Source organism: Amblyraja radiata, chromosome 43 (assembly GCF_010909765.2).
Source record: "Amblyraja radiata isolate CabotCenter1 chromosome 43, sAmbRad1.1.pri, whole genome shotgun sequence".
NCBI lineage: Eukaryota > Metazoa > Chordata > Chondrichthyes > Rajiformes > Rajidae > Amblyraja > Amblyraja radiata.
This window is the reverse complement of record NC_045998.1, coordinates 6772167-6843582: the sequence shown is the minus strand read 5'-3', so window position 1 is coordinate 6843582 and position 71416 is coordinate 6772167. Positions and strand designations below refer to the sequence as shown.

General features: G+C 47.6%; 4 protein-coding genes and 1 pseudogene across 4 annotated transcripts; all 5 read left to right on the top strand.

Moving 5' to 3' along the window:
* Nucleotides 1–5120: 5120 nt before the first annotated feature.
* On the top strand, nt 5121–5462 carry LOC116968094 (histone H4). Its single transcript, XM_033014723.1, has one exon. The coding sequence runs from the start codon at nt 5151–5153 to the stop codon at nt 5460–5462; it is 312 nt and encodes a 103-aa protein (XP_032870614.1). The 5' UTR covers nt 5121–5150.
* A 13146-nt stretch (nt 5463–18608) lies between these two features.
* Nucleotides 18609–19361, top strand: LOC116968095 (histone H4-like). The gene has a single exon (XM_033014724.1). The coding sequence runs from the start codon at nt 18921–18923 to the stop codon at nt 19230–19232; it is 312 nt and encodes a 103-aa protein (XP_032870615.1). The 5' UTR covers nt 18609–18920; the 3' UTR covers nt 19233–19361.
* A 5224-nt stretch (nt 19362–24585) lies between these two features.
* On the top strand, nt 24586–39029 carry LOC116968012 (annotated as a pseudogene).
* A 3328-nt stretch (nt 39030–42357) lies between these two features.
* On the top strand, nt 42358–59809 carry LOC116968011 (histone H4 variant TH091-like). Its single transcript, XM_033014645.1, has 3 exons — nt 42358–42392; nt 44771–44814; nt 59419–59809. Exons 1-3 carry the CDS (start codon nt 42358–42360, stop codon nt 59691–59693), a joined length of 354 nt encoding a protein of 117 aa, XP_032870536.1. The 3' UTR covers nt 59694–59809.
* An 8477-nt stretch (nt 59810–68286) lies between these two features.
* On the top strand, nt 68287–68769 carry LOC116968083 (histone H3). Its single transcript, XM_033014711.1, has one exon. It carries the CDS (start codon nt 68315–68317, stop codon nt 68723–68725), a length of 411 nt encoding a protein of 136 aa, XP_032870602.1. The 5' UTR covers nt 68287–68314; the 3' UTR covers nt 68726–68769.
* The last annotated feature ends 2647 nt before the right edge of the window (nt 68770–71416 follow it).

Genomic DNA, 71416 nt, shown 5'->3' with positions numbered 1-71416 from the left:
GGACAGAAGTAATCAGAACCAGAGGGGCAACATTTTCCACACAGAGGGTGGTGGGTATATAGCACGAGCTGCCAGAGGAGGTAGCTATGGCAGGTACTATAACAATATTTAAAAAGCATTTGGACACATTCATGGATTAGAAAGATGTAGGGCGACATGGGCTTAACGCGGGCAGATGAAACTACTTCAGTTTAGTTTATTATGGTCACGTACCAGTGAAAAGCACGCTTTCCAGTCAACGATAAGTGTATACATGATTACAATCAAGCCATCACAGTGTACAGATACAGGATAAAGGGTGTAATGTTTAGTGTAAGATGAAGTCTAGTGTAGATGGGGCATCATAGTCAGCATGCGCAAGTTGGGCCAAAGGGCCTGTTTCAATGCTGTATGATTTTATGAGTCCACTAGACCAATTGAGACCCATTGGCCCCATTCCCCCAACCCAATATTCCACCACTCACCCGTTCCCCCAACAAAATATTCCACCACTCACCCATAGCCCCCAACTGCACAGGCCCGGCTCATTTCCCCTCATCCCCCAACACTCCCTTTCCCTCCTCTTCAACCTCCCTCTGCTCTCCCCTCTCCTCATCCCATCCTCCACCCTCCCTCACCAGAGAGGGAAGGGGTTAGAGAGTGGGTGGTAGAGTGGGGGGAGGGAGGGTAGAGAGGGAGGAGGGTAGATAGGAAGGGGTGTATTGAGGGGGGGGGGGGGGCGAAGGAGTGTAGAGAGGGGGAATAGACAATAGAAAATAGATAATAGGTGCAGGAGTAGGCCAGTCAGCCCTATGAGCCAGCAGCGCCATTCAATGTGATCATGGCTGATCATCCCCAATCAGTACCCCGTTCCTGCCTTCTCCCCATATCCCATGGGTTGGATTGCTGGAGTGAGCCCCTCACCCGGAGTTTGCGAGAGGATTGTGGAATGGGGAGGAGGGAGGATAGAGAGGGGGGCGTGAGAGGTAGTGTAGAAGTTTGAACAACTCTCCAAACCCCATGCTCTCGCTCAATCCCTGCACTCTCCCTTCTCAAATCCCCAGGATTTTTTTCCTCTCCTCCTCTCCACAAATCCCTCCCACACCTCTTCGAGTGGAGCCAATGGAGCTGAGCTTAGCGGACCCGAGCCAAGTGGGGCCGAGCGTGCGGAGCCGAACGGGACGCCAGCGGGGCCGAGCAGTTGGTTGGAGTGCTGTGGAGAGGGAGAGGAGGGGGTAGAAAGGGAGAAGGAGGTGAGGGGGGTAGAGAGAGGGGGGGGGGGGGGGTGTGTGTGTGTGTGTGTGTGTGTGTGTGTGTGTGTGTGTGTGTGTGTGTGTGTGTGTGTGTGTGTGTGTGTGTGTGTGCGCGTGTGCGTGTGCGTGTGCGTGTGCGTGTGCGTGTGCGTGTGCGTGTGCGTGTGCGTGTGCGTGTGCGTGTGCGTGTGCGTGTGCGTCTTCTACATAAAAACGATGTGCTGACGGTCAAATTGTGACATATTGCGGTAGGGATTTCTCCCGTGGAGTCCTAAACTGCCTTATGTGAAAATCTCATGTTTTATTTCTCGAGTTATTAATGAAAATGTTCACAAATCTGAAAAAGCTTGGGGGGGGGGGGGGGGGGGAGAAATTGTCCCTTTTGCCGATGACGTCACAATGAGTCTACGCTTTGTGTTCCACGCGTTGTGAGTGAAGAAAGAGCTCTCGGGTCCATCTCTGGTCGGGGACGTCTCCCCCCACCGCCTCCTCTCCCCCCTCCTCCTCCTCCTCTCCTCCTCCTCTCCCCCTGCTTCTCACCCTCCTCCTCTCCCCCCTCCATGTCTCCCTCCCCCCCCCATTATACAAATGATGCTCAGGGGTCCCTTTTTCTTGGGGATGGCTTTCTTTCGGCTCCACGGTTGGCTCCTCTCTCCTCCCCGACCTCTCTTCCACCACCCCCCCCCCCCCCCCAGCATCTCATACTCCCACCCCCTCCATTCCCCCTCCATTTTCTCTCTCCCTCCTCCTCTCTCCCCCGGCCTCCCCCTTCCTTCTCCCCCGGCCTCCCCCTTCCTTCTCCCTCTCTCTCTACTGCCTTTCCCCTCTCTCCCCCCTCTCCACCCTCTCTCCCCCCTCCTCACCCCCTTCTCCTTTGCCCCCTCTCCTCTCCACCCTCTTCTCCCCCAGCCTCTCTCCTATCTCCCCCCCTCTCTCTCCCCCTCTCTCTCCCCCTCTCTCTCTCCCCCTCTCTCTCTCCCCCTCTCTCTCCCCCTCTCTCTCCCCCCTCTCTCTCCCCCCCTCTCTCCCTCCCCTCTCTCCCTCCCTCTCCACCCCCCTATCTCCACCCCATCTCTGCCTCTGCCCCTCTCTCTCTCTCTCTCTGCCCTCTCTCTTTCACTGCCCCTCTCTCTTGGTCTCTGCCTCACTCTCTCTTTCTCTGCCCCCTCTCTCTCTGCCCCCTTTATCTCTGCCCTCTCTCTCTGCCCTCTCTCTCTACCCCTTCCCTCTCACGATGCGAGTTGGGTGATCTGCATGAGTGGATAGGGCAGGGATGGGGTAAAAGGAGCAGATGAATAATATTAATATAATTTCAAGGGGGTGGTGTGTGTGTGTGTGTGTGTGTGTGTGTGTGCGCGCGTGTGTGCGCGCGTGTGTGCGTGCGTGCGCGCGTGCGTGCGTGCGTGTGTGTGTGTGTTGCCACAGGCCACACCTCCCACAACGGGTCGCTCTTGGTCTAGTAACTATTAAAACTGATCTTGTATGTGTGTGTGTTTGTGTATAATCACATCTTCTCGAAAAAACGACACACTAACGGTAAAATGTATACATATTCCGATAGAGACTTATCCCGTGGAGTCCAAAACACCTTATCTGAAAAATTAATGCATTTTTTCTCGAGTTATTAGATTCAAGATTCTAGATAGTTTAGTGTCATGTGTCCCTGACAGGACAATGAAATTCTTGCTTTGCTTCAGCACAACAGAACATAGCACAACATCATCAATAGTAGGCATTGACTACAAAACAGATCAGTGTGTCCATATATCATCACATAAATATATATACAAATGCACCAAGTTTTGTTCCGATCGTTTGAATGTCGTAAAAGTTAGCGAGGTTTAAAAATCATAAAAAACGCTCGTGCACATATCAAACTCTTCTCCTGCCAGTCAGCTCCGCACGGATTCGTCTTTCCCCCTGTCACTCTCCGGACGGTCCGCCCCTTCCTGCTCCATTGCATCTTTCTTTACTGGAGCTGAGGATGGCCGGCTGAGGTTTCTAACCGGACACAATTTTCAGAGGGATCCGAAGGGACACTAAGCGACCCCAAGCAGCACAGCCCCAAGCAGCCAAGCCCCAAGCAGCCCAGACCCTAGCAAACCATCGTCAGAGACCCTGCCCAGCGCAGTGTCGGAGACCGAGCCCGGAGTCGTAGATGTAGATGATGTTGCCAAACGGAAAGTGGGGACTCTGATCCCGGTGTAGGAGAACGACCAGTGACCAGCGCAGGCTGTGCATCTCCATCGCATCGCCAATTCCAGCCACGACCCACCTGGTCCCCCTCGCTGGCTCCTCCCCTCCTCATCTGTAGTGCCCCCGTGGCTCTTCCCCATCTTTTCCCCAAGCTCACTCCACCCCTCCCCTGTGAGACGGTTACACTGAAGATGAAACCCCGCTAACGACCCAAGCCCAATTCTGGAGGTTCCTCTAATTAGCGGGTTAAGGTGTCTCTAAACTGCTGAAATATGTGGGAGGTGGACAAAAAAGCTGGAGCGAAGGAATAGGCGACGTTTCCAGTCTAGACCCTTCTACAGATCGATGTCGGGGAAGGGGACGGGAAAAAGAAAGGAAGAGGCCGAGACATTAGGCTGTGGGAGAGCTGGGAAGTGGAGGGGAAGGAAGGAGAAAGCAAGGACTACCTGAAATTGAAGAAGCCAATGTTCATACCACTGGGGTGTAAACTACCCAAGCGAAATATGAGGTGCTGTTCCTCCAATTTGCGGTGGGAATCACTCTGGCCATGGAGGAGGCCCTGGACAGAAAGGTCGGATTCGGAATGGGAGGGGGAGTTGAAGTGCTGTGCCAGTTTGTTATTGCGAACTGAGCGGAGGTATTGGGCGAAGCGATCGCCAAGCCTGCGCTTGGTCTCACAGATGTAGAGCAGTTGACACCTAGAACAGCGAATGCAATAGATGAGGTTGGAGGAGGTGCAGTTGAACCTCTGCCTCTCCTGGAAAGACTGCGTGGGTCCTTGGATGGAGTCGAGAGGGGAGATAAAGGGACAAATGTAGCATTTCCTGCAGTTGCAAGGGAAAGTACCAGGGCAAGGGGTGGTTTTGGTGGGAAGGGACGAATTGACCAGGGAGTTATGGAGGGAACGGTCTCTTTGGAAAACTGAAAGGGGAGGAGATGGGAAGATGTGGCTTGTGGTGGGGTTCCGCGAAATGGCAGAGGATTACATGTTGTATGCGATGGCTGTAGGGTGGAAGGTGAGGACAAGGGGTACATTGTCCTTGTTACGAGGAGGGGGATGGGGAGTGAGAGCAGAGCTCCGGGTTATAGAGGAGACCCTGGTGTGAGAGCCTCTTCTATATTAGAAGAGGGGAACCCCCGTTCCCTAAAGAATGAGTACTGACCGATGCCTTGGTTTGGAACAGCTCATCCTGGGTGCAAATGCAACGTAGACGGAGAAATTGGGAGCAGGAGTTAGAGTCCTTACAGGAAGCAAGGTGGGATCAGAAGTGTCGTCCAGATAACACCATGGGAGTCAGTGGGTTTGTGGTAAATGTCGGTCAGTAGCCTGTTACCTGCGATGGAGATAGTGAGGTGTAGGGAGAAGCGGTTTCGGGAGAGGGAACAGGTTCTGGAGATGAATGGGAAGAAGACGAAGTAACGTCACAGCATTTAGGCAGTAATATTACTGATTGACCTTTAATGTGGAATCCGTTCCTGTGAAAGTTTGCGGGGCTCTGAGTCTCGGGTGTATTATCAGCAAACCGTTGGAAATTGGCGGTTGCAGAAAACCGGGGGAGGAGCTGGGGATGAGAGGCTCTGTCTGTCACTCTGACTATCTCCTCCCATTCTCGCCTGTCTCTCTCCCTCTCTGCATTTCTCGATCAGGTCGGGGCGCTGTGTATAAAAGGAGACTGTAGCATTCGGCCTTTTATTGTGTAGCGCCTTGAGTGAAGAAACATCATGTCTGGCAGAGGAAAAGGAGGTAAAGGACTGGGCAAAGGCGGAGCCAAACGCCATCGTAAAGTACTTCGCGATAATATCCAAGGCATCACCAAACCAGCTATCCGTCGCCTGGCTCGGCGTGGCGGTGTCAAGCGAATCTCGGGTCTGATCTACGAGGAGACCCGTGGGGTGCTAAAGGTTTTCTTGGAGAATGTGATCAGGGATGCGGTCACCTACACCGAGCACGCCAAGCGTAAAACGGTCACTGCCATGGATGTGGTGTACGCTCTGAAACGCCAGGGTCGCACACTCTATGGCTTCGGTGGTTGAAGAATTCTTCCGTTTATCCAATCGACAAAAACAAAGGCTCTTTTAAGAGCCACCCACCATTTCACTGAGGGAGCAGTGATCGGGAGCAGGATCACATTATGTACTGAACGAACTTTTATTTTTTGCCAGACCGCTATCATATCCCCTTTGCCACTTAACGCTTTGTAAATCCAACAACACAAAGGTCGACTCGGAATTTCCCCGGGAAGCAGTGGTTTATCTCCAGTCTCAGGTAGAACTGAATACCGTCAGACTAAATTCGCACCGCATATTCAGACTTAGTGGTATACGAAGGTGATTTAACAAAATAATGCTGCATTCACAATTACAAGCGAGTATTTACCTCGGTTCCCGCTTGCTGTTAAATTGGCGGGCAATTTGAAATTGAACCACACTACATTGAGCCTGCCCTGACTGGGTGTCTCAGCTCCGCCCGCCGCTCACAAATCTGTATTTGGTCACAAATAATATTTTCCCCGCCGGCCTCAGACCTGCTACTGCCGGCCAGTTGCTGACTGAGCTGCTGCCAATCGCAGCGCGGGAACGACATGTTTGCATCTGTACTACAGCCAATCTCACGCTGTGGGCCGGCCCTTCACCAAGGCTTTAAAAGTCGGCTCCAGAGCCGGCTCCGTCATTCCAGTGCCTCTATTTCAGGCTGTAATACAAGTGTTGAAGCAGAATGGCCCGGACCAAGCAAACAGCGCGCAAATCGACCGGAGGGAAAGCTCCTCGCAAACAACTGGCGACCAAAGCGGCGCGGAAGAGCGCTCCAGCCACGGGCGGAGTGAAGAAGCCTCACCGCTACCGGCCCGGCACCGTGGCTTTGCGGGAGATCCGGCGCTACCAGAAATCCACCGAGCTGCTCATCCGTAAACTGCCCTTCCAGCGCCTGGTGCGTGAGATCGCTCAGGACTTCAAGACAGACCTGCGCTTCCAGAGCTCGGCCGTCATGGCCCTGCAGGAGGCCAGCGAGGCTTACCTGGTGGGGCTCTTTGAGGACACCAACCTGTGCGCCATCCACGCCAAGCGAGTCACCATCATGCCCAAAGACATCCAGCTGGCCCGCCGCATCCGCGGGGAGCGCGCTTAAACTCCGAACCAAGGACAACAAAAGGCTCTTTTAAGAGCCACCAACCCGGCAGTGGAAAGAGCTGTGTCCTCCTGTTCATTGTCCTCTTACATTATGGTCCCGGCCTTTCTTACCACAACGGGCACCGCAGTCACAGCTGCCGAGCGGAGTCTGACCCCACGGGCTCCAGTGTCCCGGACGGACCCGGTTACCATGTGAATCCCATTGTGACGCGTTCTAACCTCAATAACACGTCTTTATTGCGCCTTTTCCGCGGGTTCGGCGCTTTGTTTGTTCTTTTGCACTATGTATTGTTGGTGAGATTTGTGATTTGTGATGTGGTATGGATGCACTTTATTACGGTGATCTGTGTTATTAGTGGTATGTAACAAAAGCAGTGTACCATCATGTACCGAACCCAAATACCACCAACCCTGGTTGCGTGGCAATTAAAGATTCTATTCTATTCTATTCTTCACAAAAACAGCGAGTGGCTCTGAAACAGTCTTTGGGTCACTAGGTTGTTTTTTCCTTCACGTGCTTTGCCCAGCTGTTTCTTATCCCTTCACAGCGGAGGCCCGGGCTATCTGCGGGACTTTATTTAGCACGGTTCCGCGCCCGCTGTTGCTGAACGGAATCACAGGCCGCTGATCCAACGTCTCGGGTGGATCTATTTATGTTATAAATCTCATAACGACTCAAAATGTGTGTACACGACCCAAGCAAACCTCGCCAGCTGATTGCTCTTCGCCCCATTATGAAGCCCTCTGCTTTCTTTCACCGGCACCATTAAAGCGCGAAAAATAACTCGGCCCCGCAGATATTGCACCAACCCACTCAATTTTAAATAATGCAACATCGAAATTCATAAACAAGGATAACACTTTTTATTTTTGTCATTAATGGTAAGATTTACATAATCTACGAGTTATGCGAAACACTGATATCAGCTAACCAATGAAAGTGATGTAGCTGATAGTCCCACCTCTGTTTAGCCTAAATGACAAAATGTCCAACGTATAAACAATAATAAATAAATTGTCATTTGTAATATTTTGTGCGGCTAACAATCACAATTTCAGACTGTATATAAACAAGTGTATTACTTCAAATAAATAATTTAAGAACATTATGTACATTACTTATGTGCTACTTTTTGAAAATTTTTACACTTCCTTTTAACGGTCATGTCCTGCATTTTTCTCTTCTTAAATTTGAGTCCATAATGTATGTGAACACTCACAAAGATTGCTACAATTCTAGTCTTGACTCCATGTCAGCACAAGTCCATGTCCTTGTAATCCTGTGTATTGTGTATTGCTGTTTATTAGATGGGAAATGTTGATCCTCGTCATTTTGACATAGTCAAATTCTGTGCGAAACACATTCTCACACACTTCACAGAATGCTAGAAAGTATTCAGAAGGCACCATCAATGAGCCAAAGTCAGATGTAGATGTGTCATATGCTTTATGATGGATGAATATGAGGGCAGGATCAACTAAAGTGGCATCAGGTTGTAGTAGAATGTTCAGTCTGTATGTTGTGTGACACTGCCAAGACAAATAAAAACTTGAAAGGGGAAAAAAATTAGAGGTATACAAATTAAATGGATTTAGCATATCATCGGTGGTCACTGTAAACGGGTAAGACTGTCCTTTACATAGTGTCGTCAACTTGTGGGTCTGCAGATGTCTGTAGAGATCGATCCGCGATCCACACACCTTGGTGCAACGTGGGCAGTGGAGACTGGCGGTGGTTGGTTGTCATCGAGCCCCCATCTCCCTCTACTTACGGTACTGTCGCTTTGTCCCTGCGACATGGCGTAGTTCCATTTCATAACGTGCAGCTCCTTCCTGCACAGGTTTCCTCCAGGAGCGCCTGTCCAGTGCAATGTGCTCCCAGTTGTTTGATGTGATGTACAATTCCTTCAAACTGTTCTTGATGTTGTCCTTGAAGCGTTTCTTTGGACCACTGGGGGCTCACCAACATTCTTTCAATTGAGAGTGCAGGATTTGTTGAGGGAGACGTGTGTTGGACATGTGAATGACATGGCCAGTCCATCGAAGTTGGTGTTGCATTATTGTGGTGGTGATGCATGTCATGTTGGCTTCCTCCAAAACGCTGATTTTATGCGTTTGTCCTCCCAGCTGATCCTCAGAATCTTTCGTAAGGATCTTTGATGGCATTGTTCCAGGCCTCTCAGGTGCCTGCTGTAGGTGGTCAATGACTCGGCTCCATACAACAGGGTAGAGAGAACAACGGCTCTATCGACCAGCAGTTTTGTTTGGGCCTTTAGGTCTCAGTCTTCAAAGACTCATGTGGCGTAGGCTCCGCTGGCACAACTGAGGCGATGGTCGTCCTCAGAGTCGGTCAGCTTTTGAGGAATGAATGCTGCCAAGGTTGGGGAAGTGGTCAACGTTTTCAAGTGTGATGTCGTCCACTTTTAATCTACTGCTAATTATCATTTAAAATAGATGTGATGCATCAATTTCAGTACCAAAAGAAAATCATCATTTTGATTTTTTGAAGTCCGATTAAATCATTTAAATGTTGTCTAAATTATGCTTGAGAAAGTTTTATATGGATGTTCTTCCTTGAATTAAATACAAGTACATATTCTATTAGCCTAAACTGTGTAGCCTTATGAGTGATTATAGTTTTATGAATATTTCGCAAATTATAATAAAAGTGCCATACATGCTATTGTGGTGCGTAGGTCTCGAAACGAAAGAGTGGAGTCAGGTATTTCGAGAGGCACCTTTATTTGTGTTCCTCCCGGTTGTAGGGAAGTCCACACGAGAGAAAGATGGCACCCAAACACCTGCCTTTAAACCCTCTGGTTAAGGGCCGCCTCTGGTCTGAACCACTCCCGTGCCGAGGGGTTCGACAGTTAGGATGGCCCGACCCTTGGGAGCTGCCTCAGGACCCCCCCCCCCCCCAGAACCCTAGGCACGAATATTGTGCTATTATCAATTTTATCAGTTAGGATACAAATTTGAACTAGTATCTTTACATGTTACTGTCTCCGAGGAGATGGCGGGGGACACAGCATTATTGGTCTTCCAGCATCAGGGACAAGGGTATATATGTGTATAAATGCTTGTAGGAGGTGGGGCAGGTTGACATAGCAATTAATAAAGCAAATAGGATGCTGGACATTTTAACAGAGACATTAATATAAAAGTTAACAAATGATGTCTTATATATTACATTGTTGGGATCATAGGAATAGAATTGTATATGGTTACAGTCATCAAACATTGGGAAGGAAATTAAGGCTTTAATGGGTGTTGCTCATGGCATATCGTTGTTCCCTTCGATATGGAAGCTGCACATGTGCAACAGTCTAGATGTTCAGCTGAATTTGTATGAGATCACAGAGAAGCAGAAATAAATTATGTGACAACCTTTGTCCTTCCACGACAAAGCTCTCGTAACAAAATGCTCTTGATGTCATTAAGTGAGAAAGTAATGAGAAGATTTACGAGGATGTTGCCAGGACTCGACTATCTGAGCTATACGGAGAGATCGGGCAGGCTAAATAAAATTTTCAGTGCATGATTTAATGTAATGATTTTTTTCTCCCCTTTCGTTTTTAGTGGGGAACCTGAAGAAAGACAGGTTGGGTCGCCTGCATTGGCGATTCGAGCAATTTATAGCAGAATAGCATGCTAGAAAATAATGTAAAGTAATTTTTTGCCTCTAGCGTGTCCAAACCCTTAATAATCTTATATGTTTCAATAAGGTACCCTCTCATCCTTCTAAATTTCAGAATATACAAACCTAGCCACTCCATTCTATCAACATATGACAGCCCCGCCATCTCGGGAATTAACCTTGTGAACCTACACTACTCTCCTTCAATACCAAGAATGTCCTTCCTCAAATTTGGAGGACAAAACTGCACACAATACTCTAGGTGTGGTCTCACTAGCACCCTGTACAACTGCAGAACTTCAGAAGGACCTCTTTGCTCCTTTACTCAACCACTCATGTTATGAAGGCCAACATGCTATTCATTTTCTTCAGTGCCTGCTTTACCTGCATGCTTACTTTCAGTGACTGATGAACAAGGACCCCCAGATCCTGTTGTACTTCCCCTTTCCCCAACTTGGCACCATTTAGATAATAATCTGCCTTCCTATTTTTGCCACCAAAGTGGATAACCTCACATTCATCCACATTAAACTGCATCTGCCATGCATATGTTCCTGTGGATTGGAGGATAGCTAAAGTTATCCCACTTTTCAAGAAAGGAGCGAGAGAGAAAAAACAGGGAATTACAGACTAGTTAGCCTGACTTCGGTGGTGGGAAAGATGCTGGAGTCAATTATTAAAGAGGTAATAATGGGGTATTTGGATAGCAGTAAAATGATTAGTCCAAGTCAACATGAATTTATGAAAGGGAAATCATACTGGACTAATCTTCTGGAATTTTTTGAGGATGTGTCAAGTAAAATGGATGAAGGGGTGCCAGTGGATGTAGTGTATCTAGACTTTCAGAAAACCTTTGATAAGGTCCCGCACGGGAGACCGGTGACTAAAATTAGAGCACATGGTATTGGGGGTAGGGTGTTCACATGGATAATGTGTGCACATTGGTTGGCAGACTGGAAGCAAAAAGTAGGAGTGAACGGGTCCTGTTCAGAATGGCATGCAGTGGCGAGTGGAGTGCCGCAAGGCTCGGTGTTGGGACCGCAACTGTTTACCATATATATTAATGATTTGGAAGAGGGAATTAGGAGCAACACTAGCAAGTTTGCGGATGATACAAAGCTGGATGGCAGTGTGAACTGTGAAGAGGATGTTAGGAGGTCGCATTGTGACCTGGACAGGTTGAGTGAGTGGGCAGATGCGTGGCAGATGCAGTTTAATATAGATAAACGTGAGGTTATCCACTTTGGCGGCAAAAACAAGGGGGCAGATTATTATCTAAATGGGGTTAGGTTAGGTAAGGGGGAGGTGCAGCGAGACCTGGGCGTCCTTGTACACCGGTCACTTAAAGTTGGCTTACAGGTACAGCAGGCAGTGAAGAAAGCTAATGGAATTTTGGCCTTCATAACAAGAGGATTTCAGTATAGGAGTAAAGAGGTTCTTCTGCAGTTGTATTGGGCTCTGGTGAGACCACATCTAGAGTATTGTGTACTGTTTCGGTCTGTTAATTTGAGGAAGGACATCCTTGTGATTGAGGCAGTGCAGCGTAGGTTCACGAGATTGATCCCTGGGATGGCGGGACAGTCATATGAGGAAAGATTGAAAAGACTAGGCTTGTATTCACTGGAGTTTAGAAGGATGAGGGGAGTTCTTATAGAAACATATTAAATTGTTAAAGGACTAGACAAGCTAGATGCAGGAAAAATGTTCTTAATGTTGGGCGAGTCCAGAACCAGGGGTCACAGTCTTAAAATAAAGGGGAGGTCATTTAAGAGGTGAGAAAAAAATGTATTCACCCAGAGAGTTGTGAATTTATGGAATTTCCTGCCACAGAGGGCAGTGGAGTCCAAGTCACTGGATGGATTTAAGAGAGGTTTAGATAGAGCTCTAGGGGCTAGTGGAGTCAAGGGGTATGGGGAGAAGGCAGGCACGGGTTATTGATAGGGGATGATCAGCCATGATCACAATGAATGGCGGTGCTGGCTCGAAGGGCCGAATGGCCTCCTCCTGCACCTATTTTCTATGTTTGTATATTTCTATCTGTCCATTCACCCAACCTGTCCAAGTCACCCTACATCCTCTTTGCATCCCCCTCACAGTTCACACTGCCACCCAGCTTTGTGTTGTCTGCAAATTGGCATCCACGATTTCTAGGGCCACATCCTTGAATGTACAAATTTCATGCAGACACCTATCATAGTTATGATCGAACCTGGGTCTCTGGCGCTGGAAGGCAGCAACTCTACCACTGTGCCACCGTGCCATGGTACATTGGCCTTCATCAGTCAGGGTACTGGGCATAGAAGTTGGGATTTCATGTTACAGTTGTACAATATGTTGTTAATCTTGCAATGGAGTATTGCGTTCAGTTTTAAACAACCTGTTATAGGATGGATGTCTTTAAGCTGGAAGTGCAGAGAAGATTCACAAGTGTGTTGCCATGACTTGAGGGGCTGAGCTACAGTGAGACCCAGGTTAGGATTTTGTTCCTTGGTGTGCAGGAGGCTGAAGGGTGATCTTATTGAGGTGTATAAAATAATGAGAGGAACAGATACAATGTACAATACCTTTACATCAAGACAGATGCAATATACCTTAACATCAACAATCAAGAATGGGACTAGTGTATGAGGGTCATATTGGTCGGCAGGGGCAAGTTGGGCCAAAGGGCCTTGATCGTGCTATATGTCTTCATGTGAACATTGCGACAGAGGAAGCATATTAAAGGCACGGAAGTCTGAAGTGTATCTTGAACCGAAACATCACATCCATTTTCTCCATGCAGACCAATTGAATAACTACTTTGGTTCTGTCTTCACTAAGGAAGACATAAATAATCTTCCGGAAATGGCAGGGGACCGGGGGTCAAATGAGATGGAGGAACTGAGTGAAATCCAGGTTAGCCAGGAAGTGGTGTTAAGTAAATTGAATGGATTAAAGGCCGATAAATCCCCAGGGCCACATAAGAGATTAGTATGCAAACTTAAAACACACGGTATTGGGGGTTCAGTATTGATGTGGATAGAGAACTGGCTGGCAGACAGGAAGCAAAGAGTAGGAGTAAACGGGTCCTTTTCAGAATGGCAGACAGTGACTAGTGGGACTCAGTGCTGGAACCCCAGCTATTTACAATATATATTAATGATCAGGATGAGGGAATTGAATGCAACATCTCCAAGTTTGCGGATGACAGGAAGCTGGGGGGCAGTGTTAGGTGTGAGGAGATTGCTAGGAGGCTGCAAGGTGACTTGGATCGGTTGGGTGAGTGGGCAAATGCAGGGCAGATGCAGTATAATGTGGATAAATGTGAGGTTATCCACTTTGCTGGCAAAAACAGGAAAGTATCTAATTATCTGAATGGTGGCCGATTAGGATAAGGGGAGATGCAACGAGACCTGGGTGTCATGGTACACCGGTCATTGAAAGTAGGCATGCAGGTGCAGCAGGCAATGAAGAAAGCGAATGGTATGTTAGCATTCATAGTAAGAGGATTTGAGTATAAGAGCAGGGAGTTTCCACTGCAGTTGTACAGGGTCTTGGTGAGCCACACCTGGAGTATTGCATACAGTTTTGGTCTCCTATTCTAAGGAAAGACATTCTAGCCATAGGGGGAGTACAGAGAAGGTTCTCCAGACTGATTCCTGGGATGGCAGGACTTTCATATGAAGAAAGACTGGATAGACTCGGCTTGTACTCGCTAGAATTTAGTAGATTGAGGGGGGATCTTATAGAAACTTACAAAATTCTTAAGGTTGGACAGGCTAGATGCAGGAAGATTATTCCCGATGTTGGGGAAGTCCAGAACAAGAGGTCACAGTTTGAGGATAAGGGGGAAGTCTTTTAAGACCGAGATGAGAAAAACATTTTTCACACAGAGAGTGGTGAATCTGTGGAATTCTCTGCCACAGAAGGTAGTTGAGGCCAGTTCATTAGGTATATTGGACATCTGGTGGCGCTGTGGCTAGCTGCCTCCGCTTTCAGTCCGGTATCTTTTTGTTTTTTTTGTTATGTTTGAAGTGCGTTTTTTGTGGGTTTTCTAATGTCTTTATGTAGCAACGTTATAACATTTTGAGATTTTAAAAATCAAGTCTGCAATTTATCCCATCAGATAAAGCATAAAAAGAAGTTTAATTTGACACCTAATTCACTTTCATATCTCAAATATTTAAAAAGTTATGGCCATTTTCATACTCGGAAATTAGCATCTTGTTCCCTATTGATTTTCTATGGACATAACAAAAAAGCTGTGTTCGTGGACAGTCAAAAGCCCATAACTTTCTTAAAAATTAAGAGAACTGAATGAAATTTTCAGTTATCATAGATTGAAGCATTCTGAAACAAATATAAAATAATCTTACTTGGATGACCTGAAATTAAAGCATATAATTAGTTAGTTACCCAATTGTAGCTAATTTCAAACTTCAATTACTAGATCTAAACATCTATCCATTTCTTAATAAATGATTAACATTTTTAAATAGCCTAAGTGTCCAAATAATATTCACAAATAATTCACAATAAAACATGATTTTTAAATCTCATTTACATTAATTTATAGGCCAAATGGAAGGAATTTAGTGTTCAATTGCTGTAAATTAAAGTCCATTTAAATCAGCTTTCTAGTGGGATACTGTGAACGCGCTGGTTTAGAACGTTCACATTGCGGTAGATTTGTGCACTCAAATGCCCAGAAAAATACTGCGGGATATAATGGGCCCAAATTAGCTACTCGCAACATTAAACTTTGTATAAAGGGATCTTAAGAAGCCCTTTTTAATGTAAAAATAAACAGCCTACCTTCTATTGTCCCCTGTATGAGATCCGGCCGCTTGCCGGCGGTCGCGGGTTTAGAGGTTAATTTTTAAACTACTATAACAATTAGATAAAGCCCTTAAAAGTAATAATAGCTAAAGTGACGGAATCATCCAGCGATTTTTCATTAATAATTAACTAGGCTGAACATCCTCGATTTGAACAGCCTCGGGAAAATCGCGTTTTAAACCCGCCCCCCTCTAAACGGCGCCAAAATCGCGCACACCCGCAGTGACAGATTTTCAGCGACGCTTCAGGTACGCTTTGCAACATGTTGTTCAAGAAGGAACTGCAGATGCTGGAAGATCGAAGGTACACAAAAATGCTGGAGAAACTCAGTGGGTGCAGCAGCATCTATGGAGCGAAGGAAATAGGCGACGTTTCGGGCCGAAATCCTTCTTCAGACTGAAGAAGCAACATACCTACTTTATGTGGGGGAAGAGGATACGGCAAGTGAGATACCGTCCTTCAGTCGCTTCCTGGAGAGGATGCGACAACTATTCGAGTCGCGTCCTCGCCCCCCCCCCCCCTCATTTTTTGATACATCGCGGGGCGGGCGATGCCTTACAGGGGATCGCCGTTTGGAGCCCAGGTGTGCTGGGCCTGCTGCACCAACATCGCGGAGCTGTGGTTCACGGAGCTCCCAACGCGGGCAGCGCTGATCAACATCGCGGAGTCCTGCGACTCCGCCCGGCTCGGCCTGTGGACTTCGGGAGCCGCGGACTCCGGTGCGTGGTGACAGATCTGGAGGTCTGGGCCGCTGAGGATGTTCTCCGTCGGCGTTCCATCGTTCCCGGCGAGAGGGCCTGAGCATCGGGCCGCCCGTGGCGGCGACTGCGGGTGCTCGGGAAACCCGACCACGGGTGAACATCTGGGAAGATCGGCGGGGAGGCTGGATGGACTATGGTACCTTCCCCCACTTTGGTGCCGCTGTGGGGTTATGTTGTGTCATGGACCTCTGTGTTTGTGCTTTAAAAAAAAAAAAATGTATTTATATATTATTTATTTTTTAATGTTACTTGACTGTAAGGAAAATCCATTTCGTTGTCTCTTATGAGATAATGACAATAAATTGAATACAATACAAAACAATATTTAAGAGGGAGTTAGATGTGGCCCTTGTGGCTAAAGGGATCAGGGGGTATGGAGAGAAGGTATGTACAGGATACCGATTTGGATGATCAGCCATGATCATATTGAATGGCTCGAAGGGCCCAAAGCCCAACTCCTGCACCTATTTTCTATGTTGCTATTTGTAAATACACTCTTCTCCAGCTTACCCCCATTAGTCTTGTTCAGTAAAAAACATTGACTCAGGCACTGGACCAACTGAACTTTATTTTTAGAATGAACAGCAAATTCCCCTATACGATACATAAATCACCGCAGGTTCGATCCTTGTCTCTACCTGGCCAAGCCCTTCAGCCTCATGCAAGCAGACACACACCAAAAGGTCACGCAGTCCTAAGCGCCCCTCCAGAAGATCGACACCGATCTAAAATGAGGTTACCTTTTATAGGTCCATGAACCTTAAGAGGCCGAACTACATAGCGTTGGTCTCTTTACAGTCCAATCAATCATATTAATTACATCAATACATTTTTGACAGTTCTGCCAACCAATTACAGTATATCTAAAACAATGTTTCTTGCAGAAATGTTTTATCATTTGGTGTTTTATTACTATTAATGTTTAGTGTTTTCTGAGTCATTCGTAACTGTCACTGTATGTCATGTTGTTACTTGTGGGCGGAGCACCTAGGCAAATTCCTTGTATGTGAATACCTGGCCAATAAACTTACTTAGTCCCCTGAATAATACATCATTTACCCTGGAACTCAAAACAATTCTGCTCGGGCTTAACACTTCGGCCATTCAACAAACAGCAGGGGAACTGTCTTGCAACATTATTTACATATCTTTTGCAGCAATCCAATCAAACTCATGCATTTACAATACGTTGGAGGTCCTCTGCAAGAATCTCATACATATTGACAATTGAAGAGATACTTATACATGTCTTATCTGAAACACTGATCTGGGACCTAAACTTCCTGACACCAGCCAACAGCTTGTGGGTTCTTATACTGAAATACAGACTTGGCCAAAAAGGCCTTTGCAATGCATGAATCCTCTGCTAAATGTTGGTTCTATTCTGCCTCTATTTTGGCTTGGATTTATACATGGATGCTGTCTGAGTCGTTGAGTTATTCCAGTACATGGTGTCTATTTTTGTAAACCAGCAGCTGCAGTTCCTCGTTTCTGCATGTTAAAGGGAATCGCGATTTAGACCGGTGTCACTGTGTTTGTGGGTGCCATCATATCGCCGGATTTCCCAGCCACCCCGTTGGAAAATGAAAATGTTTCCCTGTCACAAGTTCGCCCCGCCAGTGATCTCAATCGTGAGGTGCGAAAGAACCGCAACGTGTTAGTTAGTTTTAACATTTCAGTCGAAAAGTAGCGAGTATGTCAGCGATCGGGGCAGAGAACACGCTCAGCGCAGCAATGAAACCAGTTTAAATGGAACGTGCTGCATTGAATTCGGGTCAAACCTTTTCCAAAGCAAACCTTCCGGCCTCAAGGATAGACTAGGGGCGGTCTGGGACACAAAGGTGTCCGATTTTCATGAGAATCTGAGACTTTTTGAGGAGAGAGAAACACAGTGGCGCCGGGAGCTGACAACAGGATGTTTCCGCCCCGTCCGCTCTCTGCCTTTAAGTTGCTCTGTGCCGCCGCCTCTCGTTTCATTTCTCACCCAGTCCTGACTGTGAGAGATAACTTGTGCAGAGTTGCTGATATGAGCGAGACCGCAGCCGCCGAAGCGGCTCCTCCGCCCGCCCAAACCAAGGCTCCCAAGAAGAAGGCGGCGGCCGCCCGGAAAAAGACCGCCGGTCCCAAGCTGGGGGAACGGATCGACAAGATTGTTGCGGATTGCAAGGAACGGCGAGGAATGTCCCTGGTGGCGGTATCGAAGGGACTGGTCGCCTGCGGTATCGATGTTGAAAAGTACCACAAGCTCATCAAGGTGACCATTAAGAGGAAATTGGAAACCGGCTCCCTGGTTCAGACCAAGGGCACGGGTGCCTCGGGCTCCTTCAAGGCCGCTGCGAAAGAAGGCGCCGTGAAAATGGCAAAGAAAGCCAAGAAACCAGCGTCCAAGGTTCCGAAGACCAAAAATCCGATCGCTAAAAAAACCCCGTCCAAGAAACCACCGGCAAAGAAAATGTCCAAGAAAACTGTAAACAAGAAATCTCCCGCCAAGAAAGTTGTAAACAAGAAACCACCGGCTAAGAGAGTTGGGGCCAAGAAACTAACACCAAAGAGGCCGGCGGCTAAGAAATCAGTGGCCAAGAAGGCGGCGCCCAAGAAGGCCCCAGTAACAAAGACGTCGAGAAAAGGGCCGAAGCCGAAACCAGCGGCGAAAGTCGCGAAGAAAACGACAAGAAAATGAATTAAAAAGATCAACTTATAAAGACCTAAACCCAACGGCTCTTCTCAGAGCCACTCACATCTCCCCGGAAAGAGCTGATCCTGAATCAAGGGTTGTGTTGGAGGGGTGATATGGGGAGAGGGAACGGGCTCTGAAGATGAATGGGAAGGAGACTCATTAATTGTCAATGCATTTAGACAGAAATATTACTGATTGCTCTTTAATGTGGAATCCGTGCCTGTGAAAGTTTGTGGGGCGCTGAGCCTTGGGTGTATTGTCAGCAAACCGTTGAAAATTGGCGGTTGCAGAAAACCGGGGGAGGAGCTGGGGATGAGAAGCCGCTCTCTGCTCTGTCTGTCACTCTGACTCTGTCTCCTCCCCTTCTCGCCTCTCTCTCTGCATTTCTCGACCAGGTCGGGGCGCTGTGTATAAAAGGAGACAGTAGCATTCGCCCTTTTATTGTGCAGCGACTTGAGTGTAGAAACATCATGTCTGGCAGAGGGAAAGGAGGCAAAGGACTGGGTAAAGGCGGTGCAAAACGGCATCGCAAAGTACTTCGCGATAACATCCAAGGCATCACCAAACCAGCTATCCGCCGCATGGCTCGGCGTGGCGGTGTCAAGCGAATCTCGGGTCTCATCTACGAGGAGACCCGTGGGGTGCTGAAGGTTTTCTTGGAGAATGTGATCAGGGATGCGGTCACCTATACCGAGCACGCCAAGCGTAAAACGGTCACTGCCATGGATGTGGTGTACGCTCTGAAACGCCAGGGCCGCACACTCTATGGCTTCGGCGGTTGAAGAATTATTCCCTTTATCCAATCGATAAAACAAAGGCTCTTTTAAGAGCCACCCACCATTTCACTGAGTGAGCAGTGACCGCGAGCATGATCACATTATGTACTGAATGAACTTTTAGTTATTGCCCGATCGCCGCCTGCATTTGATTGATTCTTACTTTCAGCGGTTGTGATGAAGAAAGGTGCAGTTAGGCAGATATTCTGAAGAGGGGCTTATGGTAGACTATTCTCCAGGCCAAAGATCATAAAGGCTCTCCGTTTTCCCCTTTGCTATTTAACGCTTTGTAAATCCAGCAACACAAAGGTCGTCTCGAAACTTTCCCGACAAGCAGTGGTATATCTCGTCTCAGGTAGAACTGAATACCGTCAGTTTCCAAATCGGGTCTGTAAATTCGCACCGCATATTCAGACTTGGTGGTTTGTGGAGGTGATTTAAATTAATTGGAAATTAAGTTGGTAGGAACAGAATAATGCTGCATTCACAATTGCAAGGGAGTATTTACCTCGGTTCCCGCTTGCTGTTAAATTGGCGGGCAATTTGAAATTGAACCAGTAGCCAACCACACGACAGTGTGCCTGCCCTCACTGGTTGTCTGAGCTCCGCCCGCCGCTCACAAATCTCTGTAATTGGTCACAAATAATATTTTCCCCGCCGGCCTCAGACCTGATACTGCCGGCCAGATGCTGACTGAGCTGCTGCCAATCGCAGCGCGGGAACGACATGTTTGCATCTGTACTACAGCCAATCTCACGTTGTGGGCCGGCCCTTCACCAAGGCTTTAAAAGTCGGCTCCAGAGACGGCTCCGTCATTCCAGTGCCTCTATTTCAGGCTGTAATATAAGTGTTGAAGCACAATGGCCCGGACCAAGCAGACAGCGCGCAAATCGACCGGAGGGAAAGCTCCTCGCAAACAACTGGCGACCAAAGCGGCGCGGAAGAGCGCTCCAGCCACGGGCGGAGTGAAGAAGCCTCACCGCTACCGGCCCGGCACCGTGGCTTTGCGGGAGATCCGGCGCTACCAGAAATCCACCGAGCTGCTCATCCGTAAACTGCCCTTCCAGCGCCTGGTGCGTGAGATCGCTCAGGACTTCAAGACAGACCTGCGCTTCCAGAGCTCGGCCGTCATGGCCCTGCAGGAGGCCAGCGAGGCTTACCTGGTGGGGCTCTTTGAGGACACCAACCTGTGCGCCATCCACGCCAAGCGAGTCACCATCATGCCCAAAGACATCCAGCTGGCCCGCCGCATCCGCGGGGAGCGCGCTTAAACTCCGAACCAAGGACAACAAAAGGCTCTTTTAAGAGCCACCAACCCGGCTGTGGAAAGAGCTGTGTCCTCCTGTTCATTGTCCTCTTACATTATGGTCCCGGCCTTTCTTACCATAACTGGCACCGCAGTCACAGCTGCCGAGCGGAGTCTGACCCCACGGGCTCCAGTGTCCCGGACGGACCCGGTTACCATGTGAATCCCCTTGTGACGCGTTCTCGTCTCCCCAAGAACAAACTCCTTTATTGATCATTTCCCCCGCGTCACATGTCATTATTCGGCCCTTCCACAGACACCGTGAGTGGTCCTGAATTAATGTCTGGGTCACTGGGTTGTTTTATCCTTCACATGCTCTACCCAGCTGTTCATTATATCATTACAGTGGCGGCCCGGGCTATCAGCGGGACTTTATTTAGCAACGTCCCACGCTCGCTATTACTGAGCGGAATCTCACGCCGCTGATCCAATGTCTCGGGTAGACTGTTTATGTTGTAAATCTCATAGCGACGATGTGTAAACGACCCGAGAAAACCGCGCCCGCTGTTTGCTCTTCGCCTCCATTGTGAAGTCGCTGCTTTCACCGACAACAAAAGTCTAGTAGGCACAGAAAATGGCGCGAAAAACAACTGTCGGCCCTGCAGTAAAACAGTTTTTTTCTGGTTTATATTCTATATCCTTACCTAGGAGAGTGAGCACGTCATATACCTTCCTCACCAGTGTATTCCACAGGGCTGCATCCTATGTCAGACCCCAATGTCTGTTCATCAACATTCCTTGTAAACCCTCAGCTATGTCCAGGCCCCGTACACCTCAATACTCCTCCAGGAAGGTCGTGAGGCTCTCTGGTTTCCCCTGAACATAGACCCAACTGGGTCTTGCAATTACTTGCAATTTCTATGACCCCATTGGCTCATCTAAATTATGTTTTATGTTATATTTTTAATTGTCTACTGTCTATTGTATTGATACGTGGGCAAAGCACCAAGGCAAATTCCTTGTATGTATGCATAATACTTACAACATTCTTAAGAGGTTGGACAGGCTAGATGCAGGAAGTTGTTCCCGATGTTGGGGAAGTCCTGAACAAGGGGTCACAGTTTAAGGATAAGGGGGAAATCTTTTAGGACCGAGATGAGAAAAACATTTTTCACACAGAGAGTGGCGAATCTCCGGAATTATCTGCCACAGAATGTAGTTGAGGCCAGTTCATTGGCTATATTTAAGAGGGAGTTAGATGTGGCCCTTGTGGCTAAAGGGACCAGGGGGTATGGAGAGAAGGCAGGTACAGGATACTGAGTTGGATGATCAGCCATGATCATATTGAATGGCGGTGCAGGCTCGAAGGGCCGAATGGCCTATTCCTGCACCTAATTTCTATGTTTCTATCCCTTTCTACCTTCAACAGACCACACCCTCTGCAACTTCTTGTTTCAGTCATCCCTTCCCACCCAAACCACCCCTTCCCCAGCTACTTTCCTCTGCAACCGCAGGAGATGTAACACCTGTGCCTTTACCTCTTCCCTCACATTTACCCAAGGATCTCAGCTGTCCTTAACATGAGACAAAGATTCATGTGCGCCTCCTTTAACCACCTCTGTTGTATTTGGTGTTCCTGCTGTGGCTTCCTGTATGGCGAGACCTGGTGTAGACTCAGTGACCGTTTCACTGAAGACTTGCACTCAATCCACCAAGGCCTGGACTTCCCAGTGGCTAACCATTTTACCTCCCCCTCCAATTCCCATATTGACCTTTCTCTGCTGGACCTCCTCTATTGCCAGAGTGAGGCCACACACAAACTGGAGGAACAGTACTTTATATTCTGCTTGGGCAGCCTACAACCTGATGGTATGAACATTGAATTCACCAGTTTAAGGTAACTAATCTACAAACAATTCCCAAACTCAACCCTTATTTTTCTTTCATCACAACCTCTATCACAACACCTGTCCCTTCACCTCCCCCCTCGACTCCATTCAAGGACCCAAGCAGTCGTTCCAGGTGCGACAAAGGTTCACCTGTATCTCCTCCAACCTCATCTACTGCATCCGCTGCTCTAGATGTCAGCCAATTTACATCGGGGAGACTAAGCGGAGGTTGGGCGATCGTTTTGCCGAACACCTCCGCTCAGTCCGCAATAACCAACCTGAACTTCCGGTGGCTCAGCACTTCAACTCCCCCTCCCATTCCCAATCCGACCTCTCTGCCCTGGGTCTCCTCCATTGCCAGAGTGAGCAACAGCGGAAATTGGAGGAACAGCACCTCATATTCCGTCTGGGGATCTTGCGTCCGGATGGCATTAACATTGAATTCTCCCAATTTTGCTAGTCCTTGCTGTCTCCTCCCCTTCCTCAACCCTCTAGCTGTCTCCTCCCACCCTCCCATCCGCCCGCCCTCGGGCTCCTCCTCTTTTCCTTCCTTCACCCCCCCCCCCCCCCCCCCATCAGACTGAAGAAGGGTTTCGGCCCAAAACGTCGCCTATTTCCTTCGCTCCATAGATGCTGCTGCACCCGCTGAGTCTCTCCAGCAATTTTGTGTACCTTCGATCTTCCAGCATCTGCAGTTCCTTCTTGATGGCCGACTAGGAAAAGGGGAGATGCAGCGAGACCTGGGTGTCATGGTACACCAGTCATTGAAAGTGGGCATGCAGGTGCGGCACGCAGTGAAGAAAGCGAATGGTATGTTAGCTTTCATAGCAAAAGGATTAGAGTATAGGAGCAGGGAGGTTCTACTGCAGTTGTACATGGTCTTGGTGAGACCACACCTGGAGTATTGCGTACAGTTTTGGTCTCCAAATCTGAGGAAGGACATTATTGCCATAGAGGGAGTGCAGAGAAGGTTCACCAGACTGATTCCTGGGATGTCAGGACTGTCTTATGAAGAAAGACTGGATAGACTTGGTTTATACTCTCTAGAATTTAGGAGATTGAGAGGGGATCTTATAGAAACTTACAAAATTCTTAAGGGGTTGGACAGGCTAGATGCAGGAAGATTGCTCCCGATGTTGGGGAAGTCCAGGACAAGGGGTCACAGCTTAAGGATAAGGGGGAAATCCTTTAAAACCGAGATGAGAAGAACTTTTTTCACACAGAGAGTGGTGAATCTCTGGAACTCCCTGCCACAGAGGGTAGTCGAGGCCAGTTCATTGGCTATATTTAAGAGGGAGTTAGATGTGGCCCTTGTGGCTAAGGGGATCAGAGGGTATGGAGAGAAGGCAGGTACGGGATACTGAGTTGGATGATCAGCCATGATCATATTGAATGGCGGTGCAGGCTCGAAGGGCCGAATGGCCTACTCCTGCACCTAATTTCTATGTTTCTATGTTTCTATGTTTGAACATCTTATAGCGGATCTTTGGTAGGGAACTTCTTCTTCTACTTCTTCTTCTTTGGAGTTTTACGGCAGCCGGCATCCACAATGTTGCATTGCTGCCACCTTCTGGCTTCACTCCACAGTCCTCATGTCTTTACATTATATCCTTGTTATAAGGCCAGAGGCCCTCAAGAAATTAAACAACACCTTTACTCCTTTTCCTTCCCCTCCATACTCTAGAATGTTCTTTTCTGATATATCTGTCATTCCAATTTTCTTCATTTCACTGATCAATACTCTTCTTTCTGTTTCATATCTTCTACATGCAACTAGAGCATGCTGAACTGCTTCCGGCTGATGGCATTCCTCACACAGCCCAGTAGGGTGTTTTCCCAACATTTTTAATGTGCTGTTCAGGTGAGTGTGTCCTATCCTCAATTTTGCTAATACTACCTGTTCTCTCCTGTTCCCCCCTCTTCTTGCTGTAATGCCCACTCTGTTTTGTAGCGAATAGAGGTGTCTCCCCTTTGTCTCCTGTTCCCAGTATTGTTGCCATTCCTGATTTATTTTCTTCCACAAAATGTGTTTTCCTTCAGATTTGGATAATTGTAAGTTTACCTCTATGTTCTCTTTTTTAACGGCCTCTTTTGCAAATTTATCCACTTTTTCATTTCCTAGCACACCAATATGTGCTGGGACCCACAACAAAGTCACGTCACTGCCCTTCCTTGTTACTTGGCTTAATAGTAGTAGAATTTCATACACTAGGTCAAGCCGCCTATGGGTTGGTAGGGAACTCAACCCGAGCGCGGACTAAATAGGCTGCACACTGCCCTATGCTAATGAGGGATTGGGGAAAGCGAACGTTGTCATTGGATGGTGTCAATCAACTCTTTGATTGGACCTTGAAGTGACAAATCACAGTGCTTCGCTTCCACCAATCACAGAGCGCGCCCACTGCCCCGTGTCCGGTAACACGTGACAGGACGGGGAGGCGGAGTTCGGCAGAGCTGCTGCTGTCAATCATTTTTTTAAAATTTCAAAATAGACTTTATTCAGGTAATAAATATATAAGATATTCTCTACTTTCGACATAAAGTGTTAACTACCGAATTCCTTTGAAGGAATCAGAGAAGAAATACACTGCGTTTGAAGCAAATGGGAAATTACATCACTACAGCAGTTTCTTTTGGTGTAACTAATAGCGTGGCTGTTTTTCAGAGATGGACAAACTTGTTGAACAGGAAAACCTTAAAGATACTTTCCCTTATCTTGAGAATATAACTATTGCAGGAAAAGACCAAGCTGAACATGATGAAAATGTACAACGGTTTTTAGATGTCGTACATTCTAAAAATCTAACATTAAATCAAGGAGGACGACCAGTGGCTTTCATGTCTCGTACTCTCCAGGGTAGTGAATTGCAATACCCACCTGTCGAAAAGGAAGTTACAGCAATTATTGAAGCAGTGAGGAAATGGAGTCATTTCCTTGCTCGCCAGCACTTCACTTTGATAACAGATCAGCGTTCAGTAGCTTTCATGCTGGATAATCAGAAACGAACGGAGATTAAAAACAGTAAAATTCATGAATGGAGGATTGAATTATCTGCATATTGTTATTCAATTGAATACCGCCCTGGTAAGGATAATATTGCTCCAGATTCATTAGCTCGAGCATTTTGTGCCTCTGTTAATTCTTCTGCACTCACTGATCTTCACAATGGGCTGTGTCATCCTGGAGTCACTCGTTTGTTTCACTATGTTCGTTCCAAAAATTTACCTTTCTCTACAGAAGATGTGAAGATGATGTGTACTTCATGTAGAATCTGTGCTGAATTAAAACCAAGGTTCTTCCATCCTGAAGAAGGAAGATTGATCAAAGCTACTCAACCTATGGAATGTTTGAGTTTTGACTTCAAAGGGCCTTTACCATCCTTCTCTCGAAATGTTAATATACTTACCTTAGTTGACGAATATTCGAGGTTTCCATTTGCTTTCCTTGTCCAAACGTTACCTTACACTACCTTCTATGCTTATCAAATGTTTAGATCAACTGTTTTCATTCTGTGGATTTCCAATTTACATACATTCTGATAGGGGCACCTCATTCACGTCAAATGATTTAAAAGACTACCTTTTTAATAGAGGAATTGCAACAAGTAAAACAACACCATGTCATCCTATTGGAAATGGTCAGGTTGAGAGGTATAACAGAATCATTTGGAAAGCAGTGAAACTGGCTTTAAAGTCAAATGATATACCAGATCAGCATTGGGAATGTGTTCTACCAGATGCATTACACTCCATCATATCTCAACTGTCAACTGCTACCAATACTACTCCACATGAGCGGTTCTTTAACTTCAAACGGCGTCCTTCTAGTGGTACTTCTCTGCCATCATGGTTTACTAGCCCTGGGCCTGTGTTGCTTTGTCGTTATGTCCGATCAAATAAGAATGAACCTTTTGTTGATGAAGTTGAACTGACTGGACAACCTTTCTTATGTAACTATCAAGTATCGAGATGGACATCAGTCAACTGTCTCACTTCGTTACCTTGTACCATGTCCGTCTTCTCCATCAGTTCCGTCACTTCTCTATAACACTAATCGAGAATTTCATCCATCAGCTCCGTCACATCATGATAACACTAATCGAGAACTTCCTCCAACACTTCCAGCATCCCCTATGGAAATTTCTAAAAGAAATTCTAAAATTATAAATCTAAATAACAATATGAGAGAAGTTGATGACCAAGCAATATATCTACCCCCAGCTATTGAAACACCATTATCTCCTGAAGCTCCAGTGCTGCGACGGTCATCAAGACGTACTAAACCTCCTGACCGTCTCAACTTATAAAATGGAGGGGAGAATGAAGTGGGCACATGTGCGGGGCTCTTCTAGAGTGTGCGCATATGCAGGACTTTTCCGGAGTGTGCGCATGTGCAAAGTATTTTGGGCGGGAAAGGCCTGTGGAATCAGCCATGTTTGCCAGACGTTTCTGAGTTGATGTAGTAAAGAAATAAGTTGCTTAAAGCTTAAATAAAGTTAAGTAGATTACGAGTAAAGTTTTATTTGCCTCACAACATACAATACATGAACCGTGCGAAAATATCATCCGACATTTTCGGGGACCGTTGGCTGCACCGAGCTTCAGTGCATCCCTCAGCATTTACTCCTGCAGTCTGCAGCGGGCCAGTCGGCAACATTCCCTGACGGACATCTCGCTTTGCTGGGTGGTGAACAATGTTCGGGCTGACCAAAGAGTGTCTTTCACTGAGTTGATGACCTTCCAACAGCACTCGATATTAGTCTCTGAATGTGTCACTGGGAACAGTCCGTAAATCACAGAGTCCTCTGTGACGGAGCTTTTCGGGTTAAAGCGTCCCAGGGATCCCTGCATACTTCTCCAGACTCTCTTTGCAAATCCACATTCTGCGAAGAGGTTTGCAACCGTCTCCTCCCCATAGCAGCCGTCCCGAGGGCAGCGTGCGCTGGTAGTGAGGTTCCGACAGTGCAGGAAGGATCTGACTGGGTGGGCTCCCCTCACCACGAGTTAAGCCAGGTCTTGGTGCTTGTTGGTGAGTTCTGACGATGGGGCATTTTGCCAGACAAGCTGGGCAGTCTGCTCTGGGAACCACGCCACAGGATCCATGGAGTCCTTTCCCTGCAGTGCCTGCAGGACGTTCTGTGCTGACCACTGCTCGATGGACTTGTGGTCAAAGGTGTTGGTCCGGAAGAACTTTTCCACAAATGACAGATGGGGCGGCAATGTCCAGCTGACTGGCACATTGCGTGGCATCTGCGCCAGGCCCATCCTTCACAACACCGGGTACAGGTAGAACCTCAGCAGGTAATGACACTTGGTGTCCACATGCCTTGGCTCTACACTCCGCCTGATGCAGCCACACACGAAGGTGGCCATCAGGGTGAGGGCGATGTTGGGCATCATTTACCCCCATTGTCTGCAGAACTGTGCATTGTGGCCCGTTGCACCCGATCTATCCTCGACCCCCAGATGAACTGGAAGACGGCCCGGGTGCTCCCTGTGGTGCAGGAGGGAGGGACAGGCCACACTTGCTCCAAGTACTGCAGCCCCAATAGCACCTCACACCTGATGACCCCATTTTTCCTGTTATGGAGAGGGAGCGTTGCCTCCACAGCTCCAGCTTCTTCCCAACCTTGGTTACACGCCTCAGCCCCCCCCCCCCCCCCCCCCCCCCCCCTCGAACCAGATCCCCAGCACCTACAAGAAGTCAGGCTTGATGGTGAAGGGGACGGAAGAACGGTCGGGCCAGTTGCCAAAGAGCAAGGCCTCGCTCTTCCTGCGGTTCACCCTGGCTCCCGTGGCCGACACAAACTGGTCGCAGATGTTGATCAATCTGCGGACCGACCCTGGATCCGAGCAGAAGATGGCGACATCGTCCATGTACAGGGAGATTTTGACCTGAGTGCCCCCACTGGCAATCTCACTCCTCTTATGCTCACATTCTTGCTGATGGACTCGGCAACAGTTTCAATACAGCAGACGGACAAGACAGGGGAGAGAGGGCAACCCTGCCTGACTCCAGACCTGACGGGGAAGCTGTCTCATTCCCACCCATTGATTTGCGCTGCACTACAGATATCGGTGTAGAGCAGTTTGATCCCATTTTGGTGAGCACGTCCCTCATGTACGTGTGTGATATCCTGTCGAAGGCCTTCTCCTGGTCCAAGCTGGCTAGGCAGGCATCCACCCGTCTGTCCTGCACGTAAGTAATGGTATCTCTCATCAGCGCTAGGCTGTCTGAGATTTTCCTGCCAGGTACAGCACAGGTTTAGTCCAGGTGGATCACCCATCCCAGAGCAGACTTGACCCAGTTGGTGATGGCCTTAGACAGGATCTTGTAATCTACATTCAACAATGTAATGGGTCTCCAATTCCTTATATCCTTCATCTCCCCCTTCTGCTTGTTGATTAGGGTGATGCTGCCCTTCCACATGAAGTCTGACATGCTGCCGGCTAGAAGCATGTGGTTGTACACTTCCAGCAGGTCCGGGCCCACCCAGTTCCACAGAGCCGAATACAACTCGGCCGGTAGCTGACAATCATCGCTTGGACGTAGACATTAAAGATCTGAGGGCGGATCTTTGGTAGACATAGCTTCTGTCATTGGAACACTGGTTGCGATGAAGTCACACCGAGGCCCGGCTGGGGAAGGACGGCAGATGGGCTTTTACCACATGCCAGGTCCTGTGGGACTCTACAATCTGCCGGATTGAAAAGCACGTTCTCAGTTCCACAACAGGACAGCCGTCACCACACATGGAATAACAGTGAGAGCTGACAGACATGGATAATCTGGATCCCAGTCTGGTTCCCAAAAATTCACTCAATCCTTGTTCATGTGAGTATAGAAGGATGAGGGGCACCCATTGAAACTTACAGAATAGTGAATGGCCTGGACAGAGTGAACATGGAGGGGATGTTTCCACTTGTCTTGGACAAGAGGTCATAGCCTCAGAATAAAAAGGACATACCTTTAGAAGGGAGATGAGAAGGAATTCCTTTAGTTAGAGAGTGGTGAATGTGGAATTCATAACCACTGATGACTGGTGGCCAAGTCAATGGATATTTTTAAGGTGGAGATTGACAGATTCTTTATTAGTTAGGGTGTCAGGGGTTTTGGAGTGAAGGCAGGAGAATAGAGAGGTCAGTCATGATTGAATGGCAGAGTAGACTTGATGGGCCGAATGGCCTTATTCCACTCGTTATGAACTCACGTGTGTATTGGATTTAATGCGGGTTTCATCTGTCCCAGTCAGAGACTCAGGCACAAAGACCGAAGGCTTAACCTGCAGTCAGGTAGAGAGATGGCGACAGAAGAGATCAGAGACTGAGAGATACAGAGTAAGGTCACTCCCCCATAGGATGTCCCATCAGGCGCTAGGCAGAGAGACAGCTAACAGAGATGGTGTGGGACCCTTGATGTTTATGATGTAAAGACTTGGAGGTGAATGTGGGCGGCATAATTCGTATGTTTACAGATTATATGAGAATGTGTGGTTTTGTAGAGAGTGAGGATTATCAAAGGCAACAACAGAATATAGATCCGCTGGAATGTCAGGCAGTGGAATAGCAGATGGAATTTAATCCTGACACCTCTGATGTTCAACCTCTCACTTCTGAGGTCTGAGGTTCCCACCTGCTTTAAAAGGGCATCAATACAATACAATTTATTTGTCATTTGGACCCCTTGAGGTCCAAACGAAATGACGTTTCTGCAGCCATACATTACAAAAACAAAAAGACCCGAGACACAACACAATTTACACAAACATCCATCACATCGCTGTGATGGAAGGGAAAAAAACTTATCTCTCCACTGCACTCTCCCCCCCCCCATCATGTCAAAGTCAAAGCCCCCGGCTGGCGATGGCGATTGTCCCGCGGCCATTAAAGCCACGCCGGGTGATGCAAGGTCGCACACCGGTTCTTGTTGTTAGAGCCACCGGCGTGCGCTCGCAAAGTCCCGCGGCCATTCCAAGCCGCGCGGGGCGGTGCTGTAAGGCCCCGCTCCAGATGCTCTTCAACCCCGCAACTCGGGCGGGAGAAGTCGCCGTTGCGGAAGCCCCGAAAAGCGGCCTCCCAGCAGGGACCCGCGGGCTCCCGGCGCCGCCGTCCGCCAGACCCGCAGTTGCAGCCTCCGAATATCCGGGGGTCGGGTGGAAGCAGCGCTCCACCACCGCTCCACCTGCTTCGGACTCGGCCAGCTCCGCAACGGTGAGGTGAGTAGTCAGCAGCTCCACAACTGGAGCCCCAGGTCATTCCTGTTGGAGGCCGCTCCACGTTGCAGCCCCAACGACAACGGAGACCCGACAAAGAAAAGGTCGGGTCTCCCGTGCAGGGAAAGATTTTAAAATTACCCCCTCCTCCCCCCACACATACCCCAACAAAAAAAAAATAACAAAAACTACATAAAAACGAGACAAAAAATAAAAAACACAGACGGACTGCAGAGGCCGCTGCTGACAAGAGTCGCGCCGCCCACCAGTCATATCATCAATTATATTCATGCCCAAGAAGAGCAAGGTAACATGCTTCAATGACTATCTAACATCTGTGGTGATGAAGTGCTTTGAGAGGTTGATCATGGCGCAAATCAACTCCTACCTTGACAGAAACCTGGACCCTCTGCAGTTCGCTTACCGCCACAACAGATCAACGGTGGATGCGATCTCGCTGGCTCTCCACTCCGCTCTGGACCACTTGGACATCAAAAACTCATATGTCAGGCAGTTATTCATTGATACTAGCTCCGCATTTAGTACAATCATCCCCTCCTAGCTGGTTACAAAACTCGCAGAACTGGGTCTCTGCGCATCCCTCTGCAATTGGATCCTCGACTTCCTCATTCCAGCGTATTGGTGAAAACGTGTCAACCTCAATAGCAATCAGCACGGGAGCACCTCAAGGCTGCGTGCTTTGCCCCCTGCTGTACTCACTCCATACGCATGACTGCGTAGCCACTAACTCCATCATCATGTTCGCTAACGATACCACTGTTGTGGGACGTATCACTGATGGGGATGAGTCAGAGTACAGAAGTGAGATCGACCGACTGACCAAATGGTGCCAGTACAATTTCCAGGCCCTCAACACCAACAAAACCAAGGAACTGATTGTGGACTTTGGAAGTGATAGGATGGGGACCCACTGTCCCGTTTATATCAACGGGTCGATGGAAAGGGTCAAGCTTCAAATTCCTGGGCGTGCATATCTCTGGAGATCTTTACTGGTCTGAGAACACTGATGCAATCATAGTGAAAGCACATCAACGCCTCTACTTCCTGAAAAGATTACGGAGAGTCGGTATGTGAAAGAGGACTCTCTCTAACTTCTATAGGTGCACAGTAGAGAGCATGCTGACTGGTTGCATCGTGGCTTGGTTCGGAAACTTGAGCACCCTGGAGCAGAAAAGAGTATAAAAAGAAGTAAATACTGCCCAGTCCATCATCGGCTCAGACCTCTCTTCCGTCGAAAAGTCGCTGCCTCAAAAAGGCTGGCAGTATCATCGAGGACCCACATCATCCGGGCCATACACTCATCTCCCCACTACCTTCAAGTAGAAGGTACAGGAGCCTGAAGACTGCAACATCCAGGTTCAGGAATAGCTACTTACTCACAGCCATCAGGCTATTAAACTCTGCTCGGACAAAACTCTGAACATTAATAGCCCATAATCTGTTTATTTGCACTTTATCAGTTTACTAGAATAAGTGGGACCCGTTGGGTCCCATGTTCACACGGGAGGGCTGGTCCCCCGACGCAATATTCCACATCTCCACCAATTCCAATATTGGTGGCCAGTGGGGGGGCTTTCCGGAGTGCTGGTATGGGTTCTTGGGGTGGCAGCTCAGTCCCTCAAGCCTGATCTGCTGGCAGCTCACTCACGGCTGGTGGGCTGGCAGTTGACTCATGACTACTCCTTGAAATTCCATTTCAAGCAGGGTGCAAGGCCACCAAATTCAAATCCATGTTCCTACCATTTCAAGCAGGGTGCAAGGCCACTAAATTCAAGTGCAATTTCTTACCACTATGAGCAGGGTGCAAGGCCAACGAATTCAAGCGCAGTTTCCTACCACTTCAAGCGGGGTGCAAGGCCACCGAATTCAAGTGCAGTTTCCAACCACTTCTAGCAGAGTGCAAGGCCACCAAATTCATGTGCAGTTTCCAACCACTTCAAGCAGAGTGCAAGGCCACCGAATTCAAGTGCAGTTTCATACCACTTCAAGCTGGATCCAAGGCCACCAAATTCAAGTGCAGTTTCATACCACTTTCAGCAGGGTGCAAGGCCACCACATTCAGTGCAGTTTCATACCACTTCAAGCAGGATGCAAGGCCGCCAAATTCAAGTGCAGTTTCATTCCACTTCAAGCAGGGTGCAAGGCCACCAAATTCAAATGCAGCTTCATACCATTTCATCCCGGGTGAAACCTCCATAAAACCACACAAAACACCAAACTCACAGTTCAGTAGACATTTAGTGTGTTCAGTTGATTCACAGCTCAGACAAAGTCGTGACCTCTCCCTCCCCCATCATGCAGAGACTGAGCCACACCCACACCTCCGGGTTTTATAACCCCTCCCCCTCCCACCGGAAAAGGTGTGGATTTCATGGCGTGATTGACAGGAGAGAGATTCTCAACATTTATTAAACACTAATAACACTTTTATTTTTCATTGATGGGAAGAATTCTCTGCACTTGCTCAGCGGGTGGGGGACTGAGTAAGATGGCCAAAAATCACAGCCGCAAGTGGTAGCGTTTTTATCTAAAATCAATATACAGTGCAAACAGGTAGTAAGTGCATTTGCAGTAGTGCCTTTTAACTTCAAGCCAAAGCACCCAAGCCGCCATTTGCAGTAAGAAGTGCCTTCCAACTTCAAGCCAAAGCACCCAAGCCACCATTTGCAGTAAGTAGGGCCTTTCAACTTCCAAGCCAAAGCACCCAAGCCACCATTTGCAGTAAGTAGTGCATTTCAACTTCAAGCCAAAGTACCCAAGCCACCATTTGCAGTAAGTGGTGCCTTTCAACTTCAAGCCAAATCACCCAAGCCACCATTTGCAGTAAGTAGTGCCTTTCAACCACATGCCACCATTTGCAGTAGGTAGTGCCTTTCAACTTCAATCCAATGCACCCACGCCACCATTTGCAGTAAGTACTGCCTTTCAACTTCAAGCCAAAGCACCCAAGCCACCATTTGCAGTAAGTAGTGCCTTTCAACTTGAAGCCAAATCACCCAAGCCACCATTTGCAGTAAGTAGTGCCTTTCAACTTCGTGCAACCATTTGCAGTAAGTAGTGCCTTTCAACTTCAAGTCAAAGCAACCAAACCACCATTTGCAATAATAGTGTCTTTCAACTTCAAGCCAAATCACCCAAGCCACCATTTGCAGTAAGTAGTGCCTTTCAACTCCATGCCACCATTTGCAGTAGGTAGTGCCTTTCAACTTCAAGCCAAAGCACCATCGCCACCATTTGCAGTAAGTGGTGCCTTTCAACTTCAAGCCAAAGCACTCAAGCCACCATTTGCAGTAAGTAGTGCCTTTCAACTTCAAGCCAAAGCACACAAGCCAAAGCACACAAGCCACAATTTGCAGTAATTAGTGCATTTAAACCTCATGCCACCATTTGCAGTAAGTAGTGCCTTTTAACTTCAAGCAAAAGTACCCAAGCCACCATTTGAAGTAAGTAGTGCCTTTCAACTCATGCCATCATTTGCAGTAAGTAGTGCCTTTCAACTTCAAGCCAATGCACCCACGCCACCATTTGCAGTAAGTAGTGCCTTTCAAATTCAAGCCAAAGCACCAAAGCCAATATTTGCAGTAAGTAATGCCTTTCAACTTCGAGCCAAAGCACCCAAACAACCATTTGCAGGCAGTGTCTTTTTACTTCAAACAAACCATATTTTCATTTTCAAAACACATTAAGGGGATACAGTTGTGGTAGACATTTGTTCAGTGTTATTCAGAGGTCAGAGAGACGTTGCGCTTGGCTTCATCCATCTTGCAGAGACTGTGTGTGGCACACCGCTTCCTGGTTTTATAGTCCCTCCCCCTCCCTCCAGCCAAAGCCAAAGCACCCAATCCATCATTTGCAGTAAGTAGTTCCGTTCAACTTCAAGCCAAAGCACCCGCCACCATTTGCAGTAAGTAGTGCCTTTCAACCTCATGCCACCATTTGCAGTAAGTAATGCCTTTCAACTTCAAGCCAAAGCACCCAAGCCACCATTTGCAGTAAGAAGTGCCTTTCAACTTCAAGCAAAGCACCCAAGACAACATTTTCAGTAAGTAGTGACTTTCAACTTCAAGCCAAAGCACCCAAGCCACCATTTGCAGTAAGTAGTGCCTTTCAACTTCAAGCCAAAGCACCCAAGCCACCATTTGCAGTAAGTAGTGCCTTTCAACTTCTTGCCACCATTTGCAGTAAGTAGTGCCTTTCAACTTCAAGCCAAAGCACCCAAACAACCATTTGCAGGCAGTGCCTTTTAACTTCAAACAAACCATATTTTCATTTTTAAAACACTTTAAGGGGACTCACAGTTGTGTAGAAATTTGTTCAGTGTTATTCAGAGGTCAGAGAGACTTTACACTTGTCTCCATCCGTCTTGCAGAGACTGAGTGAGGCACACCACTTCCTGGTTTTATAGTCCCTCCCACTCCCTCCAGCCAAAGCACCCACACCACTTCCGGTGGGCGGCGCGACTTTCGTCAGCAGCGGCCTCTGCAGTCCGTCTGCGTTTTTATTATTTTATGTCTATGTTTTTATGTCATTTTTGTTATTTTTTGTTGGGGTATGTGTGTGTGGGGGGGGGGGGTGGGGGTGGTGTGGGGGGGAGGGGGTAACTTTTAAATCTCTCCCTGCACGGGAGACCCGACCTTATCTTTGTCGGGTCTCCGTTGTCGTTGGGGCTGCAACGAGGAGCGGCCTCCAACAGGAAGACCGGGGGCTGTGGTGCCGACTACTCACCTCACCGTCGCGGAGCTGGCCGAGTCCGGAGCAGGTGGAGCTGTGCTGTGGTGGACGCTGCTGCGGCCCGACCTCCGGAGATTCGGAGGCTGCAACTGCGGGTTTGGCGGACAGTGACACCTGGAGCCCGTGGGTCCCTGGAGGGAGACCGCTTTTCGGGGCTTCCGCAACGGCGACTTCTCCCGCCCGAGTTGCGGGGTTGAAGAGCTCCTGGAGCGGGGCCTTACATCATCGCCCCGCGCGGCTTGGAATGGCCGCGGGACTCTGCGAGCGCACGCTTTAATGGCCGCGGGACAATCGCCATCGCCCGCCGGGGGCTTTGACTTTGACTCTGACATCGGGGGGGGGGGGGGGGGGGGGGAGTGCAGTGGAGAGATAAGTTTTTTTGACCTTCCATCACAGCAATGTGATGGATGTTTATGTAAATTATGTTGTGTCTTGGGTCTATTTGTTTGTAATGTATGGCTGCAGAAACGGCATTTCGTTTGGACCTCAAGGGGTCCAAATGACAATAAATTGAATTGTAGTGTATTGTATTGTACCAGCATTTGCAGTAAGTAGTGCCTTTCAACTTAAAGCCAAAGCACCCAAGCCACCATTTGCAGTAAGTGGTGCCTTTCTACTTCAAGCCAAAGCACCCAAGCCACCATGTGCAGTAAGTAGTGCCTTTCAACTTCAAGCCAAAGTACCCAAGCCACCATTTGCAGTAAGGAGTACCTTTCAACTTCATGCCACCATTTGCAGTAAGTAGTGCCTTTCAACTGCATGCCACCTTTTGCAGTAAGTAGTGCCTTTCAACTTCAAGCCAATGCACCCACGCCACAATTTGCAGTAAGTAGTGCCTTTCAACTTCAAGCCAAAGCACCCAAGCCACCATTTGCAATAAATAGTGCCTTTCAACTTCAAGCCAAAGCACCCAAGCCACCATTTGCAGTAAGTAGTGCCTTTCAACTTCAAGCCAAATCACCCAAGCCACCATTTGCCTTAAGTAGTGTCTTTCAACTCCATGCCACCATTTGCAGTAAGTAGTGCTTTTCAACTTGAAGCCAAATCACCCAAGCCACCATTTGCAGTGCCTTTCAACTTCACGCCAAAGCTCCCTAGCCACCAGTTGCAGTAAGTAGTGCCTTTCAACTTCAAACCAAAGCTCCCAAGCCACCATTTGCAGTAAGTAGTGCCTTTCAAATTCAAGCCAAAACATCCAAACCACCATTTGCAGTAAATAGTGCCTTTCAACCTCATGCCACCATTTGCAGTAAGTAGTGCCTTTCAATTTCAAGCCAAAGCACCCAAGCCACCATTTGCAGTAAGTAGTGCCTTTCAACTTCAAGCCAAAGCACCCGCCACCATTTGCAGTAAGTAGTGCCTTTCAACTTCAAGGCAAAGCTCCCAAGCCACTATTTGCAGTAAGTAGTGCCTTTTAACTTCAAGCCAAAGCACCCATGCCACCATGTGCAGTAAGTAGTGCCTTTCAACTCGGGCGGGTGAAGTCGCCATTGCGGAAGCCCCGAAAAGCGGTCTCCCAGCAGGGACTCGTGGGCTCCCGGTATTACTGTCCACCAGACCTGCAGTAAGCCTCCGAATCTCTGGGGGTCCGGTCACAGCAGCGTGCCACCACCGCACCTCCTTCTCCGAACTCGGCCAGCTCTGCGATGGTGAGTAGGTCCACAGCTCCGCGACTGGAGCCCTAGGTCGTTCCTGCTGGAGGTCGCTCCACATTGGTCAGACCCAACGACAACGGAGACCCGACAAGGAAAAGGTCGGGTTCTCAGTGCAGGGGAAAGATTTTAAAAGTTTCCCCACCCCCCGCCCCCCACACACACATACCCCGTCAAAAAAAAAAAAAACTACATTGAAACAAGACAAAAAATAATAAAAAGGCAGACGGACTGCAGAGGCCGCTGGGCCGCCCACTTTAAACAAACCACATTTTCATTTTCAAACCACATTAAGGGGACTCAGTTGTGTAGACATTTGTTCAGTGTTATTCAGAGCTCAGACAGACGTTATGCTTGGCGTCATCTATCTTGCAGAGACAGAGTGAGTCACACCACTTCCTGGTTTTATAGTCCCTCCCCCTCCCTCCAGTAGGGACAGCAGAGACAAGGGTGATTTTTAAAAAACATTAATATTTCTCTGATTTGTCATCAATGGGAAAAAATCCTCTGCACCCGTATGGCGGAGGGGGGCTCTGAGGGAGGTGGCCAAAAATGACGGCCGTAGGTCACGGCTTTTTGTCAGAAATCGCAGCACAATGGGACAAATGCGGTCAAGATCAGAGTTTTAATAATATAGATTTATTCATGTGTGTATATTTTTATTCAATGTTAAATGGACACACTGATCTGTTCTGTATTCGTGCCTACTATGTTCTGGTGTGCAAAAACAAAGCAAGAATTACATTGTCCTATCAGGGACACATGACAATAAACTCTCTTGAATTCTCTCTTGATGCAATTTGGAAGGTGTAATAGTGTCAGACTAAATGGTAGGGCCTCAGGGAGAGTCGATAAACAGAGCAATCATGGGGCAAATCTTTCCTGAAAGTGGCAATACATGTCACATGTTGTAACATTTGTCAGTCATGTTATAACTTAATTTAACATTAGCTGACCCATTTTTGTTGGACTGGGCCCTCAATTATTAACTGTCTATATTAATTACCTGGACGAGAGGGCAGAGTATGAGGATGCATCTTGGCTGGGGACAAAGTACAGAGGAAACAAGGTATTCTTGTGTACTTATTGCATAGGGCAGGTGCAGCAAGTGGTGTGGGAGGGAAATGGTATTTACTGCAAGAGGGTCGAAGTTTAGAAATAGGGAGTATTACAGTTGTGCAGGTGAGTACTGGACACAGTTCTGCACCCTGTACTGAAGAATGTTTACACTGGGATGCAGGGTCAATTTAAAAGTGATACTTCCTGGGAGGAGAGGGCTGTTCTATAACAAGGAGTGAGAGAATCAAGGTCAGAATTTTGAGATTAGGAAAATGAAGGGTGAATTTACTTAGAAAAAAGATCCTTCAGGGTCGTGACAGAGCATTGGTGGAGATGCTTCCACCAGTGCGAGAAATTGGAATGTGCGGTCAGGGTTACATGATCAGGGAGTGGCCATTCAAAACTGAGGGTTGAAACAAGTCCTCTGAGGGTGGGGTTTCTGATGAATATGGCTCCCTGGAGATGTCGAGGCTGGATCACTGGAGAGAATTACAGAGGGGGATACAGTTTTGTAAGGTCTGGAAAGTACGGGCAATGTGGAACTGAGACAGGAGTTGAATCCGGGGACAAATCAGCCATGATCACAATACATGTTGGGGCAGGCTTGAGGGGCCAGGTGACCAACTCCTGCTCCTGTTATCTTGTGTTTTTCTGAATGAGGTTCACATCTGTAACTCACTGCTGGCAGAGGGGCTGGAAACAACCAGTCAGGCCTTTCAGAAGGAAATTGGACATTTGTTCTTCAGGCAAATAACCTGCAGACTTGTAAATCTTCTAAAGTCTTGGATGAACGTGGTCAGTTTGTGTAATAAAGATTCACTCTGCACAAACACTGGCACTGTATTCCAAGTACACTGAGCTGCCAGAGCACAACACTGGCCAGTGAAGATATTGACCAGTACAACATTCAGCTCTTAAAGACAAGGACAGAGATTGAACACAACACAATACAGATGGCCCGCAAGGGACGGGCAGCAAAGTGGTGCCAGTGACGCAAGATAGATCTCAACCTCACCTGCTGTCTGTATCAAGTTGGCATGTTCCCTTTGTGACGGCATGGGTTTCCTCCGGGTGCTCTGGCTTTCTCCCTCATCACAAAAACGTGCTCGGTTGTTGGTTGTCATTGGCCTCTGTTAATTGTCCCTTAAATTGTGTGCAGGGAGTGGATGAGAAGGTGTTGCAATGGAGAAATATTGGGCAGATTGATGATAACGGTGTACGGTGGGGAGAACGCCCATTTCTATACTGTATCTTTCTATTAATTCATTGTAATCCACCAGAGACATGAACAGCACTGTACTCTAAGGACACAAACCTTTACAATGGCCAGTGCTGTGCTGTACTGTAAGGGCACAAACCTTCACAACAGCCGACACTGCACTGTGAAGACACGGATCATTACATTGCCTGGAAGCAAGGACCAGCTCTTTGGATACAATCACCACCATCTCCATCTCTCCAAATCAGTCTGCAAACACCAAGAGAAGCCATTAAAATCACCTCTCATTCTTCTAAAGCCAAACTGGTACAGAGAAATTCCACTTCCGTTTAGTCCCTAACTTCAGGCTCCAATTTAAAGATGAGAAAAAATCCCTGCAGATGCAGGAACACCTGAGATAAAGACATACACAGCCAGGGCCGCATTTAGATGAAGAGAGGCCCTAAGCTATTTCACTTGTGCCCCCCCCCCCCCCCCAATCCCCCCCCAATCCCCCACCCCCACGACTAGAGGACCACGACTACCCGACAATGACAGTGTGACACTTTTAGATCCTACAGTATGTTATCATTAAACAGTTGGTTTAAAAATACATATTGGATTCACCGCGGAGCGGGCAATGCCTTACCTGGATCGCCGTTTGAAGCTCTGGGGTGTTACTGCTTCAACATCATGGAGCTGTGGTTTGAGGAGCTCCCAGCTTCGAGCTGTGCTGATTTAAAAATCGTGGAACCCTGGGATCCTTTTGCCGAGGGCCGCCAGCATGAATCTCTGCCCTGCTCAGCCTGTGGACTTCGGGTGGTGCGGGAGGGGAGGGAAGAATTGACCAGGGAGTTGCGGAGGGAGCGGGGGGGGGGGGGAGATGGGACGATGTGGCTACAGTGGTCACAGTGGAGGCGGCGAAAATGATGGAGGACTATTTTTGTATGTGACGGCTAGTGGGGTGAAAGGTGAGGACTAGGGGGACTCTGCCCTTGTTACGAGTGAGGGGGATGGGGAGAGGGAGCAGTGTTACGGGGTATGGAAGAGACCCTGGTGCGAGCCTCATCTATAGTAGGGGAGGGGAACCCCCGTTCCTTGAAGAATGAGGACATTTCCGATGACTTGGTGTGAAACACCTCATCCTGGGAGCAAATGCGGCGTAGACGGAGGAATCGGGAGTAGGGGATGGAGTCCTTACAGGAAGCAGGGTGGGAAGAAGAGTACAAGAAGGAACTGCAGATGCTGGAAAATCAAAGGTACACAAAAATGCTGGAGAAACTCAGCGGGTGCAGCAGCATCTATGGAGCGAAGGAAATAGGTGACGTTTCAGACCGTCTGAAGAAGGGTTTCGGCCTGAAATGTCACCTATTTCCTTCGCTCCATAGATGCTGCTGCACCCGCTGAGTTTCTCCAGCATTTTTGTGTACCTGGGAAGAAGAGTAGTCTAGATAGCCATGGATCAGTGGGTTTATAGTGGATGTCGGTCAGAAGTCCATCACCAGCGATGGAGATAGTGAGGTCAAGAAATGGTAGGGAAGTGTCGGAAATGGTCCAGGTGTATTTGAGTGCTGGATGGAAGTTAGTGGTGAAGCGGATGAAGTCAGTCAGTTGTGTGTGGGTGCAGGAGGTTGCAGCAAAGCAATCATCAATGTAACGGTAGAGGTCGGGGATGGGGCCCTGATACGCATCGAACAAGGATTGTTCGACATACCCGACAAAGAGGCAGGCGTAGCTGGGGCCCATGCTTTGAGACCATCCTAATGGGGGATGGAGGTGTAGAGTGACTGGACGTCCATGGTGTAGATGAGGGGATGGGGGCCTAGAGAATGGAATGCCCGGAGGCGACGGAGAGTGTCTGAGGTGTCTTGAACATAGGTAGGGAGGGATTTAACCAGTGGGCATAGGATGGAGTCAAGGTATGTGGAAATAAGTTTGGTAGGGCACGAATAGGCAGAGACAATGGGTCTACCAGGACAGTCAGGTTTGTGGATTTTGGGGAGAAGGTAAAATCGGGACGTGCGGGGCTGGGAAACGATGAGGTTGGGGGCTCGGTGGGGGGGGGGGGGGCAGGGAGCCGGAGTGGATGAAGTCAGTGATGTTGCGAGAGATAGTGGCCTGGTGCTCGTCTGTGGGGTCATGGTCCAGGGGTAAGTAGGAGGAGGTGTCCGAGAGTTGGCGCGTGGCCTCAGCTTTGTAGAGATCGACGCGCCAGACTACCATGGCACCTCCCTTGTCGGCGGGTTTGATCACCCAGTCTGGGTTGTGGAGTGAGTTGATAGCTGTACGTTCAGGGGGTGAGGGATTGGAGTGAAACAGGGAAGTGGAGAAGTTAAGGTGGTTGATGCCCCACCGGCAGTTTTGGATAAAATGGTCTAAAGCCGGAAGATGGCAATGAGGGAGGGTCCAGGAGGAGGGGGTTCGTTGGTGAAGGGAAAAGGGATCATCAATAGGGGGCGAGGACTCCTTCCCATGGAAGAACGCTGTGAGGCGGAGGCGATGGTAGAAGAGCTCCAAGTCATGGTGGGCGCGGAACTCATTGAGGTGGGGACGGAGGGGGACAAAGTTAACGCCTCTGCTGAGGACCGACCGTTTGGTGTCGGAGAGATGGAGGTCATGGGGGATGGTGAACATACGGCAGGGATGGGGGTTGGGGCCGGAGGAAGGCAGGTGAGTGAACTGAGGCCGAGGCGATGTCTGATGGTGGTTGTGGTGGGTGGTCAGGGGGTAGGGGGGTATGAGGACTGTAGTTTGGACGGGGAAGAGCAGGGGTCACATAGTTTGAGGGGCATGGGGGAAGACCCAGTGGATCAGCCACTGAGGTTACTAGGGTTGGGGTGACTAGGACCCAGTGCATTCAAACCCAGGGGAGTGGGATTTAGCAGCGTGGAGGCTTCAGCCCCAGTGCCGAGTCCAGGCACTGGACCAGTCCAGGTAAGGCAACGGCTGCAGGGCAGTGGAGTGGCGAGAGTTGGCGGACCCGATGGTAGGAGTCCGCGGGCAGTAGAGTCGGGGTCGGCGGACGATGCGTGGGAGGTCCTGGTGGGCGGATGGTCGGTGGAGCGGCGCAGATCGGCCAGCCCGGTGAGGCGACGAGGTGAGTAGGGTGCGGGGCGGTGGCCATGTTCGGAGAGCCCCGGTCTGGCAGCAATGTTCGGTAGGTCCGATCCGGCGGCGATGTTGGATGGGCTCGGTGCGGCGGCAATGTTGGGTAGGCCCAGAGTGAGGTGGGTCGGCCAGGTGCGGATGCGACGTGGCTAGGCCCCAGTGCGGATTGGACGAGGGTAGGCCCCCAGATGCGGCGGCAAGGGGAAGGGTTAAATAAACGACATTACTTTTGCTTTGTCCTGCACTTCCAATGATCCAAGGATCTGTGGAGCAAATTCCTCTCCACAACGAATATAAACCTCACCTGTATTTTAAACCCCCCCCCTCCCCACCCCTCACCAAAGCCTCCGGAATCGCAAGCACAGCGCCACCGATGGTAGGATTTGTAACAACGCCACAATCACACAGCATCACTGATGGTAGGGTTTGTAACAATGCCACTATCTCAAAAGTTTAACACACCTTGGTGCAGCGAGCAGAGGCCCCCCTAGATCTCGAGACCCTATTCTTAAGCTTGTCTAGCTGATACGTAAATCCGGCCCTGGCCACAGCTGGAATCCTCAGTATCTTAGGAGGAAACAGAGCCGTGACCTGGATCTGAAACTCCATTTCTTCCCGGAGATGCTGCCCGACCTTATGCATTTATTCCTAATTCTCCTGTTTCAATTCATTGTAGAATTCCCCATTGGCAGAGTATGTTGCTCTCAGGAAAATATCAAGAACAGGATGAGGGCCCTTCAAGCCTGCCCCATCATTCATCAAGACCCCAGCGAATCTTCTACCTCAGCACCATTTTTCTGAAACGTCCCCGTCTCCCTCGATTCCTCCAATGCACAGAAATCCATCCACATTTCCCCACAATTCTGCAGTGAGGTATCGCTGCTGCTCCCTCAACGCTCTTGTAGTAAAGGCCAACGTACCATCCATCATCCTATTCTCTTGCTGGACCTCCATGCTGCCTCTCAGCGATCGGTGTACAATGACACACAGTTCCCGGAGAACATCCAACGTACCCGATCTCTCCCAGTTTATTAAAAACAGCCCGCCTTGTCCATCAAAGTGTATCACTGCATTGTTCTAAATGATATTACATCAATCACTCTGTCATCCTGTCTGTATCTCCCCACCGCTGAATTCTCTTCACATCCTCCTCGCCGCTCACATTCCCATCCACCCTCAATTCCCTTCATCTGTTGATAGAGCCTCCACACTGATGCTGGATAATTCCAAAGGATCAGTGCACTCTTGGTGAGGAATGTCCTCTAGTTTTATACTCCCCTGTCCAAGCATAAAGACTGTGAGCATTTAGCTAATCTACACCCCTTGTGATCTTGTTTACCTCTTTTAGTTCACCCCTCCACCTCTTAAAATACAGCGAAATAAGTCCTAGCTGATCCTGCTCCTGCTTATAACAAATCTTATAGAACTGTGAACAACCAACACTGGGGAGGCTCTTCAATGGCTGAAATCCCTGTACAGACTCATAACTGTACCAGTGGGAAACTCTTGCTTTGTGCACAATGACAGACAGGCACGGAAATCGCTATCAAAATATGGAAGGGACCTTGGGACAGAAGGGGACACAATTTCTTGGCGGCCGCGTGCGCATGTGCACACTCACACACACGTGCGAGGCTTATAAGGCTCAATCCAGCGTTAAATGCAGCTCAACTATGCCTGTCTTGCCGGGTTAACCTACAGCCCTGCCAGGACTGACGGGACACCAGCGCTGCTTCTACGCACTGGCTGTAAACCTGGGACATATTTCACGCAAGTCCAGGCAGGTCTGTAGGTTAACCTGGCAGGACAGGCAGAGTTGAGCTGGGTTTAGCGCTGCTTCTCTGCGCTGGCTGTGGGCTGGGGGCGCAGCTCCCGTCTGACTCCCGACGTCTCTGGCCATCCCCGGTCTGTGCCGAGAATGTTTTGGCACATCTCCCTCCTCCAATGATCTCGCTGAATCATCATGTCCCACCCCCATTGCCTGCTGACCAACATCTCTCTCGTCGCCCTCGATCAGCAGTCCCACCCCCGCTGTCTCGCGGAAAGCGGAGATTTCACCGGGTTTTAAAATCCGGTTACAAAAATTGAGGGGTGGACTGTAACCCACCACTCAAAACAGGGGGGGGATGTGTGTCGTCCCCCCCCCCCCCCCCCCCCCCCCCCCCCCCCGGGATTTCCGCTCCTGATGACAGATAACTGGCACTCACTGTATGACTTACACACTGCACGGTGGGCTGCTTTGGAAGTTAGATTACTTGGGATCCACAGACAGCCAGCTGATAGAATAGAGAATTGGCTTCATGGAAGGAAGCAGAGGGTGATGGTGAAAGGATATTTAATGGGGCTGGAGGCCTATGATGAGTTGTGCAGAACATTGGCGAGGACACAGTTGAGGTATTGTGTTCAATTATGGTTCCCCTGTAATAGGAAGGATGTTATTCAGCTGGAAAAAGTGGCCAGAGGATTCATGAGTATGTTTCCGGGACATGAGGGCCTAAGCTATTGGGAAAGGTTACGCAGGCTAGGATCTTTATTCCTGAGAGCACAGGAAACTGAGGGATGATCTTATAGAAATGTATAAGATCATGAGGAGTATGGACATGGTAAATGCACATTCCCCAGAGAAGGGCAATACAAGAACCAGGGGACATAGGTTTAAGCTGAGAGTGGACAGAAGTAATCAGAACAAGAGGGGCAACATTTTCCACACAGCGGGTGGCGGGTATATAGCATGAGCTGCCAGAGGAGGTAGCTATGGCAGGTACTACAACAAAATTTAAAAGGAATTTGGACACGTACATGGATTGGAAAGATTTAGGGGGGCATTGGCTTAACGCTGGGCAGATGAAACTAGTTTAGTTTATTATGGTCACAGTACCAGTGAAAAGCCTTTTGTTGCACGCCATCCAGTCGACGATAAGTGTATACATGATTACATTCAAGCCATCACAGTGTACAGATACAGGATAAATGGTGTAATGTTTAGTGTAAGATGAAGCCAAGTGTAGATGGGGCATCTTAGTCAGCATGGGCAAGTTGGGCCAAAGGGCCTTTTTCAATGCTGTATTATTTTATGAGCCTACTAGACCAAGTGGGACCTTTTGGGCCTCATTCCCCCAACACAATATTCCTCCACACACCCGTTCCCCCAACACAACCCGTTTCCCCAACACAATATTCCACCACTCACCTGTTCCCCCTACGCAACCCGTTTCCACCACTCACTCGTTCCCCCAACACAACCCATTCCCCCAACGCAATATTCCACCACTCACCCATAGCCCCCAATTGCGCAGGCCCGGCTCATTTCCTCTCATCCCCCAACACACCCTCTCCCTCCTCTTCTACCTCCCTCTTCTCTCCCCTCTCCTCATCCCATCCTCCACTACCTCCCTCACCAGAGAGGGAAGGGGTTAGAGAGGGGTTGGTAGAGTGGGGGGAGGGAGGGTAGAGAGGGGGGGGTAGATAGGGAGGGGTGTAGTGAGGAGGGGGGAGGGGGGGAGGAAGTGTAGAGAGGGGGAATAGACAATAGATAACAGGTGCAGGAGTAGGCCAGTCGGCCCTACGAGCCATCCATTCAATGTGATCATGGCTGATCATCCCCAATCAGTACCCCGTTCTTGCCTTCTCCCCATATATGCAATGGAAGACATTTAAAGACTGCATGGATGAACTACAAAAATTGTTCATCCCAGTTTGGCAAAAGAATAAATCAGGGAAGGTAGTGCATCCGTGGATAACAAGGGAAATTAGGGATAGTATCAAAGCGAAGGATGATGCGTACAAATTCAGAGACCAGCAGAGGAGGACAAAGGGCTTAATTAGGAAAGGAAAAATAGATTATGAAAGAAAACTGGCAGGGAACATAAAAACTGACTGCAAAAGTTTTTATAGATATGTGAAAAGAAAGAGATTAGTTAAAATAAATGTAGGTCCCTTGCAGTCAGAAACAGGTGAGTTGATCATGGGGAACAAGGATATGGCGGACCAATTGAATAACTACTTTGATTCCGTCTTCACTAAGGAAGACATAAATAATCTGCCGTAAATAGCAGGGGACCGCGGGTCAAAGGAGTTGGAGGAATTGAGTGAAATCCAGGTTAGCCGGGAAGTGGTGTTGGGTAAATTGAATGGATTAAAGGCCGATAAATCCCCAGGGCCAGATAGGCTGCATCCCAGAGTACTTAAGGAAGTAGCTCCAGAAATAGTGGATGCATTAGTAATAATCTTTCAAAACTCTTTAGATTCTGGAGTAGTTCCTGAGGATTGGCGGGTAGCAAACGTAACCACACTTTTTAAGAAGGGAGGGAGAGAGAAAACGGGGAATTACAGACCAGTTAGTCTAACATCGGTAGTGGGGAAACTGCTAGAGTCAGTTATTAAAGATGGGATAGCAGCACATTTGGAAAGTGGTGAAATCATTGGACAAAGTCAGCATGGATTTACAAAAGGTAAATCATGTCTGACGAATCTTATAGACTTTTTCGAGGATGTAACTAGTAGCGTGGATAGGGGAGAACCAGTGGATGTGGTGTATCTGGACTTCCAGATGGCTTTCGACAAGGTCCCACATAAGAGATTAGTATACAAACTTAAAGCACACGGCATTGGGGGTTCAGTATTGATGTGGATAGAGAACTGGCTGGCAAACAGGAAGCAAAGAGTAGGAGTAAACGGATCCTTTTCACAATGGCAGGCAGTGACTAGTGGGGTACCGCAAGGCTCAGTGCTGGGACCCCAGCTATTTACAATATATATTAATGATCTGGATGAGGGAATTGAAGGCAATATCTCCAAGTTTGCGGATGACACTAAGCTGGGGGGCAGTGTTAGCTGTGAGGAGGATGCTAGGAGACTGCAAGGTGACTTGGATAGGCTGGGTGAGTGGGCAAATGTTTGGCAGATGCAGTATAATGTGGATAAATGTGAGGTTATCCATTTTGGTGGCAAAAACAGGAAAGCAGACTATTATCTAAATGGTGGCCGACTAGGAAAAGGGGAGATGCAGCGAGACCTGGGTGTCATGGTACACCAGTCATTGAAAGTGGGCATGCAGGTGCAGCAGGCAGTGAAGAAAGCGAATGGTATGTTAGCTTTCATAGCAAAAGAATTTGAGTATAGGAGCAGGGAGGTTCTACTGCAGTTGTACAGGGTCTTGGTGAGACCACACCTGGAGTATTGCGTACAGTTTTGGTCACCAAATCTGAGGAAGGACATTATTGCCATAGAGGGAGTGCAGAGAAGGTTCACCAGACTGATTCCTGGGATGTCAGGACTGTCTTATGAAGAAAGACTGGATAGACTTGGTTTATACTCTCTAGAATTTAGGAGATTGAGAGGGGATCTTATAGAAACTTACAAAATTCTTAAGGGGTTGCACAGGCTAGATGCAGGAAGATTGCTCCCGATGTTGGGGAAGTCCAGGACAAGGGGTAACAGCTTAAGGATAAGGGGGAAATCCTTTAAAACCGAGATGAGAAGAACTTTTTTTCACACAGAGAGTGGTGAATCTCTGGAACTCTCTGCCACAGAGGGTAGTCGAGGCCAGTTCATTGGCTATATTTAAGAGGGAGTTAGATGTGGCCCTTGTGGCTAAGGGGATCAGAGGGTATGGAGAGAAGGCAGGTACGGGATACTGAGTTGGATGATCAGCCATGATCATATTGAATGGCGGTGCAGGTTCGAAGGGCCGAATGGCCTACTCCTGTACCTAATTTCTATGTTTCTATGTTTCTATATCCCATGGGTTGGATTGCTGGAGTGAACCTCTCACCCAGAGTTTGCGAGAGGATTGTGGAAAGGTGTAGTGAAGTGGGGGGGGGGGGGGGGGGGGGGGGGGGGGGGGAGGGAGGTTAGAGAGGGGGGCGTGAGAGAGGGTGTAGACATTTGAACAACTCTCCCAACCCCCTGCTCTCCCTCAATCCCTGCACTCTCCCTCCTCAACTTCTCAGGATTTTTCCCACTCCTCCTCTCCACAAATCCCTCCTGCACCTCTTCGAGTGGAGCAAATGGAGCTGGGCTTAGCGGGTTCGAGCCGAGCCAAGCCGAGCGTGCGGGGCCGAAAGGGTCCCAGCGGGACCGAGCAGAGCCGTGCAGGGCCAAGCCGGTTGGAGTGCTGTGGAGAGGGAGAGGAGGGGGTAGAAAGGGAGAGGGAGGTGAGGGGGGTAGAGAGGGAGGGGGAGGGGGGGTAGAGAAGGAGAGGGGCAGAGGGGCAGAGAGACAGGGGGTTAAAGAGAGGAGGAAAGAGTGGGGGGGGAAGGGAGGATAGAGATGGAGAGGGCGAGGGATACTAGCTGGGCGGAGCAGGTTGGATTGCTATACAGGACAGACAGACAGACAGACAGACAGACAGACAGACAGACAGACAGACAGACAGACAGACAGACAGACAGACAGACTCAGACAGCCAGACAGACAGACAGACAGACAGAAAACAACCTTGCACTTGCAGGCACAGACCTGGAAAACACAACACTCTTTGACAATCTCTGAGCTTATGCCATAAGGCTTCATAATGAAAGGACACAGACTGCACCAACCCAGCACTACTATATAGGCCCACAGATCCGTTTGTTGTGCAGAAAGACATGAACACCCCTGCACTAGGCTAAGGGAATGTTTACTACACCATCGGCTTGTGGGGGTCAGATCAATCTAGGTATTTGAAGAGGGAAACAATATATTTCCCAGAGGAAACCCATACAGGTCACGGCATGAATGTACAAACTCCGTAAAGACAGCCCCCTTAGTCAGGATCAAAGCTGGGTCTCTGGCACTAGAAGGCAGTGACTCTACCATTGTGCCATCCTGCCGGCCATGTAGGAAAGATGTGATTACATTGGAGAGGAGATTCAAAGAAGAGGAAGTACTGACACTTTTGAGAAATATAAAAGTGGATAAGTCTCCAGGTCCGGACAGGATATTCCCTAGAACATTGAGGGAAGTTAGTGTAGAAATAGCAGGGGCTATGACAGAAATATTTCAAATGTCATTAGAAACGGGAATAGTGCCGGAGGATTGGCGTACTGCGCATGTTGTTCCATTGTTTAAAAAGGGGTCTAAGAGTAAACCTAGCAATTATAGACCTGTTAGTTTGACGTCAGTGGTGGGCAAATTAATGGAAAGGATACTTAGAGATAATATATATAAGCATCTGGATAAACAGGGTTTGATTAGGAACAGTCAACATGGATTTGTGCCTGGAAGGTCATGTTTGACTAATCTTCTTGAATTTTTTGAAGAGGTTACTCGGGAAATTGATGAGGGTAAAGCAGTGGATGTTGTATATATGGACTTCAGTAAGGCCTTTGACAAGGTTCCTCATGGAAGGTTGGTTAAGAAGGTTCAATGGTTGGGTATTAATGGTGGAGTAGCAAGATGGATTCAACAGTGGCTGAATGGGAGATGCCAGAGAGTAATGGTGGATGGTTGTTTGTCAGGTTGGAGGCCAGTGACTAGTGGGGTGCCACAGGGATCTGTGTTGGGTCCACTGTTGTTTGTCATGTACATCAATGATCTGGATGATGGTGTGGTAAATTGGATTAGTAAGTATGCAGATGATACTAAGATAGGTGGGGTTGTGGATAATGAAGTAGATTTTCAAAGTCTACAGAGAGATTTATGCCAGTTGGAAGAGTGAACTGAAAGATGGCAGATGGAGTTTAATGCTGATAAGTGTGAGGTGCTACATCTTGGCAGGACAAATCAAAATAGGACGTACATGGTAAATGGTAGGGAATTGAAGAATGCAGGTGAACAGAGGGATCTGGGAATAACTGTGCACAGTTCCCTGAAAGTGGAATCTCATGTAGATAGGGTGGTAAAGAAAGCTTTTGGTGTGCTGGCTTTTATAAATCAGAGCATTGAGTATAGAAGTTGGGATGTAATGTTAAAATTGTACAAGGCATTGGTGAGGCCAATTCTGGAGTATGGGGTACAATTTTGGTCGCCTAATTATAGGAAGAATGTCAACAAAATAGAGAGAGTACAGAGGAGATTTACTAGAATGTTGCCTGGGTTTCAGCAACTAAGTTACAGAGAAAGGTTGAACAAGTTAGGGCTTTATTCTTTGGAGCGCAGAAGGTTAAGGGGGGGACGATAGAGGTCTTTAAAATGATGAGAGGGATAGACAGAGTTGACGTGGATAAGCTTTTCCCACTGAGAGTAGGGAAGATTCAAACAAGGGGACATGACTTGAGAATTAAGGGACAGAAGTTTAGGGGTAACATGAGGGGGAACTTCTTTACTCAGAGAGTGGTGGCTGTGTGGAATGAGCTTCCAGGGAAGGTGGTGGAGGCAGGTTCGTTTTTATCATTTAAAAATAAATTGGATAGCTATATGGACGGGAAAGGAATGGAGGGTTATGGTCTGAGCGCAGGTATATGGGACTAGGGGAGAATACATGTTCGGCACGGACTAGAAGGGTCGAGATGGCCTGTTTCCGTGCTGTAATTGTTATATGGTTATATGTTATATGGTTATAATGTTGCCTGGGGTGGAATGTTTCAGTTATGAGGGGAGACAGGACAGGCTGGGCATGTTTTCATGGTGCTGGGGAGATGGACGCGAACCAGCTGGAGATGTACACAATTATAAGAGGCACTGATAGGGTAGACAGTAAGAAACCTTTACCCCATGAAGAGGTGTCGTAGGCACAGGTTTAAGCAGAAAAGAAAGAAATTTAGGGGGGGCTATGAGGAATCATTTCGTTTTTTACCAAGGCACTGGGTAATATCAGGAATGCACTGCCAGAGGGGATGGTGGAAGCTGGTATTTACGACACAAGCACTGATAATAGAGTAAAACAGCATGGAAACAGGCCCTTCAGCCCAACTTGCCCACATCAAGCAACATGTCCCATCTACATAGAGTCCTACTTGCCTGCCTTTGGTCTAGATCCCACCAAACCTGTCCTATCTATGCACCTGTCCAATAGTTTCTTAAACATTGCTATAGTTTCAACTATCTCCTCTGGCAGCTCGTTCCATACACCCACCACCCCTTTGTGTGAAAAAGTTACTACGCAGATCCCTATTTAATCTTTCCTCCATCACCTTAAAGCTATGTACTCTGGTTCACGGTTCCCCTGTTCTGGTCAAGAGACTCTGTGCGTCTATCCAATCTATTCCTCTCAAGGTTGTATACACCTCTATGAGATCACCCCTCATCCTCCTGTACTCCAGGGAATAGAGTCCCAGCCTGCTCAATCTCTGCCTATAGCTCAGACCCTCGAGTCCTGGTACCAGGACTTCTATAATTCTTCTCCTCTTCATTCAGATTTCTGTAAACCTTCTCTGTACCCTTTCCAATGACAACATCTTTCCTGTAAAATAGTGCCCAGAACTGAAAACAATACTCTAAATGCAGCCTACGCTATGTTTTATAAAACTGCAACATGACCTCCCAACCCCTATGCTCAATAGGTAGACATGAAAAACCGTAGTAATTCAGTGGTTCAGGCAGCATTTCTGGAGAAAAGGAATAGGTGACCATTTTGGGTCGAGACCCTTCTTCATATTAAGAATCAGGGATAAGTGAAACAAGAGAAATAGTACTCAATACTGACTGATGAAGGCCAATATGTCAAAAGCCTTTTAGATCATCCAATCTACCTGCGACTTGAACTTCAGGACCTATGTACCTACACTCCTAGATCCCTCTGTTCTACAACACTTCCCAGAGACCTACCATTCACTGTGTTTGTCTTACCCATGTTAGACTTTCCAAAATGCAATACGTTACATATCTGTTTTAAATTCCATCAAACATTTCTCAGCCCATTTGATCAACCGATCAAGACACCGCTGCAGTTTTTGACAAACATCTTCACTGCAATAGCACCCAGTTTTGTACCATCTGCAAACTTGCTAATCTTGCCATGTATGTTCTCATGCAAATCAGTGATATAGGTGACAAACATTAATGGACCCAGCACCAAGCCGAGGCACACCACTGGTCACAGGCCTCCAGTCCAAGAAGCAGCATTCCACCATCACCCTCAGCTTCCTTCCATGAAGTCAATTTTCTATCCATTCAGCTATCTCTCATTGGATCTCATACTATCTAACCTTCCAGAGCAACCTACCATGTGGTACCTTGTTGAATGTTTTGCTGAAATTCATATGTACACCATCTACATGTAAATTGGTGAAACACCGTGGGTAACACTGGGAGAGATGGCTGACAGCTTGGTCACAGTGGGAGATGTAAAAGACCAAATGGCAATCGTAAAAATAATATAAGTAAAATTAGGTCAGAAGAGCAACAGGACATTTGTTGAGCTGCCATGGGGGGAAGTTGAGAATATCCAAACGGGGATGTGTTTGTCGAAGTTGCATGATTTACAGCTGTTGTCAGAGCAATCTGATATCAGGAGAATGCTGAAGAGTCTTTGTGAAATCTGTAACGGTTCTGTATGTAAGGATCACATGAATCTTTGTATCACACGGCCATTGTATTTGTCACTATTAAATAGAGTCTTGATTGCCTTGCCCTATCTTTCTGGTGTGTATTAAAATTTTCATTAATAGACGATCCAAGTAACATCTCAAAGAACAAATGGTTCAGTGAGGCAAGCTCAGAGCCACCTGGATGCATTATTCCATATCCCTTTGTGCTCTACTTATTCAAGTACCTGCCCAGGTATGTCTTCAATCTTGTTTCTGTTTCTGCACCACCACCTCCTCTAGCAACTCATTTCAGATAATAACGATCCTGTGTGAAGCATTTACACCTCAAATCAACTTAAATTATGTTCCCTCCTTAAATCTATGCTCTCCAGTTAAGCACACCTACCACTGGTAACAGATTCTAGCTATCCCCCACCTACGCCACTCAGAATGTTATGCACCCCTAACATGTCATCTCTCAGCCTCCTCGCTCCTGACAGAGCAGCCTTCCCAATCTCACCTGCAGGCCAACCGAATCGAGGCAACATTCTTGCAATAATTTCTGTGCACTATCTGAAGCAATGTTTTCATGTGATGTGTCAACCAGAACTACAGGCAATACTCTCAATACTCTGTAATCAACAGTTTGTACAACTGATGTCCATCTCTTGTACTCAAAGCCTCAGCTGATGAAGAAAAGAATGACGTAGGCCTTCTTCACTCTCTCTACCCGTGTTGCCACTTTCAGGCAATTGTGTACTGGTATCCCTAGGTCCATCTACTCAACAACACCTCTGCAAGATCCAACCATACCTTGTAAATCCCCTGCCCTGATATCACTATCCACAGTAAATCCACTACCAAAAATCCATCAATTTAACACATCAATGTGTTAAATTCCATATGTCATTGCCTTGTCCACTTTCCCAATTAATCCAAATCCTGCTGTAAGCATAAACAACCTTTATTCCTGTACACTATACTGCCAATTGTGGTGTCACCTGCAAGCTTCCCAACGATATCATGTACATTCTCACACAATGACTCATATGCAAGAGTGTGAATTTATCCAATCTATTCCTCTCAAGCTGAGAAGGTTATTGGCTGCAACCTACCCTCCATTGATGGAATGTACACTGCAAGGGCCAGTAAGCGAGTGGGTAAGATCATCTCTGACCCCTCTCACCCAGGCCACAAACTCTTTGAATCACTTCCCTCTGGAAGGCAACTCCAGACTGTCAAAGCTGCCACAGCCAGACATAAAAACAGCTTTTTTCCACAAGTAGTAGCTCTACTCAATAACCAAAAATCTGTAGCCTCCTTGTGCTCTGGTATTTAATTTAATTCACATGTTTAATCAATAATGTTTTATTATTAATGTTTAATGTTTTATGTGTCATTCCTAACTGTCACTGTATGTCATTGTCACTTGCGGGCGGACAAGGCAAATTCCTTGTACATGAATACTTGGCCAATAAACTTATTCATTCATGTATGACAAAGAATAGAAGAACCAGCAAACTCACTGAGCAGAAGCCTCCAGTCTGAAATGGGAAGGAATGCAAGGATGCTAAAGAGGCCACAGATGGAGGATGGTCACTGCTCCAGAGGGGGTTACAGAGAGAATGAGCGAGTCAGGTGTATGAAGTGGTACTAACGATAAGTCATTCAACTTCATATAAAGTTCTTTATATACCATTGGATGTGGAGACCGGATGAAAACCTCCATACATTCCAGCATCTGTGATCAGACTGCCGAACCGCACCCTGAATACTAGTAATGAGCAAGCTAGGTTACATTCCATGACAAGTCATTACAAATACCTGACATGGATCAGAAATATAGTGACTGATCTACATCTTCTTTCTTTAGCTCCTGCCTCATAAACTAAAAGAAAACATGTAACCAAGCTTACATATATAAAAAATGAATAAAATGATCATTTAACTAACTACTATAGCAAAGCAAAGCAAACCAAAGCAACTACGGTTTGAATAAAAAAAACATTTAGTCTTTGTATTTGGGATTCGGCTTGCAGACCCATCCTGCACGTGTCTTGTAGAGCCCTTCTGTGGTACTTCTCACAGGTGATGGCACCACCGACACAGGCTTCACAGGTGTATTCTTCATAGTTGATTTCTCCACTGGGACCAACATCACAGGCGGTTCTTCCACAGGTGCAGACACGGGCATCTGATCCCAAAACTTCACGGTTCACTGTCACATGTCCATTATTTAGAAGAGCATTTATGTCTTCTGTCCCCATCATTTCATCTGGGTAATCCATAGGATTGTACGGCACCGGCTCATCTACCGGTAAAATGTGTCTTTGATTCCTTCTGTAGAAGCATCCCTCTGACTGAGCAAGATAGGATCTTGGCTACTGGCATCCCTCTTTGACCATGTCCATGCGATCAGAACCTTTCTGGGTTTGTAACCTTCCTTCAATCAAACACTGGAGGGGTCGACTTGATTATAGCACGCCTTCTGTGACAGCCTTTTATTGAGTAGTTGAGCGTGAACCACCTGCGGCTTGTATATGTGTGGCTCCAGCAGTTGCTTTCAGACAGGAAGTGTGGTACGTGTCTCTCTGGACATCAGTCTTTGTGCTGGAGAGCCAAGTGTGGTGTCACGTGGTACATTCCTGAGATTAAGGAGATCCAAGAACACGGCCGACTGTGCTCTGTGTGAACTTTCCATCACTTGTTTTGCGCTGTGGACTGCCCGTTCTGCCAATCCATTCGATTGGGGATATTCCGGACTGCTGGTGATATGAGTAAAGTCCCACTGTGCAGCAAAATCTCTAAAGCGCTGGGTTTTGAAGTGCCCAGCATTATCAGACAGAAGAGTATGTGGTGCCCCATGGACTGAGAAATGTCTCCTTAGCTTCATAATTTGCGGTTGGCGGCGTGACTCACGTTGCAGCGGCGGCCCCTGCAGCCTGTCTGTCTTTTTTTTTTTTTTTTGTCCAGTTAAATGTGGTTCCCGGAGGTTTTTGTCAGTCTCCCTACCTGCTTCCACTACCTGCACCCTCCAGCAACCACCTGCAACCTCCAGGAACCGCGTGGAAACCTTGGGTGGGGCGCAAAATCTCCAGAGGTTTCCGTTCAGGTTTCCTAAGTGGGACAAGGGAATAAGTGTTCGGCACAGACTAGAAGGGCCTAGATGACCTGTTTCTGTGCTGTAATTGTTATATGGTTATAACTCAGCAGGTCAGGCAGTATCTATGGGCAACATGAACACGTGGTGTTTTCGGTCTGGAACCCTTTTGCAGTTTGATTGTCGGAGGGGGAGAGAAAGCTGGGAGACAGAGGCAGGACAAAGTGTGGCAGGTAATAGGTGAACACACGCGAGGGGAGTTTTGAGAGACTAATGGTTGGAACATTTCGGTATTGGAAGAGGCCCAGAATAGAAAGGTCAGTACGGGAAGGAAGGAGAGTTAAAATGGTTAGCAATGGGGACTGGTAGTAGGTCTTGATAGACTGGGTGCAAATGTTCAGTGAAACGATGGGCGAGTCTACACTTGGTTTGCCGAGGTACTGGAGGCCACAAGTACCAGCCAGCGAACTAAAGGCCAATGAACATCAGTGGTGGGGAAGTAACTGGAAGAGATTCAGTGAGATTGGAGCAAACTGTACTGAAAAGTCAAGGCCCATTCCTTCTCTCCAGAGATGCTGCCTGTCTCGCTGAGTTACTCCAGCATTTTATGACTATCTTTGGTTTAAATGAGCATCTGCAGTTCCTTCCTACATAATTAATACATGGTTACTGATGAGGGGCGGATGGTTTGACGGGCAAGTGGTTGGACAAACTCTAGAGATAAAAACAAAAGGTGTGAGATGCGGATAGAAGAGGTACGAGTTGTGATGCAGTCGAGGGGGGTGGATGTGAGGGAGGAACTTAGAGAGGTGAAGGACCGGCAAGCTCGGCTCTTTACCTCTGAATCCTCCAAGATCATCTTCCGATCCAGGGTCCGCCATGTGGAGCAGGATGAGACGTGCTCACGTTTCTTCTTCCATAAGGTTCACAGGGGGAGCTCTGTGATCAACAGCCTTAGGGAGGAGGACGGCTCGGTAGCATCCTCGCAGACAGACATGATGAGGGTCTGCAAATCCTTTTACTCGGAATTGTATGACCAAAAGGCCACAGACAGCACCGCCTCCCAGAACTTCCTGTCCTCTATCACGGAGGTCTTGGAGGACAGCAAGCAGGAGAGTCTGGACCAACCACTGACCCTAGAGGAGCTGACTGGCTCCATCCGCTCCTTTGACTCGAGTAAAACTCCCGGAAGCGATGGCTTACCGGCCGAGTTGTATTCGGCTCTGTGGGACTGGGTGGGCCCGGACCTGCTGGAAGTGTACAACGACATGCTTCTAGCCGGCAGCATGTCAGACTCCATGAGGAAGGGCAGCATCACCCTAATCTACAAGCAGAAGGGGGAGATGAAAGATATAAAGAATTGGAGACCCATAACATTGTTGAATGTAGACTACAAGATCCTGTCTAAGGCCATCGCCAACCGGGTCAAGTCTGCTCTGGGACGGGTGATCCACCCGGACCAAACCTGTGCTGTACCTGGCAGGAAAATCTCAGACAGCCTAGCGCTGCTGAGAGATACCATCGCCTACGTGCAGGACAGACGGGTGGATGCCTGCCTAGTCAGCTTGGACCAGGAGAAGGCCTTCGACAGGATATCGCACACGTACATGAGGGACGTGCTCTCCAAAATGGGTTTTGGGGAGGGAATCCGAAATTGGATCAAACTGCTCTACACCAACATCCGTAGTGCAGTCCAAATCAATGGGTGGGAATCAGACAGTTTCCCTGTAAGGTCTGGAGTCAGGCAGGGTTGCCCCCTCTCTCCTGTCTTGTTTGTCTGCTGTATTGAACCTTTTGCCGAGTCCATCAGGAAGGATGCGAGCATAAGAGGAGTGACATTGCCAGGCAGTGGGGGCATTCAGGTCAAGACCTCCCTGTACATGGACGATGTCGCCGTCTTCTGCTCGGATCCAAGGTCGGTCCGCAGATTGATCAGCATCTGTGACCAGTTTGAGTCGGCCACGGGAGCCAGGGTGAACCGCAGGAAGAGCGAGGCCATGCTCTTTGGCAACTGGCCCGACCGATCTTCCATCCCCTTCACCATCAAGCCTGACTTCTTGAAGGTGCTGGGGATCTGGTTCGGGGGGGCTGAGTCGAGTAACAAAAATTGGCTGGAGCGGATAGCCAAGGTGGGGAGGAAGCTGGAGCTGTGGAAGCAACGCTCCCTCTCCATAACCGGGAAAAATTTGGTCATCAGGTGTGAGGTGCTCTCGGGTCTGCTGTACTTGGCACAAGTGTGGCCTGTCCCTCCCTCCTACGCCACGGGGATCACCCGGGCCGTCTTCCAGTTCATCTGGGGGTCGAGGATGGACCGGGTACGACGGGTCACCATGTACAAGTCGGCAGACAACGGGGGTAAAAGCGTGCCCAACGTCGCCCTCATCCTGATGGCCACCTTTGTGTGTGGCTGCATCAGGCGGAGTGTAGAGCCAAGGCACGTGGGCACTAAGTGCCACTACCTGCTGAGGTTCTACCTGTCCCCGGTGTTGCGAAGGATGGGCCTGGCGCAGATGCCACGCAATGTACCAGTCAGCTGGACATTGCCGCCCCATCTGGCGTCTGTTGACAGGTTCTTCCGGACCAACACCTTTGACCACAAGTCCATCGGGCAGTGGTCAGCACGTAATGTCCTGCAGGCACTGCAGGGAAAGGACTCGATGGATCCGGTGGCGTGGTTCCCAGAGCAGACTGCCCAGCTTGTCTGGCAAAATGCCTCATCGCCAGAACTGACCAACAAGCACCAAGACCTGGCTTGGCTGGCGGTGAGGGGAGCCCTCTCGGTTAGATCCTTCCTGCACCGTCGGAACCTCACTACCAGCGCACGCTGCCCCCGGGACGGTTGCTATGGAGAGGAGACGGTTGCCCACCTCTTTGCAGAGTGTGGATTTGCAAAACGAGTCTGGAGAGGTATGAAAGGGTCCCTGGAACGATTTATCCCGAACAGCTCCGTCACAGAGGACTCTGTGATTTACGGACTGTTCCCAGGGACACATTCAGAGACTGACATCGAGTGCTGCTGGAGGGTCATCAACTCGGTGAAAGACGCTCTTTGGTCTGCCCGAGCGTTGCTCACCACCCAGCAGAGCGAGATGTCCGTCGGGGAATGTTGCCGACTGGCCCACTGCAGACTGCAGGAGTACGTGCTAAGGGACTCGCTGAAGCTTGGTGCAGCCAACGCCAAAGCTCGGTGGGGGAGGGCCACAGTCTAGGGTCCTTCCGCTGCTGGACATGGGGGGCACAGTATGGTGGAGACGCCCCTCAAATTAAATTAAGGGAAGGTATCCCACACCAGGGGGCCACATGAGTGGCACAGGTGGGGGACATCTTTTGTGGAACTTGAAATGTCAGATGGAAATTTTCGCACTGTGTACACATTGTATATATTTATTACTTGAACAGGGGCCACAGAGTGGCACTGGTGGGGGACTGTTTGGTGAAATTTGACAAATGTAAAAAAATTGTACTGGAAAAAGTTTGTATAGTCTCCGAAAATGTCGGATGAATTTTGTTTTGAATGGTTCAGAAATTGTATATATTTACCAATTGAATAAAGTATATTTTGAAATAAAAAAAAAAAAAAAAAAAAGAGGGACTGGGCAAACGGCATCGCAAAGTTCTTCGCGATAATATCCAAGGCATCACCAAACCAGCTATCCGCCGCCTGGCTCGGCGTGGCGGTGTCAAGCGAATCTCGGGTCTCATCTACGAGGAGACCCGTGGGGTGCTGAAGGTTTTCTTGGAGAATGTGATCAGAGATGCGGTCACCTACACCGAGCACGCCAATCGTAAGACGGTCACTGCCATGGATGTGGTGTACGCTCTGAAACGCCAGGGCCGCACTCTGTATGGCTTCGGCGGATAAATAATTCTTCCGTTTATCCAATCGACAAAACAAAGGCTATTTTAAGAGCCACCCACCATTTCACTGAGGGAGCAGTGACCGGGAACATGACAGCATTATGTACTGAATGAACTTTTAGTTATTGGCCGACCGTTGCATGCATTTGATTGATTCTTACTTTCATAGAACATAGGTGTGCAGTAGGCCATTCGGCCCTTCGAGCCTGCACCGCCATTCATTATGATCATGGCTGATAATCCAACTCAGTATCCTGTACCTGCCTTGCCTTCTCTCCATACCCCCTGATCCCTTTAGCCACAAGCGCCACATCTAACTCCCTCTTAAATATAGCCAATGAACTGGCCTCAACTACCTTCTGTGGCAGAGAATAGTAAGATTAAACGAGAACTTACCAGTTTGAAGTTTGATCTTTATTTTATGAAGAGTTACGTCAAGGGATACGTGAAGAAGGCCGTCCTTATTAGGGTGGGCGCGGAGGACACGTAGTCCCTCGACGTAACTCCTCATAAAATAAAGATCAAACTTCAAACAGGTAAGTTCTCGTTTAATCTTACTATTTTACTTCAGAGTCACGTGAGTGACTACGTGAAGATTTTAAAGCTTCTGTGATTTCAGGCCGTAGTTTGAGTTCCGGCGTATCACTGCATTTTGCTTGACTATGAGTGAACACAGTCAATAACGTGCAAAACCATCACACATGTTTAATTATTTAACGGTTTATTTTATGATAAACATTATGTGCTACATAATGTTGTCCGTTGTCGTTGGGGCCTAGCACCGTGGAACGGCCTCCAACCGGAACGACCTGGGGGCTCAAGTCACGGAGCCTGCGGTGCTGCGGACCTACCATTGTGGAGCTGGCCAGCTTCGGAGCGTGAGGAGTTCGGAGCATGAAGAGCTGTGGTGGCGCGCGGCTGCGACCCGACTCCGGTGGATGGTGACACCGGGAGCTCGCGGATCCCCGGTGGGAGACTGCTTTGCGGGGCACCGGCAATGGCGACTTCTCCCGCCCGAATTGCGGGGTTGAAAGTGACCTGGAGCGGGGCCTTACATCGCCCGGCGCGGCTTTAAATTGCCACGGACTTGCTAGCGCCCGCCGGGGCCTACAACATCAAGACCCGGGGCAGGGCCTTACATCGCCCGGCACGGCTTTAAATGGCCGTGGGACTTGCTAGCGCCCGCCAGGGGCTTTGACTCTGACTTCGGGAAGGAATGGAGAGCAGGGGAGAGACAAGATTTCGCCTTCCATCACAGTGAGGAGGAGATTCACTGTAATGGATGTTTGTGTAAATTGTGTTGGTGTGTGTCTTGGTTCTTTTCATGTATGGCTGCAGAAACCAAATTTCGTTTGAACCTCATGTGAGGTTCAAATGAAAAATAAATGGTATTGTATTGTATGTGTCCCATTTTATTCACTAGGGACATCTAATACTGAATTCAAAACAGTACCACCAAATACACCAGGGTCTGCAATTTCTTTGTGATAATACTTGTGAAACATCCTTTCACTTGCCCATCCCGCAGCCGCGAGGATGTGGTCTATTGGCAAGTCCAAATCCTTGGCCGCCGATGTTGCCGCCGCCCTGGTGGAATGAGATTTAAATTTGTCAGTATCAATTCCTGCATCCAATAGCACCTTCTTCAGCCATCTTGAAATTGTTTGTGTTGTCACTTTTTTGTGTGGCTTTTTATGGCTGATGAATAATGAAGATTCTACACCTCTCAGATGTTTGGTCGTTTCAATGTAGTATTTTCAATATGTAACTACACAAAGTCTTTGATCTGAAGGATATGCTGAAAAAAACAATTTACACCCCGAGACTCCTGGTCTGCTTTGTTTTAGCAAGTCATAGACATAGAATGTAATTTCCTCTGATTTCATTCCCATTCTGTCTATCCTTAACTTGTGTAATGTTTGTACTCTTTGTGCTGAGACTAAAGCCATTAACATGACTGCTTTCATCGTAATTTTGTCTAACGACAAATTTGAGATGGGATCCCAGTCCCTAAGTAGTGATAGTACATCCCTCACATTCCAGATTTCCATATATCTTGGTCTGGGAGGTTTAGCATTAAAGATGCCCTTCATGTATCTACAAATCAAAGGGTGTGATCTTAGAACTTCACGTTCCGATGGTCTTGATAAGTATGCCGACAAAGCACTCCTTGCTGTATTGATCGCACTATAGCTTAAATTATCATCAAAGTGTAATTTTGACAAAAATTCTACAACATCTGAAGTGTCTGCAGTTTCGTAAGAAATATTTTGTGTTGAACAAATCTGTTCCCATTTCTTAATGTAAGAAATGTACTGCTTCTGGGTACTCTCCCTCCATGATCCTGTAATTACATCCATAGAGCGATCTGATAGTCCTCTTCCAACATATGGTCTTTTTAGAATCTGCAAATCAACAAATCAATACGATCATGTAAAGGATGAAATTCACCAGTTACAGGGTGCACAAGTAGGTTTCCTTGTCTAAATACATGCATAATGGATTCAGTCACCATTTTTAGCACCAATGGATACCATGTTTGTGTGGGCCAATCTGGAACCACCAACAATCCTGAAGCATAATCTTGTTTGATCTTCTGTAGACCTACTGATCAGACAAAAGGGAGGAAATGCATACAAAAACATTCCACCCCAATTTAGCGTAAACGCATCTACCCCTGTCGCACCTGGATCTGGCTCCCAAGAAACATATTGAGGTAACTGGTGATTCAATCTGGATGCAAACAAGTCAATTTCTGGTTTCCCAAATTTCCCCACAATTTTGTGGAAAACGTCACGATTTAACATCCATTCTGTATTGTCATTGAAATTTCTTGACCTGGTATCTGCAATTATGTTGAATTTACCTGGCAGGTAAACTGCAGAAAGCCAAATATCTTTCTCAATGCACCAGTGCCAAATCCTGTTTGCCAATCTGTCACATGCTTCTGACTTGATTCCACCCATGTGATTGACATATGCCACTGCCGTAGTGTTGTCAATCTGAACCTGCACATGCAAATTTTGTACTTTTCGACAAAGAGCTTTTAAGCTATGCAATACACTTAGTAATTCAAGATAATTAATGCCATGTGTCTCGAGCAAAGGTTCTTCCTCTGCATTCCATCTACCTCCACAGCTTGAGTTGGCATCCGCAGCACCCCATCCCAGTGCACTTGCATCTGTTTGTAAAATGGTAGTTGGTGATTCAATCATTATTTTCCTGTAGGAATAATCCACATTTTAATCCACCATTCTATATCCTCAATTGCTGTGTTCGGTAATTGCATAGGCCTATCAAAATGTCCAGCATGTCTTTTTAATGCTGCAATTTTAGCTCTCTGCAGTTGCTGATAGTGCAGTGGCCCCAGCTGCACAGCTGGAAATGAAGCAATTAACTTGCCCAGTAGATTTGCTACTTGCCTGATTGATGGTTGTTTGCCTGCAATTAGTTCCTTACAACCCTCAATCAATTGCAGCTTCTTATCCTTGGGTAAGCTCACTATCATGTGGTGTGAGTTAATAGTGAACCCCAAGTAATCAATTATTTTATTAGGTGTCAGTCTGGATTTCTCTGAATGAATCACAAATCCCATTATTTGAAATGTAAGTTTTACTTTTAAAACTGAGGCTGTTGCCATGGCTTCAGTATCTCCCACAATTAAAATGTCATCCAAATAAGCCATTATCAAATGGCCTTGAGCTCTTAACAATGCTAAGATTGGCTTCAGCAGTTTTGTAAACAATCTGGGGGCTGAAGTTAAGTCATTTGGCAATGCTTTGAACTGCCACTTTTCACTCATCCAGACAAATTTCAAATATCTGCGATGTTGCACATGCACAGCAACAGAGTAATATGCATCTTGGATATCTATGCTTGCCATATAGCATTCTGTTGAAATTAATTGCAAAGCATTAGTAAAAATCTCCATTTTTATATGTTTATACTGTACAAAAGGGTTAAGACTTGTGAGGTCCAAAATAATTCTACTACGCCCATCCTTTTTTGTTCTAGAGAAAATACTAGATATAAATTGATGGTTTTGATAAGTTGTTTTCTCTATTACCCCTTTTTTACTCAAAATCTCAATTTCAATTTGAATTCTTCTCATCTCTTCTTTAGAGAAAGAATGTATTCTTTTTGGAGTATGTTGAGTAGGGGGATTTTCATTCTTGTAAAATTCAATTCTAAACACCATAATACTGCACAGTATATATGCATCAGATGTTATTAGTTTCCATTCTTTTAAAAATAATTGTAACCTACCCCCAATTTGTAAGTAGGATATATCTGATATGTTTCTTTCAGAACCGGAGCCACCTACCTCAGGGTTTACTGGTGTTACTTTTTGTACCTTGCCCCTTGTGGAAATACCATGTCCTCCACGTCCTGGGGTTGTATGTCCATACCTTGTATGTGAGTACGAGCGACTTGTTCCTTCACCAGTTCCCCTTCGGTATGGATATTGCTTTCTAGCTGTGCTGCCAAACATCGGTGGTTTCATCATCCCGATGTTTTTTGATTCTTCGTTGAGAACCTTTAGTTTTTTGGCAAGCTCTTCTCCAAAGAGTAAATTTGGCAATTGTATATTAGATGGTTTACAGAGCCCTGCAAACTTAGGATGTATGGTAGGTCTTATCACAGTTTTACGAATACAGTTTATTTCAAAATGTGCATTACACATCATTCCCATTGCATCCTGTTGTGACGTTGTCACATTTCCTTCTTCCAGATCTTTGGCAAATGCTGTAATACTTGACCCAATCAATCTTAATACCTGCTGTAATCTAATTTCTTGAGCTCTTACTGCAATGCCCATATGCTTCCACACTTCTTTGTTAACAGCTGGAAATCCTAGTAGAGCACAGTTCTGCGGGATTTCATATTTGTTCATAATTTCATCCATCGTTGTATCTTCTGATTGATGGGAAAGCAGGTAATTTATACTTTCTGCTATTTCCTCTGGAAGAGGTTGTCCCTTGTGTCTGGGACTATAGAACTTTTGAGCCAGTCCTGGCATTTTTCTTTTTTGCATTGGGTTCTGGTCCTCAACTGGTTTATTATCAGAGTATTCTGGATATTCCTCCTCAAAATGGGTTTCACCTGGATATTCATCATCAGTTATTTTATGCGGTGGCTCTATTATAGGCCGACGCTTTTTTGTCCCTCTTTTGGGTACATCAAGCTCTTCCATTGAGCTGTATATTGGCAGCCCACTTTTGGGTGCTGCTCCATATTCTGGGTCTCCGGTAGACCAAGGTCTGTATTGTCTTTCAGACATTTCTGGTGCTGCCTCCCTGTCAGGCCAGCCCACATATTCATCTTCATCATCAGGCATTTCTGTCGCTGGCTTTAATCTGGGCCAACGTTTCCCAGAACCTCTTCTGGGTGTTCCATGCGGTTGCTCTTTGAGCCCGCGTTTTTTCTCCTTCTGGAGTTTGCCTTTATAAATCATTTTACCCATGAGAAATTCCAGTTGAGAAAGTCTGTCTCTCTCTGGCTCAGAATCACCCGAGTCTATCAGCCGATTAGTTTTCTTTTTGGCTTTGCTCCCTGCGGGAGTTTCAATGGGACTTTTTTCTCCCGGTATTGAAGTACTCGGTTTATCTACCGATTTTCTAGTGGGGCGCCCGCTACTCACAGACATTTTGTCGTCTTGAATGCTTACAGCGGTGCGCTTTCCTGTATTCCTCCCACCTTTCTCCATACTTTTATGACTTGCCTGTCTCTGCACGCAGTCTCCGGAGAAAAGCAGCCTGAAAGTGAATGTATAAAATACTTACTTTCAGGTTTTCTTTCACTCATCGCTTGGAGGTCCGTCCTCCCACTGCGGTCACAACGCAATGCGTCTGACGAGATGACGTGCATGCGCCTGGACGGCCTTCTTCACGTAGTCACTCACATGACTCTGAAGTAAAATTCCACAGATTCACCACTCTCTGTGTAAAAAATTATTTTCTCATCTCGGTCCTAAAAGACTTCCCCCTTATCCTTAAACTGTGACCCCTTGTTCTGGACTTCCCCAACATCGGGAATATTCTTCCTGCATCTAGCCTGTCCAACCTCTTAAGAATTTTGTACGTTTCTATAAGATCCCCCCTCAATCTTCTAAATTCTAGCGAGTACAAGCCGAGTCTATCCAGTCTTTCTTCATATGAAAGTCTTGCCATCCCAGGAATCAGTCTGGTGAACCTTCTCTGTTTTTTTTTTGGTTTTTTTTTCATTAATTTATTGAACATGTTAAAAAATACAAACACAAATAAACTTGTAAGCAATAAAAAAAGAAAATAAAACACAAAGGAAAACAAACAAATAAGTAACTCAAATAATATCGTTCATGTTCAAAAGGGGTAATAAGAAGTTCGAAAACTTTTCTGGTTCTACCCCCTCTTATTTTCTATACATTTACATGGAAAAACAAAATAATGGGAACAAATGGACCCAAAATCTGTTGAACAGTCCACAAACAAGAAATAACCAAACAGAAAAGAAAATCACTGGTCCAGCTCATAACCATTCAATCTTTTGTTTCTGAAGAGTGTTTTTAGTTTGAATAGAGTCTTACATTTTTTCAGCTCATCGTGGCAGTTATTCCAGAGACTAACACCTTTTGCTGTAACACAATGGAGTTTTGCATTAGTTCTTATTGCCGGTTTTTCGAATCTGTACTCCCTTTATGGCAAGAATGTCTTTCCTCAGATTAGGAGACCAAAACTGTATGCAATACTCAAGGTGTGGTCTCACCAAGCCCCTGTACAACTGCAGTAGAAACTCCCTGCTCCTATACTCAAATCCTATTGCTATGAATGCTAACATACCAGTTGTGATGTGGAAAGCTGAAGTTTCAGCAGTTGTGATGAGGAAAGGTGAAGATAGGCAGATATTCTAAAGGTTTAAACTGAGGAGGGGCTTATAGTAGACTGTTCTCCAGGCCAAAGATCATAGAGGCTATGTCCGTTCTCCCCTTTGCCACTTAACGCTTTGTAAATCCAGCAACACAGAGGTCGACTCGAAACTTCCCCGGGAAGCAGTGGTTTATCTCTAGTCTCAGGTAGAACTGAATACCTTCAGTTTCGACATCGGGTCTGTAAATTTGCACCGCATATTCGGACTTAATGGTTTACGGAGGTGATTTAAATTAATTCGAAATTAAGTTGGTGGGTACAAAATAGTGCTGCATTCACAATTGCAAGCAAGTACACCAAGCGAGTATTTACCTCGGTTCCCGCTTGCAGTTAAATTGGCGGGCAATTTGAAATTGAACCACACTATAGTGTGCCTGCCCTCACTGGTTGTCTGAGCTCCGCCCGCCGCTCACAAATCTCTGTATTTGGTCACAAATAATATTTTCCACGCCGGCCTCAGACCTGAAACTGGCGGCCAGTTGCTGACTGAGCTGCTGCCAATCGCAGCGCGGGAACGACATGTTTGCATCTGTACCAAAGATCTTAGAGCAGAGCAAGATGGGTTACTCTCACGCAAACGTGTAGTATGCTCATGGGCGGATTCATGGGTGATAATAGGACCCATTTTAGCAACCAGCCTCCGCCATCTTGTTCCGCCATCTTGCTCCGCCATCTTGCTTCCGGCCAAAGATCGGATCTTTGTTTCGTAGCGGGGAGAGTGGTGCGCGGCCCGGGGCAGCGTGGAGAGGGAGTGTGCGGCCCGGGACAGTGAGAGGGAGTGCACGGCCCGGGGAGAGGGGGTGCGTGGCCCGGGGAGAGGGGGTGCGTGGCCCGGGGCAGCGGGGAGAGGGGCATAGGTGGGGGGGGGGTAAGACATTGTAGTGTGGGGGCAGGCTAGGGAGTGCGGTGGGGGGGGGGGGGGGGGGGAGGGGAGGGAGTGTTGAGGGGTGGGATAAGGCCAAGTGTGTGTGAAGTTGCGGGGAGGTTTACAATGTTTCTTATTTAATGTCCCTTGTCTAGTCTGAAATAAAGTTCATCATTGGATCAGAAGAAATATAATTGTGTGTGTTATATGATTATATACATTTATATCACATTCATGTATGTGTGTTTATAAACATTTTATTCTTTAACAGGAATTAACAGAATTATGAACTAACAGAATTATGAATCTAACCCTATATCACACACAAAAACTTCCCCCGCAATGTCAATTACCCTGCGAGTCGGGTCGGTTCCGGTTATTACAAAATCAACTCAAACACTTCTTGTGAACCATTTAAAAAGAAATGATTTAAAAAAGACAATTACCAGAGTCAAATTTTATTCTTGACAAGAAGTATGAACTGACAGAATTATGAATCTAACCCTATATCACACACACAAACTGTTGCCCCGCAACATTGATTAAACCAAAGATCTTATAGCTTCGCTATAAGATATTTGGATTACACTGCGAGTCGGGTCGGGTCAGGTAGGCTCCGGTTACTAAAATGGGCGGAGAAAAATGCCCAGGATCCCCTCCGTAGCGTACTACACGTCAGCCCATTGTATTTCGCAGGAGTGGCCTATCTTGCTCTGCTCTAAGACCTTTGTCTGTCCTACAGCCAATCTCACGCTGTGGGCCGGCCCTTCACCAAGGCTTTAAAAGTCGGCTCCAGAGACGGCTCCGTCATTCCAGTGCCTCTATTTCAGGCTGTAATACAAGTGTTGAAGCACAATGGCCCGGACTAAGCAGACAGCGCGCAAATCGACCGGAGGGAAAGCTCCTCGCAAACAACTGGCGACCAAAGCGGCGCGGAAGAGCGCTCCAGCCACGGGCGGAGTGAAGAAGCCTCACCGCTACCGGCCCGGCACCGTGGCTTTGCGGGAGATCCGGCGCTACCAGAAATCCACCGAGCTGCTCATCCGTAAACTGCCCTTCCAGCGCCTGGTGCGTGAGATCGCTCAGGACTTCAAGACAGACCTGCGCTTCCAGAGCTCGGCCGTCATGGCCCTGCAGGAGGCCAGCGAGGCTTACCTGGTGGGGCTCTTTGAGGACACCAACCTGTGCGCCATCCACGCCAAGCGAGTCACCATCATGCCCAAAGACATCCAGCTGGCCCGCCGCATCCGCGGGGAGCGCGCTTAAACTCCGAACCAAGGACAACAAAAGGCTCTTTTAAGAGCCACCAACCCGGCTGTGGAAAGAGCTGTGTCCTCCTGTTCATTGTCCTCTTACATTATGGTCCCGGCCTTTCTTACCACAACTGGCACCGTAGTCACAGCTGCCGAGCGGAGTCTGACCCCACGGGCTCCAGTGTCCCGGACGGGCCCGGTTACCATGAGAATCCCCTTGTGACGCGTTCCGACCTCAATAACACGTCGTTATTGCGCCTTTACCGCGGGTTCGGCGCTTCACAAAAACAGCGAGTGGCTCTGAAACAGCCTTTGAGTCACTGGGTTGTTTTTTCCTTCATGTTCTTTGCCCAGCTGTTTCTTATCCCTTTACAGCGGAGGCCCGGCTATCTGCGGGACTTTATTTAGCACGGTTCCGCGCCCGCTGTTGCTGAACGGAATCACACGCCGCTGATCCAACGTCTCGGGTAAATCTATTTAGTTATAAATCTCATAACAACTTAAAATGTGTGTACACGACCCGATCAAACCACGCCAGTTGATTGCTCTTCGGCCCCATTATGAAGCCCTCTGCTTTCTTTCACCGGCACCATTAAAGCGCGAAAAATAACTCGGCTCCGCTGATATTGGGACGACAGATGGCTCAATGGGCTAAGTGTTCGGCTGGCGACCGGAAGGTAGCCGGTTCGAATCCCGCTTGGAGTGCATACTGTCGTTGTGTCCTTGGGCAAGACACTTCACCCACCTTTGCATGTGTGTGAGTGATTGGTGGTGGTCGGAGGGGCCGTAGGCGCAGATTAGCAGCCACGCTTCCGTCAGTCTGCCCCAGGGCAGCTGTGGCTACAGAAGTAGCTCACCACCACCGAGTGTGACTGAGGAGTGTATGAATAATGCGATGTAAAGCGCCTTGAGTATTCTAGAAAGGCGCTATATAAACCATCCATTATTATTATTATTATTATTATTATTATTATTATTATTATTATTATTATTATTATATTGCACCAACCCACTCAATTTTAAATAATGCAACGTCGAAATTCATAAACAAGGATAACGCTTTTTATTTCTGTCATTAATGGTAAGATTTACATAATTTACGAGTTATACAGGGATTGCAGTGTTTCGCATATCAGCTAACCAATGAAAGTGATGTAAAATTCAACGTATTTCAAACAATGATAGTCCCACCCCTGCTTTCCCTGGACAAAATGTCCAACGTATGTACAATAATAAATACATTGTCATTTGCAATATTTTGTGCGGCTAACAATCACAATTTCAGACTATATATATAAACAAGTGTATTACTTCAAATAAATAATTTAAGAAAATTATTTACATTACTTATGTGCCACTTTTTGCACTTTTTTATACTTCCTTTTACATTGCATTTTTCTATTCTTAAGTTTGAGTCCATAATGTATGTGAACACTCACAAAGATTGCTACAATTCTAGCCTTGACTCCATGCAGCACAAGTCCATGTCCTTGTAACCCTGTGTATTGTGTATTGCTGTGTTTATTAGATGGGAAATGTTATTCCTCGTTATTTTGACATCGTCAAATTCTGTGCGAAACACATTCTCACACACTTCACAGAATGCTAGAAAGTATTCAGAAGGCACCATCAATGAGCCAAAGTCGGACGTAGATGTGTTATGACACATCTACATCCGACTTTATGCTGGATGAATTTATGATGGATGAATATGAGGGCAGGATCAACTAAAGTGGCATCAGGTTGTAGTAGAATGTTCAGCCTGTATGTTGTGTGACACTGCCAAGACAAATAAAAACTTGAAAGGGGAAAAAAATTAGAGGTATACAAATGAAATGGATTTAGCATATCATCGGCGGTCACTGGAAACGTGTATGAATGTCCTTTACATAGTGTCGTCAACTTGTGGGTCAGTAAAGGATGATCCGCGATCCACACACCTTGCTACAACGTGGGCAGTGGAGACTGGCGGTGGTTGGTAGTCATCGAGCCCCCTTCTCTCTCTCCTTACGGTACTGTCGCTTTGTCTCTGCGACAAGGCGTAGTTCCTATTCATAACGTGCAGCTCCTTCCTGCACAGGTTTCCTCCAGGAGCGCCTGTCCAGTGCAATGTGCTCCCAGTTGTTTGATGTGATGTACAATTCCTTCAAACTGTTCTTGATGTTGTCATTGAAGCGTTTCTTTAGACCACTGGGGGCTCGCCGACATTCCTTCAATTGAGAGTGCAGGATTTGTTGAGGGAGACGTGTGATGGACATGTGAATGACATGGCCAGTCCATCGAAGTTGGTGCTGCATTATTGTGGTGGTGATGCTGGTCATGGTGGCTTCGTCCAAAATGCTGATTTAGTGCGTTTGTCCTCCCAGCTGATCCTCAGAATCTTTCGTAAGGATCTTTGATGGAATTGCTCCAGGGCTCTCAGGTGCCTGCTGTAGGTGGTCAATGACTCGGCTCCATACAACAAGGTAGAGAGGACAACGGCTCTATCGACCAGCCGTTTTGTTTGGGCCTTTAGGTCTTAGTCTTCAAAGACACTTTTTGTGAGTCTGGTCTGGTCTGGTCTGGCACAACTGAGGCGATGGTCGACCTCAGAGTCGATCAGCTTTTGAGGAATGAATGCTGCCAAGATTGGGGAAGGGGTCAACGTTTTCAAGTGTGGTGTCGTCCACTTTTATAGTGGGCTGGGTAGACGGCTGCATGGGAG

Bases quoted from the DNA above. Each gene is read 5' to 3' on its own strand.
- LOC116968094 (XM_033014723.1), top strand. From the start codon at position 5,151: ATGTCTGGCAGAGGAAAAGGAGGTAAAGGACTGGGCAAAGGCGGAGCC.
- LOC116968095 (XM_033014724.1), top strand. From the start codon at position 18,921: ATGTCTGGCAGAGGGAAAGGAGGCAAAGGACTGGGTAAAGGCGGTGCA.
- LOC116968011 (XM_033014645.1), top strand. From the start codon at position 42,358: ATGTTCGGAGAGCCCCGGTCTGGCAGCAATGTTCG. The intron at 42,393-44,770 runs GTAGGTCCGATC...CCCCTGTAATAG, and splicing joins CGGTCTGGCAGCAATGTTCG to GAAGGATGTTATTCAGCTGG. The intron at 44,815-59,418 runs GTATGTTTCCGG...AAAAAAAAAAAG, and splicing joins AGTGGCCAGAGGATTCATGA to AGGGACTGGGCAAACGGCAT.
- LOC116968083 (XM_033014711.1), top strand. From the start codon at position 68,315: ATGGCCCGGACTAAGCAGACAGCGCGCAAATCGACCGGAGGGAAAGCT.